Here is a 72,089-nt window from a genome sequence, read left to right on the forward strand (position 1 = left end):
CATTAACTGCAGGACCTATGCAGGACACGATGTGGTTCAGCCACTCTGAGGCTTCTACCTCATCAATGGTGCCCTCCTTCACCATTTTGTTGAACTTGGTTCTGAGTATGTCTCTGGCTGTCACTGGTACAGGCCTTACTTTATGCTTTATCCTGTGTACAAAGTTCTTGATTTTCCCTGGCCCTTCTGAAAACAGCTTGGGAAAGTCTTCTTTAAATACTGGCACTCCTCCTGTATTGACAGTTAACACTTGATCTTCCATGCTGGGATCCAATTTGATCATGAGTTTGGCTTGATCGTCCCATCCTAGGACTGCTGGGCCTTCTTGTGTGAAGTATATTCCCGAGGTGGTCTCTCTTCCCTTGGACTTCACCTTTCCTTTGATATATCCTAATAGGTCTACTGACGTACCTCCAAATATTGTGGGTTTGTTGCGTGTGCTGAGCACTTCAACCTTTTCGGTGCACATCATTTATTTGTATGTGCGTAGGGGAAGTAGGGTCAGATCGGTGCCTGAGTCTGCCATGACTCTCATCTCCATGCCGTTCACTCTGATTGCAAAGTGGGTCTTTTCCCTCCTGGCTCGTGAGCTGTTTACCATTATAACTGTGGGTCTCCCTTCTTCTTCAAATGATGATTCTCCCCCGCGTTGTGTTCCGCATTAACGTTTGTAACTTTTCTATTGCGCCACCTGCATACCAATGAAAAGTGACAAATTTTCTTTCACACCGAACATTCTTTCGGCCTCATTACGAGTTTGGAGGTAGCCATGGTGCTATTAGTACCATGGCTGCCTCCAAACCGGGCTCCAATACCGGGTTCCTTCAATGAGGAATAACCGGGTCATTCCAACATTGGAGGACCCGGTAATTCCTCCTTGAAGGAACCATTCCCCATTCCCATTTGAGCCCCCATAGGGCTCAATGGGAATGGGGAGGGAGGTAATAACGGGCACATTACGAATGGCCCGTTATTAGCTCCCTCTTCCCCTCGCGGGACCTGGAATGGACGTCTGGTTTTACCAGACGCCTAGTCCGGGTCCCGCAAAGGGAACCTCGTAATCGGCACGTTATGAACGGTGCCGGTCCCGTACCGGCATCCTTCATTACGTGAGCGCCAGGGTCGTAATGAGGCCCTTTGGGCCTCATTACAAGGTGGGCGCTAAGGGATTACCGGCACCGGTAAGGGCACTGGTAAGGGCACCGGTGCCGGTAATCCCTTAGCGCCCTACTACGAGTTCCCTTTGCAGGTCCTCCCTTAATGCCTGGTTTTTCCAGGCATTGAGGACGGGACCCGCAAAGGGACTCCAGAGCTAATAACGGTACCGCAATTTCCGGTACCGTTATTAGCACCTTCCCCATTCCCATTGAGCCCTATGGGGGCTCAAATAGGAATGGGGAATGTCCCTGGTGAATGGGGAATTACCGGTCCCGCCGAGTTTGGAATGGACAGTAATTGCTCCCTTCACCAGGGCGGAGTTGGAAGGGTTTTGGAGGCAGCCATGTCGCTAACAGAGCCATGGCTACCTCCAACCTCGTAATGAGGCCCTTTGTCTCTTGCTGGACATTCTCTGTCGTTGGCTAAGTGTTTGGTGCCAGTGCACCTGTGGCACTTCAGCAGTTTCTTCTTTCAGCACTTTCCTTCTCTCACGTCAGTCAATTGCTTATCCTTCTTGTTCTTAAAGGTGATCGCTTGGACCTCCGCTGGGCCAGAGCTTCCTGCGTACTCTTTCCGTTGCCCTGCGGTTTCTTCCACTACCCTCGCTATCTCTATGGCCTTTTACAGTTGTAGTTCCTTCTCTAAAATAAATTTGGCCTGCACGTTTCTTCTGTTGGTGTGGCCTGTTAGCATGTCACAGATTAATCCTTCTGCGTTATTGCCAAAGTTGCACAGTGCAGCTAGTTCTCGTAGCTTGGTCAGATAGTCGTCTACGGGTTCTGACGCTTCTTGTTTGCGATTCTAGAAATGTATCCTGTTCAGCACTGTATTTTCTTTGCTGGCAAAGCGTTTAATTATTTTTCTGACTGCCTCTTTATATATCTCGTCATTTTCATCGACCCCTGCTTCAGGCGTAAAGGCCTGCAAACACTCTCTGACCTTCAACACCCAACGTATTTATTAACATAGCTCTGCGCCTCGCTGCAGTGTACCCGCACCTCCTAGTGCTTCCAGGTAGGTCATGAACAGCGGATGTCATTGTGGCCATGGACTTGCAGGCCTACCTGATGTTTGTAGAAATGGCGGGGCAGTGTTGCTCCTTGCATGATGCTGTGCGGGTCCAATCCGGTCCTCGTCTCAAAATATATAGGGCCTCATTACATGGACGGCGGTAACCATGGTGCTATTAGCGCCATGGTTGTCGCCGGTATTTTACCGAGTCCGCCATGGTGAATGGCGGAATTACCGCCCTATTCCAAGGTGTGTGGGGGCGGTAATTCCATATTCACCATGGCACTTCCCCATTCCCATTTTTGCCCCCATAGGGCTCAATGGGAATGGGGAAGGCAGATTGCGGTACCGTAATTACCTCCAAGGTCCCTTTGCGGGTCCTGTCCTTAACGGCTGGTAAAACCAGCCGTTAAGGTAGGGTCCCACAAAGGGACCTCGTAGTAAGGCGGTAAGGGTTTACCGGCACTGGTACCCTTAACGGTACCGGTAAACCCTGACTGCCATCCGTGTAATGAGGCCCATAGTATAAATGACAGGGATCAGCCAGTTGGATTCAACAACTTTATTGCTGTAATAACGTTCAGCAGTTAAAATCAAATGTGGTCTTTTACATGTCCAGGACCACAGGGAAATGAACAATGCAGAACAGGGTATGTAATCTAGTCCTCAAGCTGCCATTAGTCTCCCTCATCAGGAGGAGCGCCTGGAGCATGACGTGCACCTTAGCATTGGTGCCTTCAATCTAGTCGTGGCACGCTTTGCTGGTTCTCACCAGGTCGCAGGGGATATCTCACGAGATTACGCCAGTAGGGTGTCTCGCAAGGTCCCTACACACCTCCCTTTGATAACACAGAAAAGTCTATTCCATTACAAAGGGGGTCATTACGAGGTTGGAGGTAAGGGATTACCGGCACCGGTAAGGACACTGGTGTAGGTAATCCCTTACCACCCTATTCCGAGGTCCCTTAGCGGGTCCCTTCCTTAACACCTGGTTTTACCAAGCGTTATGGAAGGGACTCGTTAAGGGACTTCATAGCTAATAACTGTACCGCAAATTGCGGTACCGTTATTAGCTCCATCCCCATTCCCATTGAGCCCTATGGGGGCTCGAATGGGAATGGGGAATGGTTCCCGGAATGGGGATTTACCGGGTCCTCCAAGGTTGGAATGACCCGGTAAGTCCCTATTTCGGGAACCGGGACCCAGAATGCGGTAAGGGGGTAGCCATGATGCTAGTAGCACCATGGCTACCTCCAACCTCGTAATGACCCCCAGAGTCATCATACTTCACCGACCTTCTGTGCTCTCTTCTTTGACGATCTTCCTTCCTACCACTTGTGTCCTGGGCTTGACTCGCTTCTCTGGGATGTTTCCGGTGCCTCTTTTTCTGTCTTTCCTTCTGTGATTTCTAGTTCTCACTCTCTCGTGGCATGTCTGTCGGGGCTTTTACAAGGGGCGAATTCCTCTTTGGATCTTTCCACTTCGCTATTCTTCTCAAACATTGCCACATGCTCCATGTTCCACGTGCGGGCGTGATTAGTCCCTCTGTGAATGACTTTTATGGGTTGACTAAACTTCGACCCTGACATTTGCTGAGTAGATGTATTTTGATCCAATCGCCTTCCTTAACATTGTGGCCTTAGGTCGTTTTCCTCTGATCACTCCATCTGTTCATGCATGTTTTGATGTTTTACAACCTCCACACTACTTCGGCCATGTCTACTTCATCATCTTCTCTTACTCTGGTCAACCATGGTGGTACCAGTGTGGATGCTGCTCTCCTCCCCCTCAGCATTCGAAACAGCGACACTTGGGTGATGCCGCTGGGGGGTTAATCTGCGGGCTGCAAGAGCCTCCTTGACCATTTTGAGGAGATCCATACCGGAAGCGGTTGCTAACTGGATGGCTACTTTGATTAACCAATTTGCTCTCTCCACTAGTCCATTCTCTTGGGCATGGTACAGTGTGGCCTTTCTCTGTTTTATGCTGTGTTTGTGCAGGAATGTTCCATTTCCCGTGACACGAGCTGTACTCCATTGTCCATTACTAACTCTTTGGGGAGACATTCCCTCTGAAACATGGATGTGAGAACTTCTATGACAGTAGCCATGGTGAGGTCGCAGGTGAATTCTGCTTCTACCCATGGCCGTAATTTTAGGAGGGGACAGGAGTGTTTGTCCCCCCCAACTTTCATGGCACACCATTTTGTCCCCATCCATTTGGCTCGTGCACCTTTTCTTCAGATGTCATGTCCCCCCAACATTTTCAGCAAAGTGACTCCACTGCTTCTACCCATTTTGACAGGTAGTCTACCAGTACTATGCCATACCGATGCTCGGGAGCCATTGTCTCCAATGGTCCTATGAAATCCAACCCCAACTTGTGCCACACCGCTTCTGGGATCTTTGTAGGAATCATTGGGGCTTGTCTGGTCTTCAAGCTATTGTCACTGTTGAGACACTCGTGGCATCTCTCAATCATGGAGCATATTTCCTGGTCCATGGCAGGCCACCAGTACGCCTCTCTCACCCTTCGCTGTGTCATGGTGTTTCCTAAATGCCTTGAGAGGGCCCCGATCAGAATGACTCTTCTCATTCCCACCGGCGGTATGACTTGATCTCCCTTGATAAACAGTCCTTCCACACCTGCACTGGCGCCTTCAATCTAGGCGTGCCGCATTTCCCGGCTCTCGTCGGGTTGCGCAGGAAGTCTTGCAAGACTACGCCTTTAGCGCCTCTTGTGAGGTCCCTACAACACGTGACACCAATCACCATGGCACACCCAGAGGGATTAACTGCAGGACCTGTGCAGGACACGTGACACACATCACCAGGGCAAGCACAGAGCATTAACTGCTGGACCTGCACAGGACATGTAACACCAATCACGAGGTATCAAAAAGTGTTTGAGCAAGGAAATTCCTCTTTTTTTAGGGGGCTGTGGTGAATGAGGAATAAACATAAACAACAGAGCAGCAATTTCACCACCAGCTACCTACCTCAACCACACGTCAGGTGTAGGTAGACTACTCAACAGGTGATATTAATTCTCACCTAATTATGTGTCTTACCAAAGGCGTAGGGCCTCATTACACGGATGGCGGAGAACCATGGCGCTATTAGCGCCATGGTTCATGCCGGTAAAATACCGGCACCGCCTTGGCGGAAAGGGGAATTACCGCCCCATTTCAAGGTTGGTGGGGCAGTAATTCCCCCTTCCATCATTGCCCTTCCCCATTCCCATTTTTGCCCCATAGGGCATAATGGGAATGGGGAAGGCGCTAATTACGGTACCGCAAATTGCGGTACCGTAATTAGCTCCCTGGGTCCCTTTGCGGGTTGGTTTTTAATGCCTGCAAAAAGCAGGCGTTAAATCCCCCAACCCGCAAAGGGACCTCGTAGTAAGGCGGTAAGGATTTACCGGTACCAGTATTTTACCGGTACCGGTAAATCCTTACCGCCATCCGTGTAATGAGGCCCATAGTATCAAAAACATATTTTAATCAATATATAACAATGCATATCAATAGTATAAAAACACAAATTCATAAAACACTTACGATTACAAGCGTTTGTTGAAGAGAGACACAAGGAAACAAATGAAAACAATCAACTGCTTATATATCCAGTACCACATGCAAGAAAGACAAATATGGCTTATGTGCATTGGCAGTTACGTGATGTTAGTAACATAAATAAGTCACTTTAGCCATGTACATAAAATGTGTACATGGACATGTGACACCAATCATCAGGGCATGCCCAGAGGGACTAACTGCAGGACCTATGAAGGACACGTGACATACATCACAAGGGCAAGCCCAGAGCATTAACTGCAGGATCTGTGAAGGGCACGTGACACCAATCCCCAGGTCACTCTGAGCATCAACTGCAGGACACATGACACTAATCACCAGGGCACGCTGAGCATCATCTCCAGGACATGTGCAGGACACGTGGTACTAATCTCCACGTCACTCTCAGCATTTACTGCAGGACACATGACACTATCACCAGGTCACGTCGAGTATTATCTGTAGGGCCTCCTGGTTAGTGCTCTGGTGGTTAGTGTTCTTGGTTCTGCTCAGGGCCTCTGGTTAGTGCTCTTGTGTTTAGTGTTCTTGATTCTTCGCAGGGCCTCCGGTTAGTGCTCCGGTGGTTAGTGTTGGAGGCCTGGATCATGCAGAGGGCAGACCGTAGGGGGCACCCTGCGGCCTCCGGAGCACCGCAGCCATGTTCCCTGGCTGGGGGCACCCAGCACACCGCAGCCCCTGATCTGGGGGCACCCATGCTGGGGTTGCGCCAGTCGCCGTCATCACACGGCAGAGACAACCAGTTGGGACGATATCCGGTCATTTCAACGAATGAAAAAGTTTCGAATGGCAAACCTTCACATTTTTTTTGTCGAAATGCCATTCTTTTGAATGTCAATTTCGTTAAAAACAATTCGAAGGTGTCATCGACATGTAATGGTAAGTATTAGTGCAGGGCTGGGGCCAGGGTTAGAGTTTTGGTTGGGGCTTGGGTTAGTTTAGGGGTTACATTAGGGTTAGGGTTGAGGCTAGGGTTAGGGTTTAGGGTTTGGGCTAGGGTTAGTTTAAGTGTTAAAATAGGGTTAGGGTTGGGGCTTGGGTTAGTTTAGGGGTTAAATTAGGGTTAGGGATAGGGTTAGGGTTTAGGGTTTAGAGTTGGGGATAGGGTTAGTTTAAGTGTTAAAATAGGGTTAGGGTTGCGGTTTGGGTTAGTTTAAGGGTTATATTATCGCTAGGGTTAGGTTTGGGTCCAGGGCTAGGGTTGGGGCTTGAGTAAGGTTTGGGGGTTGGTGGGGTTGCGTGGGGTTTGCGGGGGCTAAGGAGGGTACCCCACCCCCAATATACACAAAAACATTTAAACGTTAAAAGGGGCTGGCCAGTGCTGAAATTACAGTACTGGACAGCTCCATGTAACGTTTCAAAGTTACAAAAAAAGCATTGAAATGCTACTTTTAACATGTGAAAGTGCATTTCAATTGAAACCAGTCCAGGACTATTGTCGACGGATTGGTTTCGAATTAAATGCATTTTGCATGTTAAATATAGCTTGTCACAGCTTTTTTTCGAAACTTTGTTTTGGAAACTTTTGTTATTCGAGACTTTTTTTTCTCACAACAATCACTATAAACCGTTGGGACGATGTTGCCCGGCAGGGGCACCGTCCACGTGCAGGGCCCCGCCATTGGGCCTGCTGCATTCGGTGTAGCACCAGCATAGTGCTCCAAAATAACCACACTGGAGTCAGTTCTTTGTTTGACTGACGATCAGGAAGCGGCTCGTCTCTTTTATTGACTTGGTCACATGGTAAGCACCATGTGACCATTACACACATCCTGGGAGCTACCAAGCTCCCAGGGGGGGGGGTGACATGCAACACTCCTCCTTTTTCATGATGACCAAACAAAATGACATTACACCACTCTAGGACCTGTAGTGTAACTACTCTCCACACACATAGGGGCCTAGGTTACCCACAGGGTGACAGTCAGGGTTGGTGATTTACTGGTGACACGTTGGAAACTCCCCATGCAAACACACCCTTTATAAACCTGGCTGAGTGGATCTTGCACCACTGACAAACCCCATCGCTTGCACCTGGCACTCGTCACTACACAGCCCACAAACGCATGAGCACAGCTGCACACAACATTTTGAATGGGCCATTTTAAGCATGTCCAGGATCTGCAGGCTCTCAGCCTTAAATGCTACGACTGCTGGGTTCAATTTACGCGCTTGCAGGCCCTCAGGATCCCAGTCCGACTTCCATTGAGATCTTTTCAGGACAGTTCAGAGTTAGAGGAGCAGCAAAGCCGCACCTGGGGGCACCCAGGGGCCACATGGCCTTTTCCTTAGCTGGTGGGGCAAAGGCCCTGGCAGGAGGCCGGTGGTAGCAAGAAGACAGATGAGTGCACAGTTCGGGGTGGGCACAAACACTCCTGAGAGCACCAGTGGCCACACTGACCTCGTTCATAGATGGGGTACACTCACCGGTGCAGGGTAACAAGCCGCTCCTTTTACTTCCCCTTTCACCTGGGGGCTGCTGGCAGGGAGACACTGGTGACAGGGTGTCTTGGCCACATCGCCTATTCCGCTCCTCCGGGCAGGAGTCTCTGTGTCACGGGAGGGCGCACAAGCACTCATCAGAGCTGAAACCCACACTTGCCGTTCTCCTTCGTGCACAATAACATCGTGGCCCCGGGATCACCAAAAGGGGCATGTCAAAGTTGTTTTCCTGACGGTGGAGGACTCCCAAACTTGTACCCTCTTGGTTGTTACCACCGATGGTTCACATCTCCCTTAGCGAGCTCCGACAACGAGCTTCATTTAGTCTTCTACTGCCCGGTAGCCTAGGGTCTTGTTGGGCTGCCGGCACAGCTGCCAGGCTTAGTTGGTGTTGCATGCTGGGGTGGTGGCAGGGACTCACCTCTCCGCCCTGCCGCTGTTTCTTGCTCTTGCTGTCAGCAGCCGTGGCAGGGGAAGCAGCACACCTCCCTGTCTACACAGCTCTTCTCCTTGGAGCCTTACACCACAGCACTCCTCTGATCTCCCCGGAGCACTTCCTTAGAATGTTCTTTTCCCACTGCAGGAGCGCGATGGCCTCCAGCCCATGTCCAGCTGGGCAGTAGCGCACACCCACCGCACCGTCACCGCAGCAGGCCCGGGTGTCGTGCTCCACGCCCACCGTCCTTTCCTGCTCCAGCTTTGGGCATGATGTTCGCAGGGCCACCTGCATTATTATGTGTTCTCTCGCTCTGGCCCGGAGTTTCCTTTCACCACCCACAGGCCTGTGCTCGGTGCCTGAGGGACACGGCCACCCTCAGGGTCTCTTCCGCTCCAGGCAGGAGGTGCGGCCCATGCCAACACAAAGCACGGAGCCCTGAGCCACCTGCAGAGCGGCCATCAAGCCTGCAGCACTTCCTCCTTCCTTTTGTGGCCGATGCCGCAGACGTCCCAAAATAAAATAAATACGGGCTTCCCGCAGCCCGCACACTCCAGCATGCGGGGCCATTTATGGAGGCCTGGACCACCATGCTCGCACCCCACTCTGCAATCATGCAGAGGGGCAGACCGTAGGGGGCACCCTATGGCATCTGGAAAACCAGATCGGACAGACACTTGGTGGCGGACCCCGGAGCACCGGAGCCATGTTCCCTGACTGGGGGATCCCAGGGCACAGCAGCCCCGGCTCTGGGGGCACCTAGAGCGTTGTTGCGCCAGTCGCCGTTGTCACACAGATACAACCAGTTGCGACGCTGTTGTCCAGCAGGGGCACCGTCCACGTGCAGGGCTCCGCCATTGGGCCTGCTGCATTCGGTGTAGCACCAGCATAGTGCTCCAAAATAACCACACCGGAGTCCGTTCTTTGTTTGACTGACGATCAGGAAGCGGCTCCTCCCTTTTATTGACTTGGTCACATGGTAACCACCATGTGACCATTACACACATCCTGGGAGCTACCAAGCTGGGGGGGGGGGGTCATGCAACACTTAGTGTTCTTGCTTCTGGGCAGGGCCCCTGGTTAGGGCTCTGGTGTTTGGTGTTCTTGGTTCTGGGCAGGGCCCCTGGTTAGTGCTCTGGTGGTTAGTGTTCTTGGTTCTGGGCAGGGCCCCTGGTTAGTGCTCTGGTGGTTGGTGTTCTTGGTTCTGGGCAGGGCCCCTGGTTAGTGCTCTGGTGGTTAGTGTTCTTGGTTCTGGGCAGGGCCCCTGGTTAGTGCTCTGGTGGTTAGTGTTCTTGGTTCTGGGCAGGGCCCCTGGTAAGTGCTCTGGTGGCTAGTGTTCTTGGTTCTGGGCAGGGCCCCTGGTTAGTGCTCTGGTGGTTACTGTTCTTGGTTCTGGGTAGGGCCTCAGGTTAGTGCTCTGGTGGTTGGTGTTGTTAGTTCTGGGTAGGGCCCCTGGTTAGTGCTCTGGTGGTTGGTGTTCTTGGTAGGGCCCCTGGTTAGTGCTCTGGTGGTTAGTGTTCTTGATTCAGAGCAGGGCCTCTGGTTAGTGCTCTGGTGGGTAGTGTGCTTGGTTCTGGGCAGTGCCTCTGGTTAGTGCTATGCATAGGAACTCCGGTTAATGCTCTGGGGTTTAGAGTTCTTGGTTCTGGACCTGACCTCTGGTTAGTGCTCTGGTGGTAAGTGTTCTTGGTTCTGGGCCGTGCCTCTGGTTAGTGCTCTGGTGGTTAGTGTTCTTGGTTCTGGGCAGGGCCCCTGGTTAGTGCTCTGGTGTTTGGTGTTCTTGGTTCTGGGCAGGGCCCCTTGTTAGTGCTCTGGTGGTTGGTGTTCTTGGTTCTGGGCAGGGCCTCTTGTTAGTGCTCTGGTGGTTAGTGTTCTCGGTTCTGGGCATGGCCCCTGGTTAGTGCTCTGGTGGTTAGTGTTCTTGGTTCTGGGCAGGGTGCTCTGGTGATTGGTGTTCTTGGTTCTGGGCAGGGCCTCTGGTTAGTGGTCTGGTGGTTGGCGTTCTTGGTTCTGGGCAGAGCCCCTGGTTAGTGCTATGGTGGTTAATGTTCTTGGTTCTGGGCAGGGCCCCTGGTTAGTGCTCTGGTGGTTAGTGTTCTTGGTTCTGGGCAGGGCCCCTGGTTAGTGCTCTGGTGGTTAGTGTTCTTGGTTCTGGGCCGGGCCCCTGGTTAGTGCTCTGGTGGTTAGTGTTCTTGGTTCTGGGCAGGGCCCCTGGTTAGTGCTCTGGTGGTTAGTGTTCTTGATTCAGAGCAGGGCCTCTGGTTAGTGCTCTGGTGGGTAGTGTGCTTGGTTCTGGGCAGTGCCTCTGGTTAGTGCTATGCATAGGAACTCCGGTTAGTGCTCTGGGGTTTAGAGTTCTTGGTTCTGGACCTGGCCTCTGGTTAGTGCTCTGGTGGTAAGTGTTCTTGGTTCTGGGCCGTGCCTCTGGTTAGTGCTCTGGTGGTTAGTGTTCTTGGTTCTGGGCAGGGCCCCTGGTTAGTGCTCTGGTGTTTGGTGTTCTTGGTTCTGGGCAGGGCCCCTGGTTAGTGCTCTGGTGGTTAGTGTTCTTGGTTCTGGGCAGGGACTCTGGTTAGTGCTCTGGTGGTTTGTGTTCTTGGTTCTGGGCAGCGCCTCTGGTTAGTGCTCTGGTGGTTTGTGTTCTTGGTTCTGGGCAGGGCCTCTTGTTAGTGCTCTGGTGGTTAGTGTTCTTGGTTCTGGGCATGGCCTCTTGTTAGTGCTCTGGTGGTTTGTGTTCTTGGTTCTGGGCATGGCCTCTTGTTAGTGCTCTGGTGGTTACTGTTCTTGGTTCTGGGCAGGGCCCCTGGTTAGTGCTCTGGTGGTTAGTGTTCATGGTTCTGGGCAGGGCCCCTGGTTAGTGCTCTGGTGGTTACTGTTCTTGGTTCTGGGCAGGGCCTCAGGTTAGTGCTCTGGTGGTTGGTGTTGTTAGTTCTAGGTAGGGCCTCTGGTTAGTGCTCTGGTGGTTGGTGTTCTTGGTTCTGGGCAGGGCCCCTGGTTAGTGCTCTGGTGGTTGGTGTTCTTGGTTCTGGGCAGGGCCCCTGGTTAGTGCTCTGGTGGTTGGTGTTCTTGGTTCTGGGCAGGGCCCCTGGTTAGTGCTCTGGTGGTTAGTGTTCTTGGTTCTGGGCAGGGACTCTGGTTAGTGCTCTGGTGGTTTGTGTTCTTGGTTCTGGGCCGTGCCTCTGGTTAGTGCTCTGGTGGTTAGTGTTCTTGGTTCTGGGCAGGGCCCCTGGTTAGTGCTCTGGTGTTTGGTGTTCTTGGTTCTGGGCAGGGCCCCTGGTTAGTGCTCTGGTGGTTAGTGTTCTTGGTTCTGGGCAGGGACTCTGGTTAGTGCTCTGGTGGTTTGTGTTCTTGGTTCTGGGCAGCGCCTCTGGTTAGTGCTCTGGTGGTTTGTGTTCTTGGTTCTGGGCAGGGCCTCTTGTTAGTGCTCTGGTGGTTAGTGTTCTTGGTTCTGGGCATGGCCTCTTGTTAGTGCTCTGGTGGTTTGTGTTCTTGGTTCTGGGCATGGCCTCTTGTTAGTGCTCTGGTGGTTACTGTTCTTGGTTCTGGGCAGGGCCCCTGGTTAGTGCTCTGGTGGTTAGTGTTCATGGTTCTGGGCAGGGCCCCTGGTTAGTGCTCTGGTGGTTACTGTTCTTGGTTCTGGGCAGGGCCTCAGGTTAGTGCTCTGGTGGTTGGTGTTGTTAGTTCTAGGTAGGGCCTCTGGTTAGTGCTCTGGTGGTTGGTGTTCTTGGTTCTGGGCAGGGCCCCTGGTTAGTGCTCTGGTGGTTGGTGTTCTTGGTTCTGGGCAGGGCCCCTGGTTAGTGCTCTGGTGGTTGGTGTTCTTGGTTCTGGGCAGGGCCCCTGGTTAGTGCTCTGGTGGTTAGTGTTCTTGGTTCTGGGCAGGGACTCTGGTTAGTGCTCTGGTGGTTTGTGTTCTTGGTTCTGGGCAGCGCCTCTTGTTAGTGCTCTGGTGGTTGGTGTTCTTGGTTCTGGGCATGGCCTCTTGTTAGTGCTCTGGTGGTTACTGTTCTTGGTTCTGGGCAGGGCCCCTGGTTAGTGCTCTGGTGGTTAGTGTTCTTGGTTCTGGGCAGGGCCCCTGGTTAGTGCTCTGGTGGTTAGTGTTCTTGGTTCTGGGCAGGGCCCCTGGTTAGTGCTCTGGTGGTTACTGTTCTTGGTTCTGGGTAGGGCCTCAGGTTAGTGCTCTGGTGGTTGGTGTTGTTAGTTCTGGGTAGGGCCTCTGGTTAGTGCTCTGGTGGTTGGTGTTCTTGGTTCTGGGCAGGGCCCCTGTTAGTGCTCTGGTGGTTAGTGTTCTTGGTTCTGGGTAGGGCCTCAGGTTAGTGCTCTGGTGGTTGGTGTTGTTAGTTCTGGGTAGGGCCTCTGATTAGTGCTCTGGTGGTTAGTGTTCTTGGTTCTGGGCAGGGCCCCTGGTTAGTGCTCTGGTGGTTAGTGTTCTTGGTTCTGGGCAGGGCCCCTGGTTAGTGCTCTGGTGGTTACTGTTCTTGGTTCTGGGTAGGGCCTCAGGTTAGTGCTCTGGTGGTTGGTGTTGTTAGTTCTGGGTAGGGCCTCTGGTTAGTGCTCTGGTGGTTGGTGTTCTTGGTTCTGGGCAGGGCCCCTGTTAGTGCTCTGGTGGTTAGTGTTCTTGGTTCTGGGTAGGGCCTCAGGTTAGTGCTCTGGTGGTTGGTGTTGTTAGTTCTGGGTAGGGCCTCTGATTAGTGCTCTGGTGGTTAGTGTTCTTGGTTCTGGGCAGGGCCCCTGGTTAGTGCTCTGGTGGTTACTGTTCTTGGTTCTGGACCGTGCCTCTGGTTATTGCTCTGGTGGTTAGTGTTCTTGGTTCTGGGCATGGCCTCCTTTTAGTGCTCTGGTGGTTACTGTTCTTGGTTCTGGACCGTGCCTCTGGTTATTGCTCTGGTGGTTAGTGTACTTGGTTCTGGCCCGGCCCTCTGGTGCGTGCTCGGGGCGTGCCTTCGTGATTAGTCTCGTACATCGTGCACATGCTCTGTGGTTGGTGTTCCGGGTGCGCACACCGGGCGTGCCCTGGTGATTCGTGTCACGCGTTTTGCAGAGGGTCACAGGGAACTCTCCAAGCGTTTCCAGCCCATTCCGACCTCTGAGAGGGGGCTGAGGTCATCACGGGACATCCCCGTCGCATGGAGGTAAGAGAAGAGATGTGACAGCAGCATTTAGGTAATTAGAAAGCTCGGGAGAATGAGGAAAACGCTATCCCCGCAGCATTCAGATAAGCAGAGACACCACAGCTTAATTCTGGGGAGCAAAGAGACATCCCAGCAACACTCAGACGAGCAGAGACATCACAGCTGATCAGGGGAGCAAAGAGACATCCCAGCAACACTGAGATAAGCAGAGACATCACAGCTTCATCCAGGGGAGCAGAGGGACATCCAAGCAACACTCACATGAGCAGAGACATCACAAGTGAGATCAGGGGAGCAAAGAGACATCCCAGTGACATTCAGATAAGCAGAGACGTCACAAGTGTGATCGGGGAGCGGAGGGACATCCTAGCAACATTCTGATGAGCAGAGACATCACAGCTGATCAGGGGAGCAAAGAGACATCCCAGCAACACTGAGATAAGCAGAGACATCACAGCTTCATCCAGGGGAGCAGAGGGACATCCAAGCAACACTCACATGAGCAGAGACATCACAAGTGAGATCAGGGGAGCAAAGAGACATCCCAGTGACATTCAGATAAGCAGAGACGTCACAAGTGTGATCGGGGAGCGGAGGGACATCCTAGCAACATTCTGATGAGCAGAGACATCACAGCTGATCAGGGGAGCAAAGAGACATCCCAGCAACACTGAGATAAGCAGAGACATCACAGCTTCATCCAGGGGAGCAGAGGGACATCCAAGCAACACTCACATGAGCAGAGACATCACAAGTGAGATCAGGGGAGCAAAGAGACATCCCAGCAACACTGAGATAAGCAGAGACATCACAGCTTCATCCAGGGGAGCAGAGGGACATCCAAGCAACACTCACATGAGCAGAGACATCACAAGTGAGATCAGGGGAGCAAAGAGACATCCCAGTGACATTCAGATAAGCAGAGAAGTCACAAGTGTGATCGGGGAGCGGAGGGACATCCTAGCAACATTCTGATGAGCAGAGACATCACAGCTGATCAGGGGAGCAATGAGACATCCCAGCAACACTGAGATAAGCAGAGACATCACAGCTTCATCCAGGGGAGCAGAGGGACATCCAAGCAACACTCACATGAGCAGAGACATCACAAGTGAGATCAGGGGAGCAAAGAGACATCCCAGCAACACTGAGATAAGCAGAGACATCACAGCTTCATCCAGTGGAGCAGAGGGACATCCAAGCAACACTCACATGAGCAGAGACATCACAAGTGAGATCAGGGGAGCAAAGAGACATCCCAGTGACATTCAGATAAGCAGAGACGTCACAAGTGTGATCGGGGAGCGGAGGGACATCCTAGCAACATTCTGATGAGCAGAGACATTACAGCTGATCAGGGGAGCAAAGAGACATCCCAGCAACACTGAGATAAGCAGAGACATCACAGCTTCATCCAGGGGAGCAGAGGGACATCCATGCAACACTCACATGAGCAGAGACATCACAAGTGAGATCAGGGGAGCAAAGAGACATCCCAGCAACACTGAGATAAGCAGAGACATCACAGCTTCATCCAGGGGAGCAGAGGGACATCCAAGCAACACTCAGATGAGCAGAGACATCACAGCTGATCAGGGGAGCAAAGAGACATCCCAGCAACACCGAGATAAGCAGAGACATCACAGCTTCATCCAGGGGAGCAGAGGGACATCCAAGCAACACTCACATGAGCAGAGACATCACAAGTGAGATCAGGGGAGCAAAGAGACATCTCACCAGCGCTAAGATAAAGTGAGACATCACAGCTGATCAGGGGAGCAAAGAGACATCCCAGCAACACTGAGATAAGCAGAGACATCACAGCTTCATCCAGGGGAGCAGAGGGACATCCAACCAACACTCACATGAGCAGAGACATCACAAGTGAGATCAGGGGAGCAAAGAGACATCCCAGCAACACTGAGATAAGCAGAGACATCACAGCTTCATCCAAGGGAGCAGAGGGACATCCAAGCAACACTCACATGAGCAGAGACATCACAAGTGAGATCAGGGGAGCAAAGAGACATCCCAGCAACACTGAGATAAGCAGAGACATCACAGCTTCATCCAGGGGAGCGGAGGGACATCCAAGCAACACTCACATGAGCAGAGACATCACAAGTGAGATCAGGGGAGCAAAGAGACATCCCAGCAACACTGAGATAAGTAGAGACATCACAGCTTCATCCAGGGGAGCGGAGGGGCATCCAAGCAACACTCACATGAGCAGAGACATCACAAGTGAGATCAGGGGAGCAAAGAGACATCCCAGCAACACTGAGATAAGCAGAGACATCACAGCTTCATCCAGGGGAGCGGAGGGACATCCAAGCAACACTTAGATGAGTAGAGACATCACAAGTGAGATCAGGGGAGCAAAGAGACATCCCAGTGACATTCAGATAAGCAGAGACGTCACAAGTGTGATCGGGCAGCGGAGGGACATCCTAGCAACATTCTGATAAAGTGAGACATCACAGCAGGGATCAGGGGAGCAGAGAGACGTCACAGCAACCTTCAGAAGAGGAGAGACATCGCAGCTGCATGAAAAAAAATAGCTGCAAAAAGGGAAATTATGGGTTTGTACTAAGTTTATTTGTTATTGTGTAGATGGTTTAACAATAAACGATACGTGACAAATAAAAGCAATGATGTGAACATTTAAAAACACAATGCAACACTTGACCGCACTACTCACCATTTCTCTATACCAAGAACTTAACATTTCTCTTAAATCGTCGTTATGACTAAATGACTAACTCATCAAACCCAGCCTTCTCCAATATCTGATCACCGCTAGACCAGCCTACAGAATTATGTATAAATCTATTAAAGTGAAAAGCCACACATTCAGCAAAACTGACAATATAACGGCAAATGTTTTAAAGATTCTATTTCGTTCGCACAGTATCTACAAGATTAGGAGTCTAGGGCCTCATTACAAGTTTGGCGGTATTTCAGTGGTAAATCTGCCAAACTGAATTACTGTAACCACCACTTGGTCCTGCGGTTTTACTGCAGGATTACAAGTGGTGGTCCAGCAGTTTAAGTCCCCATTTTGTGGACACCAAGCGGATTTTGGCAGAGTTGCCTCCAGCTTTAATTCCGCTGGTGGTAATTCCGCTGATTTTGAATTATTTTGGGTGGTAAGGTGGGGGACGTACACAAGGTGGAGGAAGGATAGCTCAGGGGCAACATGTTTGTTTTGGAAGCAAGACAACCCAGCACAACACAGGTTTGAATCCCGATCCCGCGCTTAGGAACCGCTTGTTGGTATTAAGCACGATATAAAAGAATAATTCTAATTTACCTCCCCTTACAAAGTTTTAGTACGGCGGGTCAGTAATGTGGCGGTAATGCAGTGGTAGCAGAGTTACCGTTTTTCCCACATGGCTGTACTCGTAATGACGCCACAAATCCTTTACCCTCTTGCATACATGTTATTTCATGGGGTAGGTTAAACATAAATCTCAGGAAATTCGGTCTCCATCTTGCATTGGGGAACTGAATCCGGCATGGAGCATCTGTTCCCAGCTGTTGGCACTCACACTAGATTTTCTAGCAACGCAGCTTGGTTTCTTTCATGATTATTAAATAGGGACCAAAGATTTAGACCATTTTTAGAGGCTTTCATCCGGGTTTTTATGTTTCTAGCAAATTAATTTAATTGCCCGAAATGTATCAACAAACTCAGAATGATTACAGAGAGCAGGGTTCGAAATTGAGGAGAGCTGGGAGCTACTTACCTCCTGCTTGTGGCCTAGAAGCACCTGGTGAGCTTGACAGCAATCTATAAATCAAGGACATTATGACACATCTATACTACATTTATAGCATAAAGGGTCGCAAATAATGGACAAAACGATAAGTCTGCATCTTATGTTATCCAATATTTATACTGCACCCTTCACCACCATAGTGCATGTGGAAGTTAGATTTGCGGAAACGCTATCTACTGGCTCCTCTTACCCCAGCGGTGGCTCCTGGTCACTGTTTAATCCTGGATACCCGGGAGCTGCTATTTGCTCCTGCTTATACAATCTTAATTTTGAGCCCTTGGAGAATATGCCTGATATTTCATCGTAGGTCACGTTTATGTTTTCGGACCGAATTATCATACTTATGTAAACAATGCGAATGAATAGATGTTTTTGCCATGAGGTGACTGCATCTTGTCACACAGAAATAATACAGATGTCAACGGAGAAAATGTCTCACTGTCCCACTCTAAAGTCGATGTCGACAGAGAACATTTCTCAGTATGCCACTCTAAAGTCGATGTCGACGGAGAACATTTCTCAGTGTGCCACTCTAAAGTCGATTTCAATGGACTTCTCAGTGTGCCACTCTAAAGTCGATGTCGACGGAGAACATTTCTCACTGTGCCACTCTAAAGTCGATGTCGACGGAGAACATTTGTCAGTGTGCCACCCTACAGTCGATGTCCACGGAGAACATTTCTCAGTTTGCCACTCTACAGTCGATGTCGATGGAGAACATTTCTCAGTGTGCCACTCTACAGTCGATGTCGACGGAGAACATTTGTCAGTGTGCCACCCTACAGTCGATGTCCACGGAGAACATTTCTCACTGTGCCACTCTCAAGTCGATTTCAATGGACTTCTCAGTGTGCCACTCTAAAGTCGATGTCGACGGAGAACATTTCTCAGTTTGCCACTCTACAGTCGATGTCGATTGAGAACATTTCTCAGTGTGCCACTCTACAGTCAATGTCGACGGAGAACATTTGTCAGTGTGCCACCCTACAGTCGATGTCCACGGAGAACATTTCTCACTGTGCCACTCTAAAGTCGATTTCAATGGACTTCTCAGTGTGCCACTCTAAAGTCGATGTCGACGGAGAACATTTCTCACTGTGCCACTCTAAAGTCGATGTCGACGGAGAACATTTCTCAGTTTGCCACTCTACAGTCGATGTCGACGGAGAACATTTGTCAGTGTGCCACCCTACAGTCGATGTCCACGGAGAACATTTCTCAGTGTGCCACTCTAAAGTCGATGTCAGAAAATTGCTCAATATTCTTTGATTGCATTTTTCAACGACTACCAACAACAAATGCGATTGTTACCAGAGGACGCCACCACAGCAGAAGCCCCATTTCCAGTAATCTGCTGAGTTTCAAATGTGAATCGAGCAGAGAGCATATTATGATCACCTAATATAGTATCAATAATGGTGAAATATTTAGACCGATAGGAAAGGATTTCTGACACAAATATGTAATCAATGCAAGATTTAGAGGACCTCCTATAACAAGTCAGTCTTGAAAGGGAATCCCCCATCTACATTTCCATTTAATCTGTGGGGGTGCCAGTCCGATAATGCACAGAGTTAGCCCCGAGTTGCTTGGTACCCGCTACTCAAATCAATGAAAGGCGAAAAGTTCCTTGTCTAGATTTTCATCATTCGAGCAAGTGGTATTAAAATCCCTAGCAACGATAACATTCCCACCATTTGAATCTGTACTCCATTCTTTCAACATACGAGACAGATGAGCAAGGAAAGTGTTTATAGCACAATGTCCTAGGTTCCAATGGACGTTCATAATTAATGAAACCTCAGCGACACTATCTGAGATAAGAGATCATTTACAGGCTGAAACACCTAAACATGAATCATCAATTATTTTGCACATCTGTGCCCAAATTAGTTTTAGCCGCCGTACGTAGGCCACCATATGGTCTACCTACTCTACCCTGGAGAGTGCGGTGAGAACAGTCGAAAAAACCATCAAAAGTGGCTTTTGGAGGAACCAAATGTCCTGTAGAATCATAATCAAACAATGTTAGTTGCACAGCTGCAGATAATGGGGACTTCTAGTATTCGAAGATAAAAACACAGACACATTTTACTTACTAAATATGAGGCCTCCGCTTCCCCACTTTACAATCCAGTCCAGTCGTTGAAGGGATCGATTGATTGTTTATTTGTGTAGCGCCTTTACACAATGGGCCTCATTCCGAGTATGGTGGTAGCCATGGTGCTATTAGCACCATGGCTGCCTCACTTACCGGTACCGCCTCAGGCCTGGTTCAATGGGGACTTACCGGTCCTTTCCGACCTTGGAGGAACCGCTAAGTTCCCATTGAAAAATCCATTCCCCATTCCCATTTGAGCCCCCATAGGGCTCAATGGGAATGGGGAAGTAACTAATAACGGTACCGCAATTTGCGGTACCATTATTAGCTCCGAAGTCCCTCAACGGGTCCCGTCCATAAGGAAGGGACCCGCTAAGGGACCTCGGAATAGGGTGCAAAGGGATCACCGGCACCGGTGTCCTTACCAGTGCTGGTAATCCCTTTGCGCCCACCTCGGAATGAGGCCCAATGTGTTTCAAAGCGCTTCAAGGAGGGAAGGAACATGGGAAAATACAGTTACATTCTTACAGGTCCTTGAAGCAAATCAGAATGTGAGAAATAACGATCATATCATAACAGATAGTATAAGTGCATGGAACAATAATGGAGAGGCGAGGTAGGAAAAGAGACAATACAAGCAGTAGCATTACTATGCCTGACGGCAATTGTTGCAGTGCAAAAATGAGAAGAGGAGGGGGAGGAGGGGAGGAGTCAGGGAGGGGAGGCACGGGGAGAGGAGAGGAACAAACAGGTGACTATCTTAAAGGGTCAATGAACAATGAAGGTAGTGCTAGGGGGAGGGGAGGAGAAGACAAGAAGGAGGAGGGGGAAACAGACAAGCTATTATCAGAGAGGGAGAGGAAGAAGGAGGAGGGAGAGGAACAGGAAGATAAAGCAGGAGGTGGCACCAGATGGATACAGGGGGGCACAAAGATGAGCAAAGGGCAAGGGGGGACAACAACAAATGGACACAGGGGCAGTAGGGGCAAAACAGATGAACACGGAGGCAAAGGAGCCAACAACATAAGAAGGGTTCTAGGTCATTTGGTCGAATCTAAATGGTCGACAGGACAAATGGTCGACACCAAAAGGTCGACAGGTCAAATGGTCGAATTATTTTTTTTGTTTTTTCACATTTTCTTTTTTTTTGGGGGGTCCCCCCAACCCTCTTTTTTTTTGCTAAAAACCACTTTTTTCCCTAAACGAAAACCTAAAATATATATATATAAATAAAAAAAAATTCGACCATTTGACCTGTCGACCAAATTGTGTCGACCATTTGCCTGTCGACCATTTGACTAGACACCCATAAGAAGGAGTGGGCACACAGATGTACATGGGGGAGGAGAGGGACACAGATGGAGCACAGGACTTTATCTGGACTACAAGTGGGAAGGGGACACAGAGAGACACATGGGGCATCAGAGGTGGGTGGGGGGACAAGGAGAACACACAGGGCATCAGAGGTGGGTGGGTGGAACAAGGAGAACACACGGGGCATCGGAGGTGGGTGGGGGGACAAGGAAAACACACAGGGCATCGGATGTGGTTTGGGGGGTTATCAAGGAGAGCACATGGGGCATCAGAGGTGGGTGGGGGGAAACAAGGAGAATACACAGGGCATCAGATGTGGGTGGGGGGAACAAGGAAAACACACGGGGCACCGGAGGTGGGTGGGTGGAAAAAGGAAAACACACATGGCATCGGAGGGGGCGGAAACAAGGAGAACACATGGGGCATCAGAGGTGTGTGGGGGGAACAAGAAAAACACACACGGCATAAGAGGTGGGGGGGAACAGGAGACCACACAGGGCATCGGAGGGGGGTGGGGGGAACAGGAGACCACACAGGGCATCGGAGGGGGGTGGGGGGAACAGGAGACAACACAGGGAATCAGAGATGGGTGGGGGAACAGGAGACAACACGGGGCATCGTAGGTGGGTGGGAGGAGCAGGTGACAACACGGCGGGGCATCAGATGTGGGTGGGGGGAACAGGAGACAACACAGGGCATCGGAGGTGGGTGGGGAAGACAAGGAGAACACATGGGGCACACACACGTGGATAGTGGGAGCCTGTCCAGTCTGTTATAATATTTGGGGTCGTGATTTTGTCTTCCGTACATTATTTGCCCTCCCCGCCCCCTGGCAACAGGGTTTTATTTCTTCATTGTCTCTATTTATATTGTTTCGAGTTCTATTTCCTGAAATAACAGTTAGTAATAGTATCACACTAAGGAATTACTTCATATGACGAAGAGATTCAGTTTCTGAAAGCAGCATGTCATAAATTCTTCTTGAGGGAAAATCTATTATCACTAGAACAGTAGTGACGCCGGCAATCCATCAGACTTACTCAATCTCTCTAGACGTAAGGAGTCATAAACCCAGAATCTCATTGTAAGAATTTGTCAACACCAAAGTTGCTCACATAGAGTAGTCGACAAAATCTTCTGACCAATGTACCCGTCTGAGTGATAAAAACACACAGAGGAGTCTATTAGCAGGAAGAAGGGAATACCAACCACAGGTCACGGAATCTTCCTGGATCCACCACAAACAGTTATTCGTGAAGTCAGATAGTGGTGATGATAGCTGCAGGCTACAATAAGAAAAATTGCAATATCAATCTCTAATGCACCTGAAGTAGGCACAACTCAAAAATGTGGATTAGACTTACTAGAATAATGATACAAATTTCTCAGGAAAGCACACTCAAGATGACAATGACTATGGTCTATCGGTGTTCCTGCAGAAAACAATGTAGGACCCTTCAGTAACCAGGGATTTATATATGTGTAAGTATAGTACAGAAGAAATTAGATCCAGACTTACCACTGGAGAAGAAGGACCAGAAATACACAGTAGTTGACCAGCAATACCCAGTTGTTGGCACTTAATAAAGAAGGCTGCCCCGACGGCACGAGGACACCTCACCTAAGGTGACCCAGTCTCTAGTCCCAAAAGAGGTCACCGGTCCCGCCGGCACGCGGACGCCTAATAGGAATCACACACTATTAGAAGTCACCAGTATCTGTGTGTAATTACTTGAGCCACCAACAACCGGGGCGAATGCAATCCAGGAAACAAATTCCAAATTGTTAGGGCAAATTCTCATTCTATGGCTAATTACCCTCACCTAGTGAGTCCCCCAGCAGCTTGGCTGGATTTCTGGAGTTTATTGTTTCCACTTGGTAAGAGTGTGTCTCTTTTTCCCACTCTTACCTGTGTTTGGTCATGTGCATTTCTACTTGTTGTGTGATCTTGGGCTCTGGAGCACACCACTCCATGAGCCCAACTTGTTGTGTGTGTTACACAGCACCTTTTAGTGCAGTAACACAGGGTTGTCTCTAAGACTTCCCAATGACCCCTTTTTCTGGGGCTGACTACTGTCCCCCAGAAACAGGTAAAGTTGCCATTAACTTTACATAGTCAAATAACCACAGATCCAGTACACCCCATCTTACATGGAGTATTGGAAAGGGTTCATTCTTAGCCCTTGTTATCTGTCCCTCCTGGAGCATTGTTTTGCTCTTTTAAAGTTTATACTTGGCTGGTGGCAGTGGTACCTACCCTAACTTTTCTACCGCGATTATACTATATAAACGTTGTATTGTTTTAGGCTATTATATTAGCCTCGAACATAAACCCGCTTGACCAAATACTCTTTCTTTTGGCTTCGGTCAGGTTTATTCGCCATTTCTTTTTGTTAAAGTCCTTCTTTGTTCACTGTCTTTTGGCGGGCTTCTGCCAAGAAGCCGTCCTCTGGGCGCCTGGGTATCTAGGTGGGCTGAATGTGAGGGAGGGGTGCCCTGCACAGGGTATCCTAGGAAAGCCAAGTCGCACTTTGCCATGATTGGCTGAGGTGGTTGTCCAGGCTGGACAACCCCCCTGCTGCGTGATTGACAGCCAGGCTGTGTGAATGGGGGATTTTCGCATAAAAGGCAGGACTCTTGGGCTGGAAGTCAGAGTCACCACTGGAACTACAAGGAACCGAAGAGAAGCGGAGAAGACGACTGCTGCAACTACCCTGTCCCGGTGAAGCCCTGCTGCAGTCCTGAGCTATCTACCCTTCAACAACCAGAGAAGATCCAGTCCGGAGTCTTCTTCCCTTGAGCCTGGTGGGGTCAACCAGCTCATCTTCCACAGCCAGCGGATCCTCTTCATGGTCGAAATCGCTGTACACTGCTGTAGTGGTCCGGATAGCCATCTGAAGAGCCTCTCCTGTTTTAAAGGAGCACACCTTTTATTCACCGTCGCTGCTGCTGGCTTCATCCCTCGGTGGTGCAGACCCCTCCAGACGTCCTTTTCTGGTCTCCACTACCGAAGCACCAGGAACCGTGGGTCTGCAGAAAAACTACCAGGAACAACTGCCATGGCACCAGCTATTTCCTTGAATAAGGCACTGTGTTCTGCTTCGGGGAACTAGGGTGAATCCCTTTTCTCCTCATCCAAGGCCTGCCCTTGTCTTCCCTCCTTCTTATAACTTTAGCTTCTCTGTTGACAATATCCAGGTACTCCTGGCTACATTGAATCTTGAACTATCTGACTGTGTGATCCTCGACAACAGGTACCCGGTTCCACTTGACACTGGCTCCGGCCTATTGACTTTTGAATTTCTGTCAGCGAGTGTTCTCTGATTCTGTCTGCCTTGACAAAAGTATTGCCTATGATTTTTGTCCCCAACTCTCTCTGGTTAGCCCAGGTGCTAAGTGTGTTTTGGCCCCGGTAACATTTCTTACCGCGGATACACGTTTCTTTAATACGACCAAACTGTCAAAAAGTGATCACATATGTGTTCCTGGTAACGTCTTTTGTTTCACAACACCGGTCCGCCAAAACATAAGGTACTTACCTTGGGTTATTATGTGCCAAGAGAATTGGTTGTGTGTAGCATGTTTTACGTGTGGTTTTTGAATTTATAAAAGTGTTGTGTTTTACTGATGGTTTAAAAATAAATGTACTTATATTTTTTACCTGAAACCTTGAGTCAGTGTTTGCTTGAGTCGCAGTAATTGTGGTCCCTTTGTGTAATCTCTGCTACTGCTCATATACTCTTGAGATAAGCCTGGCTGCTCTGCTACTGCTACCACTTTAACGTAGTAGTACAGGCTTGTACCAAAGGTGAACTTGTATTACCACTTGTAGTCTTAATTGTGTGTAGTTGTCCACAAGGGCACTGCACAGGATTCTGCCTAACACCAATGAAAAATCCCCAGGCAATCCAAGAGTTGTCCAAAAGCAGTTCAAGATGAGTAGGTTAATGGCCAAAGGGAATTCAGCCGAGAAATCCGTGAAACAATCCACTCGTAACAAAAGTACCAACATCCATAATGCAGAGGCAGTCCAAAAGGAAATTCCGAGGTCGATAACAATAAACAAACAAACAAGGGCAAGGCGAGGCAAATCCAATAATAGCAGGCAGGTTGCGGCAGCAAGGATATCAAAGAGAAAAACAAGAAGGTACAAGAACGAAGCACTTCCATGTAGCAACGCAATCAGAAGCTCTGAGTAAACGTACAGCCATGCTCTTATTGGCTGACAGGATAGGATGATCGGGTTGGAAAGCGAGATGTGTGCCACGATAGTACAGTGGAAGCCAGTTTCCATGGCAACCTCCAACGCTCCATGAGTCTCGCTTTCCCTGCCAACCAAACCTGTAGTCTGCTCCTCTTGCGCATAGGCGCGGTGTCTTTCTTGCGGATCATGCGCTTGCCGGCCATACTGTCCCAAGAAAAAGTCCCACTAACCAACTGCTTACGGCCATGACCCCGTGCGGTTGACAGTGCAGGACGTTTCCTGACAGTACCCCCTCCTAAAGAAAGCTCCTCCCTCCGGAGGGCCCAAAATTGTGCCAGCAATACAGGAGCATGAATGTTGCTGTTAGATTCCCATGTTCTGTCCTCAGGACCATAGCCCTTCCAATCCATGGAATCCACCAGATACAGACGTGACCCTCTACTGACCTTAGTGTCCAGGATGCAATGCACCTTGTATTCTTCTGAACCCGGAACCATTAATGGGGCTGGGGCATCCGTTAACCGTGTAGAGGGATGGACAGGCTTGATTATTGAAACATGGAAGACTGGATGTACCTTCCATCGGGCTGGTAATTCCAAGCGTACTGCCATAGGGTTCAACACTTTAGTGATCCGATAAGGACCCACAAAGCGAGGCAGCAAAGCCCGAAGTCCAGGTATCCGAAGGTTCTTTGTGGATACCCACACTTCCATTCCAACCTGATGATCAGGCGCAGGAATACGCCGATTGTCAGCTGCTGCCTTCATGGTATCTTGTGCTGCTCAGAGATGTTCACGCACATTGATGTGTAGCTGTTTAGGATCCTGAATACATGCAGACACATCAGGATTAGAGGATGAATCCCCTAGTGGCATGGGAAGAGATCTGGGGTGATGTCCACTTATAGCAAAAAATGGGGACACTCCCGTAGAAACATGGACTGAATTATTATATGCAAATTCTGCCATAATCAAGTCGGATAGCCAAGTTTCCTGATGTTGCAGAATCAGGCACCGTAGAAACTGTTCCAAAGTGGCATTGACTCGCTCAGTCTGCCCGTCCATCTGTGGATGGTAGGAACTGGAATACTGATCCTCTACCCCCAGAGAACCGGTCAATGAAAGCCAGAAATGTGACATAAACTGGCTACCCCTATCTGAGATGATAATTTCTGGCAAACCAAAGAATCTGAACACATTCCTTAAGAATAAATCTGCCAGTAGTGGAGCAGATGGAAGACCTCGACAGGGAACAAATAGAGCCATCTTCGAGAAGTAGTCCACAACCACCCATATAGTATCATGACCTCTAACGACAGGGAGGTCTATGATAAAATCCATAGATAACATGGTCCATGGTAGATTTGGAACAGGTAGCGGATGAAGTAATCCTACTGGCTTAGTATGAGCATTTTTACTTTGAGCACAAATATCACAGGACAGTATGTACTTAGTTAAGTCATTGGACATTGAAGGCCACCAGCACCAATGCCTTAACAAATCCAAGGTTTTCCTGTGAGCTGGATGAGCAGCTATTTTGGAATCGTGACACCATTGAATTGCCTTGGTCCGATTCAAATCGTCAGGTATGTAGATCCTACCTTGTACATAAGGTAGATCCTGGACCGCATCCATATTATATTCAGAAAGTTCCATGGGCTCGGGACGGACCCACTTCTGTATGTCAGATTTCATAGATCATTGTAGTACACAAGCAGATACCACTTGAGTGGGAAGAATGGGGTTGCCCTCAATTGAACGGAACAACTTGGTACTATCCAAACGAGACAAAATGTCTGCTTTAGAATGAAGTGAGCCCGGACGGTACATGATAGTGAAATGAAACAGAGAAGAACTCGTACCATCGAGCATGTCTAGCCGTAGAACACTTAATGGACTGCAAAACCAAAAGATTTCTGTGATCCGTGTAGACTTGGAGTTTAAAAGGTTGATTTGAGAAAAATTTAACAAAATATATATATCACACTTTTATAATGAATTAATAATTGAATATCACACTTAATCTGAGCAGTAATCAATAATGGATAGTCTGGCACTAGCACACTTCTTTATAATCAATGATGAGTGGGTATAGGATGGATAAGATAGCAACAATACTTTTATGGTTTCAAATAGATGCAATGTGGAATGAAAATGCAGTACAGAAAATAACTTGATAGGATTTCAGCAAAAGACAATATAATCACTTTCTTGGACAATTCACCCCCCCCTTTATGCAATGTAAGGAGATGAAGATGAGAGCACACAGTTCTTAGGAATGCAATCAAATAGAATTCAGTTCAATTCCCCCCCCCCCAGCAGCTTATACAACAGATAGGAGTTTTGAAACACAGGCAAAATGCTTTGAATATGGTGACAAGGCAGTGAGAAATATGCTGAAAATGCTTTTAATTCCCTTCAGGAGGTTCAGGGTGAGTGGTATCTAGTTAATATTAGTTCAGGCTCACTCTAGCAATGATTCAGGGATGGTTCTTAAGAGGCAAACGAAATTTAGCAGTTCAGGCAAGAGCAGCTATCTTTTTACAAGTAAAGAAATCGGGCCAAATCGCAAATCGGAGAAAGTATATGTTGGAAAGGTACGATTCTAAGCTTTCAGAGGAAAGTGAAACCAAGTTCCTAGCCCAAACGGTTACGGAGTTATGGACGATTTTGTGAAGGTTGTTTTTTGGATTTGAAATTTTAAAAGTTCAAAGCGACAGGTTACAGCTTGCAGCTAGAAAATGACAGGTGACAGCTTTGCAGCTGCAGAATTGACAAATGACAGTGGTGCAGCTTTACAAAATAACAAGTGACAACTTCTAGGAGGCAGTTCTGGTTAGATTAAAATAGTTTGGGTTAGATTATTCTAACTGACAATATATTTTTGAAATAGGCCTCGCCACGGATCTGGTCAGGTTTTGGACTGGACTCCGGTTCTGGTCTCGGCACTTCACAGTGAGCTGGGTCAGCTCTGCTCTGCTGGTCTAGCCTCTCTGGATTCTGGATGTAACACTGCTTTCTGGGTACTGCTACAGGTTCTGGAGATTGATGGATTTGAAGTCTGGATCTCTGGATGTGAAGTCGTCGGTCAGCATGCTCAGCAGCAAATGGAATTGAATGTCTATACCTGTTCCAGCAGTCTCTTTTTATGTGTTTTGAAAGTGGGTGGAGAGGCTAGCTTTCTAGGCCCAACCCCTTCAGAGTTCTGATAGGTTGGAGAATTCTTTGCGTTCTCACTGGAGAGCAGGATTGTGTGTCAGAATGATGTCATTTAATGGCTTGCAGAAAGGACACTCCCCTGTCAAATTACACACAAATCTATATTTGACCTAAAGACATATTTCATAGATACACAGTGGTTTGAAATTACATGCACCCATCACTTATCACATGAGGTATACTCTGTTCAAACTCTGATGTTTCTAAGAGCTCGCATTCAGAAATGGCAACATTTTGCATTTTTTAACTGGTTTTGCAATATTGGTTTTCCATTAAAAATTATACACATATACACGGCCTGTCCATACATACTCCAGTAAATTCCCATGTCTCTAGCTTAAACACAGAGTCTGTAGTATCAATAAATGGCGGGGTTTTGCCCCAGAACATCACACAAATTGGAGTTTGGGCTTGAATTGTAGGCAAAGTTTCCATTTTAAGGAACTCAAAGTTGTGCATTCCTGTCATTTAGTCCCAATAAGTTATCAGTGTTTCTGTAAAATATATATTTTGCTTTCAATTCAGTTCTCAGAGTGTTGGAGTCCGCCTCCAAGACTTGGGTGGGTCAGTGATCACATGTGTCTTCTGCTGGGAGCTCTTTGTGTACAGTCAACAGTCAACATCAGCATATTCTATTCAAGTGCAAGAGCCTATTGTGTGGTCTCCAGGAGGCTGAGGCCAGCAGACCAGGGAGCCACTTTGCATTTGGTTAGTATGACCATGTGACTTCCTGGGCTGCCGGAGGTGAGAAGGGTTCCCAGCCTTTTGGCCTGTTAATTAAATCAGATTGTCTTCTGGGAACAGCATGTGGTTAAGATTTTAATTAACTCCCAGCCTTTGATGTAAAGGCCTCTCTTGTAACTCCTGACATGCAGTTTCCCTGTCAGAGTTTAGACCGCTAGCGCCGCCCTCAGTCAAGAGCGGATACTGCATGCATTTTTTTTTGTACAGTCTTGAATTCAAGCATTTCAAACAAGAGATATTACATGGAAGTATATTGTCCAGGTTCAACAAATGGCATTGGTGTAGTTCTGCAGTAAAATCATTTTGTGCCCATAAATTAGCCATGTTTGACCTGAAGAAAACGAATTCCCAACAGTTATGGGTTGCTTTTGGCAATAAGCATTGCCCCTTTTACAATGGTTTTAGGCTCTGTGTAACGCTCAACTGGTTCCCACGGGGGCGCTGGTCTAGTCTGGATTGCTGTGGCCTCTTCTAGCGTGATGCACAGGACCCGGAACACCAATTGGACAGGACCTCCAAATCGTGCTTGCCTGGCCCGTAGGAATATCCTTCTGCAGATGAGAAAGGGAATTAACAGTCTGCAGAATAGTATGCTAGCTCCCCCCTTTCCACCTTCCCCCTTTGTTCCTCTCTAACTTCCTCCAAACCCCAGTTTAAGCTCACCTTATGGTTTGGAAGGATGAACTCTCCATCCTGCTTCTGGTGCAGGGGCGCGTGTTCGTCCAGTTACTTCACTGGTTTTCAGAATGGCGCTGGAAAAATCCACTTGACTTTCCTGAGCGATGCGCCGTAAGTATGAAAGTTCAAAGTTCAAGTGAGGCCCCCTTTATGTTGTCTTTCTAACCTGTGATCTGTTCTTTATTTCAGGTGCAGAATGAAGGCGATGCGTCGATGGGTTAAACTGCCGAGGTGAGTAGTGATGAGGGCGATCCCTCTAAATGTCCTTATCATTCCCCAGAAATGTCTCTTGTCCTTTCCCCATAGGGGCCGGGGTACGGTACCTGCCAACGGGGCGGCGCCGACCCGAAATGTGGAAGAAAAGCCGGTAAGTATTATGGCTGTTAATCAGGCTTTCCTTGTGTGTTCCTTCTGCTCACCTTTTGTTTCTTCCTCTCTCCCCTAGGTGCAGAGATGTGGCGTCCGAAGCTGACAGCCGCGATGGAGCCGGGAGATGTCTCGAGGACAGGTGAGTGAAGCGTGGCGCTGCAGCAAGCAACGCGATGCTTTTAAATGGAAGTCTTTCTTCAGGGATGCTGGCGAGAAGATTCTGGATGCAGGTAAGAAGTTTGAAATAGTCCTTGGTTTTCACCTTTCTCTTCTCTTCCTTCCTTGCAGGTCTTCCAGGTTCGAGGAGGCCGTGGCTGGACTCCAGGAGCAGGAGCAGACACCGTGAGCGTTAAGCTGCAGGAAGCAGAACAACGCGAAGCATGAGCTGCTGTCTGGGCATGGCTTAAATAGCCTCCAAAGAAGTCCCAGGTATGTATCCTCCCCCAACTAGGTATGTATCCTTCCCTGGCCACGCCCGAGTGAAAAAATAGTCCCTATGAAAAAATAGTCCCTTTCAGGTCTCAGGAAGGCCTGAAGAGTGCAACATGGTCTGCATCAGGTAAGTGCACAAAACACCTCCCTTTATGAGCCTGGCGCCTATGGCGCCAGGACTGATGTCCAACATGAGCCTGGCGCCAAAGGCGCCAGGACTGAGTCCAGAAAGCCCCTATAAGGGGCCGCTGGGCTTTTACCCGAGGGCATGATGCCTGCTTCTGGGGGTGCTGGGCCTGGCCTGGTGCTCCGGGGGTAGGCATCATGACACTCTGTGCCCTTCTGTGCTCACAACATAGGCAAAAATGGGTGGCACCTTGGGTGACCATCTTGGTGTGCGCAACTGCGTGGTTCTCCTAGATCCTGGCGTGGATGTGGGCGGCGACAGCTCAACCCCACATCTACCCTGTCTATTGATTTATTATTATTCCGGGATAGGATAATGGCCAGCGACGGCTTAATCCCCATGTCTATCCAGTCTATTGATTCAGCATGGGTCAAAACCCTGCACAAATCCCCCCGCCCGACTACGCTTTGATCAAAATCGAGGGGAAGTCGGGTGCAATGGAGGTTTTTAGCCCTTGCGCTGGTATGTCCTCATTATCTTCTTCCAATTCTGCAAATGGCACAGTTCAGCATCTTTTCCTCCCTCCAGTCGATCAATCAGTTCTCCTTGCTGGTCCTGATGGGAGGATTGGGCGGTACCCCGGGCCATTCGGGTCTCTGCTCCCGGTCTCCAGATCGTCCTCCTTGGCCAGTCTCCAGGTTTTCTTTCTCCTAGGATGACAAAGGAAGAGCGGCAATACCTATTCATGGACATTTCTCCCCCACCATTGATATAGTGGGGTGGCATATATATTTTAAAACTCAACAGATATGAACATGCACATTTTTTTAAATTAAGAGACAGGAACACATAAACTTGAGAAACACAGAATTTGATAGGCTATATGTAGGATCTTTTAGGGTTGGAATTGAATTACTCTGGAGCGGTACCCTCTGGGATTACCGAGGATTCCTCCAGTTGGTGCAAAGTGTGCCTGGGATGGCAACACTTCAACTGGTTTATGTGGACCCACTTGTCTTCCCCCTCTGCCAAACCGCCTTTGGGGATGCAGATCTTGTAGGCCACAGGGGAGATCTTGTCTATAATCTCAAAGGGTCCCTTCCATGTAGGCAAACATTTTCGCTGTTTGGCCTGGTTCCTTTGGAAATTGTACAGATAGACCCGGTCCCCCACCTGATATTCCTTCCTGGAAGTTTTCAGGTCATAGTGGGTCTTCATACTCTCGGCTGATCTTTCTAGATTCCGCTGAGCATAGGCAAAAGCATGTTGAAGGTGTTTCCTTAAATTCTCCACATACTCATGAGTTGTGGAGGCATTTATCAACGTTTGCTCTTGGGTTCTGTAGAGCAAATGCTGAGGAAGCACCATCTTGCGTCCAGTCATCAACTCAAATGGTGACATTTTGGTTGCAGATGAAGGGGTAGATCTGATGGCCATTAGGACCAGAGGTAATCGGATATCCCAACTTGGCCCAGAATCTGCCACAAACTTTTTTAAGATGCTCACAATTGTCCGGTTGTAGCGTTCTACTGCTCCAGAAGAAGCTGGCCTGTAAGCAATGTGTAGCTTTCTCTTGACCCCCAGTATCTCCCACATCTTTGTCATCACTTCACTGGTGAAGTGGCTACCTCTGTCTGACTCAATCCTTTGAGGTAGACCAAAACGGGAAAAGATGTGGTTAATCATCAAGGCAGCTGCCGTTTCTGCCTTGCAGTTTGGGGCTGGGAGACATTCCACCCACTTGGTAAACAAGCATGTCACAGTCAACATGTACTTATTCCCCCTAGCGGAGCGAATCACGGGGCCTACAAAGTCGATTTGTAAATCTGACCATGGGAGTGTCATTCCCCTCTTTTGGAGAGGCGCCCGGTGTGTGAGGGATGTTGGCTGAAATTGTGCACACACAAGACAACCCTTCAAATATTGGTTGAGGTCCTGGCCCATGTGTGGCCAGTAGGCAACCTCTCTTAAGATCTCAAGTGTTGTATGAAACCCCCTATGACCGGCGGTAGCCGCATCATGGGCGTGACTTAACATCAGGCTTCGGAAAGAGGTAGGAACCACCCACTGATCATGGCCAGCTTGGGATTTCCTTACCAACAAACCGTCTTGGATCCGGAACATTTTTGGACATTTCATCAACACTCTAAGGTCCTCTTTCCCGTTGTAATCGGTATCCGTCAGGGGAAAGTTGTCAGGGTCCTCAATGTGTTGGTAAAATTTACCAATTATTGGATCCCCCTTCTGAGCGGTAATCAAATCAGCATCAGGGGTCTCCTTACTCCATTGTGCAATTGAAAGATCATTGTGATCATTTGTCTGGGACCTAGTGATAGCAGTGACCTCGATTTCCCCCAACAGGGACTCAATCTCAATTAGATGCCCTTGGATGGCCCCGGTTCTGGCTAGCTGATCAGCTAAGTCATTTCCAGTTTTGTCTGGTCCCTCTACTTTGGAATGACCCTTGATCTTTTTCCAATAGATGGTCATCTCATTCGAGGTGACCAGATCATCAATGTTTTGGATCAACTTCCCATGTTTCAAGGGTTTGTTGTTAGCACATAACATGCCTCTGGTTTTCCAATTAACCAGGTGCTCCACGAACCCGTTCCGTACATAATCCGAATCGGTGATTATGACCAGTTCGTGGAGTTGATGTTGGACAGCAGTGAGGATGGCCTGATGCGCAGCCATCAATTCTGCCACCTGACTACTTTGGGGACCAATTTTGTATCCAGCAGAGGGTTCTGGGAACTCCTTCACCCATGCATTCCCTACGCCAGCCACCAGTTCTTTCTCCCCGTCGTTGTCAACATGGTAAGAGCATCCATCCACATAGACAGTGGGCATTCCCTCACACTTGTCTTCTTCAAAGACTTTGTGTGGGGAATTAAGGTATGCCTCCATGTTGTCCTTGATTTTTAGACTTTCGTCCTCGAGACAGTTTTCTCTGGCACAATCATGCAAGTCAGCCAGACCTTGCGCGAGGGGACTCTTCTTGTTTTGGCCATATCTGACCTCCACAGTAAAGCCTTGCATTGGCAGACTCCAGGAAATAATTCCGGAATTACTCACATTTCCGGCCCGGATTCTGTCACTTTGGAGATATTGCAGAGGCTGGTGTGGAGTCTCCACTATGATGTGTTCCCCATGGATAAACGGGCGGCAATTCTTCAATGCCCACACCGTTGCCAGGAGTGCCTTCTCACAATCGTTGAATTTTTCCTCCACAGAGGATAAAGTTTTGCTCGCATAGGAGATTACTTTATTGACCTTGTCATGCTTTTGGTATAATACTGCCATCAAGCACGTATTAGAGAACCCTGTCTCCAGGAAGAACTCCTTGTTTCTGACAGGGTAAGCTAGGCAGGGCGCTTGTGAGAGGCTTCTTTTGAGTTGTCTTACTGCCTCGGCTTGTTCTGGACCCCATTCCCACTTGACCCCCCCCCCCTTCAGGAGATGAATCAGGGGTCTGGTGATCTCTGCGTAGCCCTCAATTAACTTTCTGCTGTAATTAGTCAGTCCAAGGAGGCTCCTTAGTTCCCGCAGAGTTGTGGGGTCTTTCAGTTTCTGAAGTGCTTCCACTTTCTTTTCCTGGGGACAGAGACCCTGAGGAGTAATCTCATGCCCCAAGAAATTAACACGGGTTCTACACCACTGTGCTTTCTGAAAGGAAAGTTTTGCTCCGGCGGCCCTCAACTGTGTCAGAACATAACGGATCTCCGCTATGTGTTCTTCCACAGATGAACTTTTGATGAGGACATCATCTACATAAGCCAGGTTACCCCTCGCACCCAGGTCGGGCATGGCCTTATGTAGGAAGATGTTGAATTCATTGCCGGAGTTGAGGTATCCGAAGGGAGTCCGGGTCCATATGTACTCCTGGCCCTCTAAGGTAAAAGCCAGTTTGTATTGGTCCTCCCTACTGACAGGCACGGTCCAGTATCCATTGGTCAGGTCTATTGCAGTGAATACCTGTGACCCCTGGATCTGGGCCAGCCCTTGGTCAATGTAGGGCAGAGGCCATCGGGAAGTATGGACCCGTTTGTTGAGCTCCCTGAGGTCGGCGCAGAGTCTCCACTAGCCGTTTGGCTTTAATATTCCCAGCACCGGATTATTGAAAGTGCTGTGGACTGAATGGATTATTCCCCGGGACTCAAGGTTCTTAATTATTTCAGTAATGGACTCCATGGATGCGAGAGGCAAGCGATATTGCTTCTCAAACACTGGAGTCATTTCAGGGTCCGTGGGAATTGTTGTGGTGTGGGATGTCGGTGCGACCACAGTCATATGAGTCTACCGCAAAGAGATCTTGGAAATCCAAGAAAACTTGTTTCAACCTTTGCTTCTGTTCCAGAGTCACACAGGCATCAGCTAGGTTGACTCTCTCTTCCACCATCTGCCTGAAGCCTGGAAAGACTTCTGGTTTGGCTATCTCAGCGGCCTCCTCCAGCTGGGTGGAGAAGTCCCTGGTCAGAGTGCTGATTTGGACTGGAGGCCTCAGGTGGGAAAGGCAACCCTCATGGACCTGGAAAATCACCTCATCCCTCCTGAAGTCACAAGTCACATCTTCCTTACCATAGGGGCAGGAAGTGTACACCAGGAAGTTCCCCCCATGCCGGGTAAAAATCCTGTCTGGTGTTGTATTGTCATCACTGTCCCTGTCAAAACAGTCCTTGGGGATTGGTCCTAACAGTTCATTTCCTAAATCAATGGAGAAATGTCGGTCACCAACCGCCATTCCAATAATGGTGCCTGCGGCAAGAGTAATACTCTTTAAGTCGCTGTTATCCACCTCTATTGGAATGGTGTCATGTTCTATGTTGGGGGTTTACCCCCAACCCTTGCTGTTGGAGAGAAGCATTTAGATGTATATAAGCATCAGGGTTTTGCCATTTTTGTCCTCTTTTAACTTTCACTACCAGGGAGAATTGTCAGGTCCTTTCTGGGATGGTGACTTCCTCTTTGATCTGAATTTCAACTGCATAAGGTAGCAATTGAGCTGACCTAAATGCTTTTTCTGGATCATCAAAGCCCATGGGATTATCCGCTAATCGGGACCAAGCTTTGAAGTTTATTAGGTCCAAACTAATGGCAAAGCGATTGAGAATGTCACTGCCTAAGTAAAAGGCGGCAGTGACATCTCGCACGACCCAACAATTATGGACTATGCTCTTGTTGCCAATGGAGATTTTGAGCATACACCTGCAGGAGATGTTTGGAATTCGGTGCTTCCAGGTCCATTTCCCATTTGTCTATCAGTTTGAATGTGGGAAGGGCTGGATCTTTTGGGAGTTGGCGGAACATGGCTTCGCTGATGAAGCTCTTACCGTTGTTCACACACACTCGAGCAAGAACAGAGTCCTTCCCATCATTTAACTGAACAGGGATGAACAACTGATCTCCAATTTGCTGAATATCAGCCAGGCTCTGAGCTGATTTCACATCTTTCTGGACTATAGGAGTGGGAGTTTCTGATTGTGGATTAGTAAAGAATTTCAGGGTGTTTCCTTCCAGTGTGGAATACCACCTTAAACTGGAAGGAAGGTTGATTTTCAGAAATAGAGAGGACCCCCCATCACCAGTCGGTTGTCCTACTGCTATTACTGTCACGTCTGGGGTTTGGTTGTTCTGGAAGTGAAATTCTACTTGGTCAGATTTTTGTTCAACCATGTGGCAGATGCCGTTTAAACTAACATGGTTGACACTCTGTTTTAATTTTATTGGTCGGCTAGTCTGGGTCCAGAGGACCTTGTTTACACAATCTATTAGGGGTGACAACCTTCTCAGGAGGTCATTCCCTAGTAAACAAAGGGGTGCCCTCTGGAGTCACTACTATGACCGGGTGTTTCACCTTGTGTCGCCCAATTTTAATGTCCAAGTCTGCAGTCCCCTCAAGGGGAATTTCCTTCCCATAAAAGTTCTGCAGTTGTCCAGGAAGAGAGGTGAGAGGAATACGGTAATTCTCCCCCCTTCCTGCATTAGTTCCTCAAAGGCCCTTTTGGACAGAAGGGTAGCTTGGGATCCAGTATCCACCAGTGCCAAAATTGTACCCTGCCCCTGTACTTGTACTGGGGCATAGTACCTTCCCTCCTTCTCCTCAAGGGGGCACAGATAATGCACATTTTTGGACAACTGGTGGGCTAACTTTCTGGTTTTGGACATTGCTACAGAAGAGATTTGGGCAGAATTCTGTGGAGAGTCTTGGGAATCTGAAAGAAAAAGTTGGCAACTGGAGATCAGAGCCATTGTGGGTTCCCCTGGTTCCGGTTCTGGGCCGCCCCCCCCCTTTTTGGAGGCAGTCACCAGGATGGGTTTGAACCAGGGGATTTTGGTATTGTGGGTTCTGGGATGAGATGATGGGCGGCGGTAGCTCAGTCTCCACATCTCCCCAGTCTGAATTGGCATCCCTTGGGACCCATTTTTCCTTGGGAGGAGTTCCCCCATCTCTAAAGGAGAAGATCCTTTCCCCAGGTTCCTCTGAGGATCCCCCTCCCTCAAATTGGAAGACCTGTACCTCCTCCACAAAGTGGGTCTGTTTGGGTCCTTTGTTTCTCCTACCCCCCCTCTGCTCCTTGGGAGGCAGGCTTTCAGGGGCAGGGGATTTTGTTTCCGGTTCCTGGTTTTCCAGGGGCTGTTTACAAGTTGGGAAGGAAGCTTCTTCCAAGGCTTTACACCCCCCTTCCCCTTGTGCCTCCTCCCTGGGAACCGGTGGGTTATCGGGGTGCTGCCCCCGTCATTGTTCTGGAGCACCAGGTCCAGAGTTTGAGGCATTCTGCGGTGGCATGCTCATCTGAGGGTTCTGTTGAGCCCTCAGTATGTGACCCAGATCCCGTGCCATATTTTGGACCTGGTGCTCTAACTGGGAAACCCGCTCAGGCTGATACAGGGCTCTATTTTCTCCCCTGGGCTGATCCCGGGAAGGGTAGCTATCCCTTCTCTGGTAGTACCCCTGGTTGGGAAGATTTTGGTACCCCTCCACCCGTGGCCTCCCCTCTCCCGGATTAGGTTGTCTGGGCTCAGGGAATTGGGGAAAGAAGGATGGATGATTTTGGGGCGGGAAATTGGGTGGATACCTGGGGAAAAAGTTCTGCCCAGGATTTGGAGAATTTCTGCCCTCCTGGGGGAAGTTGGGAGGGAAGTTCCCTGGGTTAGGTGCTTGGCTGGATCCCCCCCTTGGGCTGGAGGAGTCCACACATAACCCAGGATTGGTCGGTTTTCCTTATAGCGGGGACTTACATAGTCAGGGGAGCGGGGGACCCCATTTGTGGGACTACCTCCTCGACTCCCTGTCTGTGACCGACCCGAGGGCCTTCTGGGCTGTGAATTATTTGGTGCAGGCAGGTTTTTAGGCCCCCCCATCGCCAAATCTAAAACGGGGGCAACCTTTACCTTTGCCACCTTGGCAGCAGCACGGGTGCTGTTGGTTTTGGGGTTTTTCGGCGCGTTATTTTTATTTTCGATAGGCTTCTGCACCTCATAGATCCGGGAAGCCTGTTCAATGACCCAGTCTAAAGATCTTTTCTCATGAAAATCTCTCACGAGCTGGGTCATTATATATTTAGGGAGAGCATGGAAAAATGTATTGACAAACTCTTTGCTGTCTGTGCGCACCCTTCTGGTGGTCTGCGCAAAAGCACGCTTTAATTCTTGCACAAACGCTTGTGGGGCCTGATCCTCCCCACATTGCAAATTGTAGGCTGCCTTGCGAGTCTCTTGAGGATTTCTGTGAACAGAAAAATGTTTCAAGATGGCCGCCTTATAGGTGGACCATCTTAAATGATTTTGGTCCTCCAGCCCTGCAAAGAAACTGGATTATTCTGGGGAGAATGTCCATTTGACGTACTGGATGCAGTTACTGCTGTCCTTCAAATGGAAAGTCTCCATCATTTGCTCATAGAGCTCCAGGTGTTCCCAAACGGAATACTTGGCGTTCTTATGATAAGGAGTGATGACACTCCTGATTGCCTTTATTTGTTTCAATGGGTCCTTAAGCAAGGCCCTTTTTGCCTTATTGGCCTTTTTGGTTCGGTTAACCCTGGTCCATTCATCCTCTGACTCAGAAGCACTGCTCCCAGAGGTGCCCGTCTGATCTTCCAGGTTTTCCCGGATTCTACGAGCCTGGGAACGGCTGGCAGAATGTGGGGACCTGGGCTCCTGTGTCCTGTAATGCTCAGAGGAGTCTTCAGACCCCTCCTTGCTGCCAGGATTTGATGGGTACCCCCCCCCACTGACCTAACTGGGCAGCGGTTTTCAGGATTCCCTTAATGGGCCTACTCTCCTGGGGTTCCCCACTAAATTGCACTGTGCTTGGGTGCCCATACCCGGAGGCCCACCCATCCATTCCTGGGAGGTACTGGCCTATGAGCCCCATACTTCTAGCTGGATAGTAATCTGCCGTCTCCGTGGCCCAGTGCTCATGTGCGCCAGTGGACATGGGGGTGGCAGAGTCCAGGGACTGAGAGAGATAAAGGCCTCTGGTACTAGGGCTCCTGAGGTTATGCTCAGGAGTTTCCCTTTCCCAGCAAACCTGGTCTCTATCCGCCCCTGCTCCCTGTTGCAATGCAAGAGCCTGCACCTTCAGTTCCTCAGTTAAGGCCTTACTAGACTCTTTCAGTCTCTCCTGCATCGCTACCTGTTGTTGGAGCCTATCATTGTGCTGGCAGAGAGCCTCATTCTCTCTCTGCGTTTCCTGATTGGTCCTGGAGCACTGGGCCAGTCTTTGATGCAGGAGGGTTACCTCCTGAGTCCCATCCCTACTGGCCTGCTCCTGTCTTGCCAGAGCCTCCTCCACCCTCCTGGTGTTCTCTAGCAAGTCCTGGTGTTCTTTTTGGAGGTCACCCAGTCCCTGGTGGGCCAGGTGATTTTCTTCCATTTTTCTTTTTAAGTGGCAGACTTCCTGGCCTAAGGTGTCCCTTTCCTGACTAAGAGTCTGCATCTGTGCCGTCAGGTCGTCCCTTTGCCTTTGAAAGGCACCAGCTTTCTGGCGCTCCTGATCAAACTCTGCCTGGGTATCCAGGTCTTTCAGGATCAGTTTATTGCTCTCCTCTTTCTCTCTGTCTAGTTGGATTTGCAGGGTGGCTACCTGCTCTGTGCATGCCCTGTTGAAATTGATCTGTTGCTCCAGCTTTTTCTGGCTCTGCAGTAGGGAGTCCAAACTGTCTTGGCGTTCCTTCTGCAAGGCCAGAATTCTGGTATCCTGGTCAGCCTTTTCCTGTTGCAGTATATCCATGTCCTCTTTTATTTTAATGATATACTGCCTACTATCATTTTCTGCCTCCTGGCTCCTCTGCAGCCTCTGCTCAGAAGAGACCAGGTCAGATTGGACCTTTTCTAACGCCATCTGTTGCCTATTTGCCAGATCGTGGCCTTCAGCACATCTGTTTTGCATGGCTCCCATATATAGATACAGATATGCTGCTATCCTAACCATCTTGTCTTGTTCATCCTTAGCTTTAGGAGCCATGTATAGTTCACTCAGGGCCACATGTAAGGGACCCTGATCTCTCCATATATCTGACCCTGTTTCAGTGACCTGTTGCGTGATGGCCTGCAACCAGACCGTTTGGTCCTGGTGAGTCCACTCACCTCTCACAAATAACTTATGTAAGAAGTGCTCTCTGGCTATTTTCATGTCTACTAAGGTCGTCATTCTAGAGATTGGTCTCTGTCCTGACTTACAGAAATTAGTATTTTATTTTTGCAAAACAGACCTTTTCCTTAGAGTGTCCCTTTTGAGGAGTGCTTTACAGCGCAATGCAGCGTGGTGATCCGACTGGATGTATGTATCCCGTCAGTTAGCACACTGTATTAAGCTGCACAAGTGATAGATCAAACCCAGACGTCCGGCTCGAGCCCCCAATTTGTAAGAAGATTCAATTCAACACTACAGCTAAGTCAATGCCTAGTCTGGGATACTGAATGGAAACCCTTATTGATATATCTTTATGTCCAGTTCATGAGTTCTGGATGACTACCCCTATATAACACCCCTCTCTTAGAATCCCCCTGACCCCACTGAGCCAAGAAGTAGTTCTGTTTTGCAAGTTTAAAAGAATTATTTGAGAAAAATTAAACAAAATATATATATCACACTTTTATAATGAATTAATAATTGAATATCACACTTAATCTGAGCAGTAATCAATAATGGATAGTCTGGCACTAGCACACTTCTTTATAATCAATGATGAGTGGGTATAGGATGGATAAGATAGCAACAATACGTTTATGGTTTCAAATAGATGCAATGTGGAATGAAAATGCAGTACAGAAAATAACTTGATAGGATTTCAGCAAAAGACAATATAATCACTTTCTTGGACAATACACCCCCCCTTTATGCAATGTAAGGAGATGAAGATGAGAGCACACAGTTCTTAGGAATGCAATCAAATAGAATTCAGTTCAATTCCCCCCCCGGCAGCTTATACAACAGATAGGAGTTTTGAAACACAGGCAAAATGCTTTGAATATGGTGACAATGCAGTGAGAAATATGCTGAAAATGCTTTTAATTCCCTTCAGGAGGTTCAGGGTGAGTGGTATCTAGTTAATATTAGTTCAGGCTCACTCTAGCAATGATTCAGGGATGGTTCTTAAGAGGCAAACGAAATTTAGCTGTTCAGGCAAGAGCAGCTATCTTTTTACAAGTAAAGAAATCGGGCCAAATCGCAAATCTCGGCAAAATTCGCGAATGCGTGAATCGTGATTGCAGAGAAAGTATTAGGAGTAGGAAGGCGGTTGTTGGAAAGGTAAGATTCTAGGCTTTCAGAGGAAAGTTAAACCAAGTTCCTAGCCCAAACGGTTACGGAGTTATGAACGATTTTGTGAAGGTTGTTTTTTGGAATTGAAATTTTAAAAGTTCAAAGCGACAGGTTACAGCTTGCAGCTAGAAAATGACAGGTGAAAGCTTTGCAGCTGCACAATTGACAAATGACAGTGGTGAGCCTTAACAAAATAACAAGTGACAACTTCTAGGAGGCAGTTCTGGTTAGATTAAAATAGTTTGGATTAGATTATTCTAACTAAGAGATTGGTTCTGCACAGTTCTGCTAGGTACTCACAATATATTTTTGAAATAGGCCTCGCCACGGATCTGGTCAGGTTTTGGACTGGACTCCGGTTCTGGTCTCGGCACTTCACAGTGATCTGGGTCAGCTCTGCTCTGCTGGTCTAGCCTCTCTGGATTCTGGATGTAACACTGCTTTCTGGGTACTGCTACAGGTTCTGGAGATTGATGGATTTGAAGTCTGGATCTCTGGATGTGAAGTCGTCGGTCAGCATGCTCCGCAGCAAATGGAATTGAATGTCTCTACCTGTCCCAGCAGTCTCTTTTTATGTGTTTTGAAAGTGGGTGGAGAGGCTAGCTTTCTAGGCCCAACCCCTTCAGAGTTCTAATAGGTTGGAGAATTCTTTGCGTTCTCACTGGAGAGCAAGATTGTGTGTCAGAATGATGTCATTTAATGGCTTGCAGAAAGGACACTCCCCTGTCAAATTACACACAAATCTATATTTGACCTAAAGACATATTTCATAGATACACAGTGGTTTGAAATTACATGCACCCATCACGTATCACATGAGGTATACTCTGTTCAAACTCTGATGTTTCTAAGAGCTCGCATTCAGAAATGGCAACATTTTGCATTTTGTAACTGGTTTTGCAATATTGGTTTTTCATTAAAAATTATACACATATACATGGCCTGTCCATACATACTCCAGTAAATTCCCATGTCTCTAGCTTAAACACAGAGTCTGTAGTATCAATAAATGGCAGGGTTTTGCCCCAGAACATCACACAAATTGGAGTTTGGGCTTGAATTGTAGGCAAAGTTTCCATTTTAAGGAACTCAAAGTTGTGCATTCCTGTCAATTAGTCCCAATAAGTTATCAGTGTTTCTGTAAAATATATATTTTGCTTTCAATTCAGTTCTCAGAGTGTTGGAGTCCGCCTCCAAGACTTGGGTGGGTCAGTGATCACATGTGTCTTCTGCTGGGAGCTCTTTGTGTACAGTCAACAGTCAACATCAGCATATTCTATTCAAGTGCAAGAGCCTATTGTGTGGTCTCCAGGAGGCTGAGGCCAGCAGACCAGGGAGCCACTTTGCATTTGGTTAGTATGACCATGTGACTTCCTGGGCTTCCGGAGGTGAGAAGGGTTCCCAGCCTTTTGGCCTGTTAATTAAATCAGATTGTCTTCTGGGAACAGCATGTGGTTAAGATTTTAATTAACTCCCAGCCTTTGATGTAAAGGCCTCTCTTGTAACTCCTGACATGCAGTTTCCCTGTCAGAGTTTAGACCGCTAGCGCCGCCCTCAGTCAAGAGCGGGTACTGCATGCATTTTATTTTGGATCAGTCTTGAATTCAAGCATTTCAAACAAGAGATATTACATTGAAGTATATTGTCCAGGTTCAACAAATGGCATTGGTGTAGTTCTGCAGTAAAATAATTTTGTGCCCATAAATTAGCCATGTTTGACCTGAAGAAAACGAATTCCCAACAGTTATGGGTTGCTTTTGGCAATCAGCATTGCCCCTTTTACAATGGTTTTAGGCTCTGTGCCCTTCTGTGCTCACAACATAGGCAAAAATGGGTGGCACCTTGGGTGACCATCTTGGTGTGCGCAACTGCGTGGTTCTCCTAGATCCTGGCGTGGATGTGGGCGGCGACAGCTCAACCCCACATCTACCCTGTCTATTGATTTATTTTTATTCCGGGATAGGATAATGGCCAGCGACGGCTTAATCCCCATGTCTATCCAGTCTATTGATTCAGCATGGGTCAAAACTCTGCACATGCCGGCCATACCTGTCCCAAGAAAAAGTCCCACTAACCAACAGCTTACGGCCATGACCCCATGTGGTTGACAGCGCGGGACGTTTCCTGACACTCATTAGATAAAGCTAATACGTTACTTCTTTGGAGCAGAAACAGTGAGCCTCCAGTTAGCATACATTCCAATAAATAGCAGGAGGATTGCCTATCACTGCTAATAGGCCCCACAAATGAGGGTGCCATATTATTGTGATTGTGTAAATTTGAACAAAGCGCCTGTTGGGTACATAATTGGGAATGATTTGGTACTAAGAAGGAATGAGAAATATTCTGTGATTTGACATGCAAAAAGTGTTGGACTAAATTCTTTGCAGTCCAAGTACAACCAGTTAACCGACTACGACTGGTAGCGTCAACGGTATCCTCCTCTGCTAGTGGTGAGTCTTGAAAAGTATTCCCCAACGTGCAAACTGCCGATGTCTCCACTGTTTCTAAAGGGGTACCCTTGCTTATATTTTGATTGATCTTTTTCAGTTTTTTACTCCGTTTTTGGCGTTCTTGCGACAACAGTAAAGCAGAGACAACAGTGTTCCAGGGGCGGTCATTAGGGCTTTCATCCAACCTGAAGGTAGTGTAGTTTGTTAAAAGTGTCTGCAAAAATTTTCCTTGAGGTTTTCCGATCTACTCTTATTTATTTCTGATTTGTTGGTTTTCTTTTGATGGTTTATTTTGGCCTTTCAGGGTTTAATGCTCAAATGTACTTAATTTCTGAAAGCGTTATCACCTGTTTCTTCCATAGTTATGGTTTTAAGTAAGGGCAGTGTCTTTGGAATTAGTTTCCCTGATCGGCAAGGGTTGCATTACCCCTAGAACACATGTGTTCCCCAAGTGAACGCTAGTGGTGTTTATAACATCCACTTGGATGTCTACAATCATAGGAGAATGAACATCTGGATGAGATGTATAGCACGGAACCCGTAAATCTAATTTAGTTTCTTTAGAAGTAAGCAGTGCAGTATGAACCATTACTTCTGCACTAATGTTATATTATATAATTTCACGGTTGAATTCAAAACCAGATTTAATGCTGATATAAAAGAAGCACCAAGTTCTCTAATGCCATCTAGATCCAAGGGTTTATAAAGGCTCCCAGATCGGCCTGATGTGTTTTGGACAAAGAAGAAGCAAGGACTGTAGGCCAGCTCCAGGCAGACAGCATTTAGTAGGCTGCCGGTCTGTGAACATACCCTTCCACTCAGTTTGTCCGCACTCCCCCCTGCCACTCAGTTGGTCTGCACTCCCACTGAACGCCACTCATTCAAAACCTTCCCGGTCTATGAGGTAGAAGCAAACCTTGCAGACTTCACCACCAAAGGGAATGCCTCGGGCCTCCTAGAATTCTTCAGCAACTGCTATGAAACTGGTGGACACTCATGCCCCCCTAAAATCCAGCCAGGCTAAAACCAAATTATTCTCTCCATGGTACACCGCCGAGCTAGCCTCAAACACACGCTCAGTCAGAGCCCTAGAGCAATGGTGGCGCAAAAAAAAAATAATCGGGAGATCTCACCAACCTCAAATATCTGCACACAAACTGTAGGATTCTAATTACTGAGGCCAAAGCTGCTTACTACTCCATCTCCATTGAAGTAGTAAAGCATTGCACCAAACCCTCACACGACCCAAAGGTACCAGCAGCTCAGGAAAAATGTGACATAATCAACACATTTTTTATTGGAAAAAATAGATAAAATCCGAGAGACCATCAAATCAACCACTCACAGCATTAGCATCCCCAGCACCGTGGCACCCGGCACCTTGGCACCCCGGCACCCTGGCACCACGGCACTCACACTGCCCCACTGGACCGATTTCTCTCTTTCCCTAAGATCTCCTACAAATGATTGCCTCCCTCAAACCTACTCTTACTCTGACGATATAATTCCGCCCTCCATCATTCAACAATTGATGGTCCCGGCGCTCAATGCGCTCCTCAACATCATCAATGTCTCCTTCCCAGAAGGATCATTCACGGACACCCTCAATACTAGTCTCATATCACCTCTTTTCAAAAAACGAATCCTAGATCCAGACGACCTGGCCAACTACAGACCCATTACACACTTCCTATTTTTTGTCAAAATCTTGGAAAAAGTCATTGCTACACAACTACTCGCCAGAATCGAACAACTCTACCTCCTAAATGACTATTAGTCAGGGTTCCGTCCAAAGTGAAGCATCGAGACAGCCACCATCCAGGAGGTGGTTATTGCTCTCCAAATCATGGATAAGGGTGACTCATGCCTCCTTGACCTCTCGGCTGCATTCGACACAATCGACCACTGCATTCTTCTTTCCCTCCAGGCTGACAGGATGGGATTGTCTGGCACTGTCCTGAATTGGTTTACCTCCTACCTCTCAGGCAGACACTAGGGTGTCCAGATGAACTTGTTGTATTCTAACTGACTCCAGGCCTCCTGCGGAGTCCCCCAAGGGTCCATCCTTACACCAATCCTTTCTAACCGTTACATGGAGCCTCTGGGCACTCTCCTCAAAGATCTGAACCTATAGACCTGGGTCCTTTAAGACGAGGCAGCTATACTTAGAGATGCATGGGGATGCAGAACGTACTCATACATCAATAATCTAAAACACGGAGTTGCAACGGACATCAACGGATGTCACATAGCACGATCTCGGTAAATTTCATAAAAAACACAACTGTTATTGTCAAAATCTGTCATCAGTGCCGTCACACTACGTGGCAAACAACAAAAACCTATTTGGGGATGTGATAGCATTACAGGGAACATCTAGGTATAAGTTCCATACTAACGGGGGTTGTGATTTGGTCTCTAACATCAGGTGGACAACTAAGCCCTGCCCTAGTACAAGTCATCTTCATTGTCACAAAATACACGCCACTTCATTGGTTACATAAACTATATGGCTCTCTGTTACATGGCCCTCTATAATTGGTTGGCACGCTTGTACCCTTCTGAAATATTCCACGTACTAGCAGCACACAGGCCGGTACCCCAGGTGCCTGTCGGCTGGTCTTGACCATAGCGTCCCACCCAATTAGCCTGACATCTATCATCACTCTTGCGGTCTGCCATTCAATTAAGGCTTTGAACTTGGCCTTGCAGAAGCTCTCTGTGGTTGTGAATAAAGGGAGTGTGGCATAGTTTTATCCTCTGGTTTCAGTGTAGCTCGACCCAGTAGTCTATTTTCATCTCACCATGTGACTGGAGACACTGTTTTCGAGCTCTTTGCTGCATGAAATGATGATTAAATGATGAACTCTTGATTCCTTCAGTGTTTTTTCATTCCACCTCATACAGAAGTTTGTTTCTTTCTCACATTCATGTAGCTACTTGACAGACAACTAGGCTCACGGTGACCTCGACTCTTGGTGCTGGGCCAGCCAGCCTTTCTTGGATTCTCCCTCGCCATTAGCTATTTTCCAACTGCACCACCCTCAAGCCATTTCCGTTCATGGGGTTCAAGCTTTGCTAAAGTGTATCATGTAACATCCAGGTTCCGTACATTCCTTTGTATATACAGTGGCATATAGCGTCAATCTATTCACTACGTAGCCAGCCTCAAGATTACTTTGTCTGCTTGCTTTTCTGCATCTGTACAAGTGTAAAATGACGTTGCATTTTCTTCAGCGATTCTTTGCATGAGCATCTTCATTTCGAGCCCGTGATATTGCTCATCTTTGACACCTCCTCTTCAGATCTTATATAATTTCTGTGTTCCTTTGTCGTTTGTTTTTTCTGGGTGCGTCAGTGCTGCTTTTCATGACGTGACCAGTCCTCTTTCTCCATCCATTTTCACACTTCTTCCGGGATTCTATCCAGAAGACCATCATTTCTTTGTGAATGCATATAGGGTTTTCTCAGTGGATACCTTGTCTCAAGAATCCTTTGCGGTGCAGGCATTCTCACTGGTACTGCATGTGTCGCAATTTCCAGGTCCCAACATATAGGCAACATGGGGACGGAGGTTCTGATAGGGGTTTTTGGCTCTTCCTCTACAGATCCCAACATGCCTGAGGGACAGGTGGTGAGACCCTGACCTCAACCCCGCACTTCCAAGAGGAACCGCCCCTCAATGTGACGATACTCAGTTAAATATGAGAGTAAATAGCGTGCAAGACATAATTCGTCTCCGTGATTACCTAGCCATCATCCAGTCCTGAATGTCAACTTCCTACCTCAAACTAAACCCTTTCAAGACTGAATTCGTCCTCATTGAATGTCAACTTCCTACCTCAAACTAAACCCTTTCAAGACTGATTTCATCCTCATTGGTGCACCTGCTAAAACACATGGTGTAGGGTGTTCTCAGGGTGCTGAGATCTGAATCTGCTTGGAAGCTTCAGATGCAGCAATGTGCATGCGTCTGCAAATTTGCATTACCTGCAGTTGTGAGGGACCTGCACACGACACCCCTGTTTATGTGTGTTCTGTCCTCAGGTGCCTTTGACATTTTGCATATCTGCACTTGTGAGTAACATGAAGGTTCTGACACTCAAAACAATATTCTGGGCGGGCTTCGAATGAGAGCACTCTACATTGTGACACTTAGTGCACATGAGGCCCTTGGGGGAGCTGGAGCATTATCAAACATTAAAATAAATAAATAAACACATCAAACACATCAAATGAATGCTTATTAAAATATCACTGAACGTGTTCAAGATAATACTGGAGAGTACACCAGTGGCAAGACCGTTCAGCATTTTCTCTTACAATGACATCCGTCACTTCATGCTTTGTCCCGATGAAGGTCGCAGAGGGACTTAGGAACTGAAACATTTGTAGGTTGTGTTCACCCGAACATAATAAAGTTATTTTCAAACCTGTGATGACGCAAAGTGAATGAGCATAGCAATTTTAACACATTTCACATTTTTTACAAATGATTCATTATTACTGTTTTGCACGTAAGTGTGTAATATATTTTAAAGTTGAATTGCGCTACCCATTTATCTGCATCCCACGTTTACCATGAAACCTTTACACATGTGTTTCTTTCTGCACATCAAGATTGTCTAATTGTCCATCACACTTCCCTGCCTCTCCTCTACATATCTACAGGATTGTCAGGATTGTGGAACAGAAGACTGAGTGACCCTGTGTTTCCAAGCAGAACTTCAAGAACCACAGGCTGAGGTCCCAGTCTTCGGTGAGGTTCCAGCACTTTTTTCTAGGAGGCACCTTACTGCTTCAGATACTGTTTGAGAACCTGTTCGTGGGCATGGTAGACTTCATGCACACATGTTGCTATAAATATGGTCCTATGTGATCTCATATTTTCACCTGGGGAAGGGCCTTAGCCATTCAGGTGGCTGCGACAGCGGGCGAGAATATAGATTCTCGGCCCGCTGTTCCAGCCGCACGAGGCCTGTTCCTGGGTGGCACAATTCGTGTTTCTTTTAATTTTCCGGAGACAACAGTGAGCCTCTCTATGTTGCCCCCCCACACCCCAAAAACAACTAAACCTGTTCCCCTCCCGCTCCCAACATACCTGTGGGACCCGAGCTTTGAGCCAATCCTGGCCGCCATCAGGAGAAATGGCAGCTGCCATCTTTTTTTCATGCCTGCCCCCCCTCTCGGGAGATTGGCTGCACAAGCAGCGCAAATCTCCAGCAGGGGAAAAACATTTGCACCTCGGATAAAACACAGGGTGTGAATGGCTGTCACCCCCTTGGCGGGTAGGCGGACATGGCCGGTAACAAACCACAGCCCTTGGCACGGGCTGAGGGCTATTACCAGCCATATGCGCCTTCCACCATGGGGGTGAAAGCCTCAGTATTCAGGGCTAAGAATGCTGGGTATTGTAGTTCAATTACCGTGAGGAGTCCCAACGTTTTTAATATATTTAAAATCAGAAGTTCATGAATATTAGTTACTGGGGCTCCCAGCCCCTCTGCTTCTCATTTCATCACTAAAACTCTAAGGGTCTCATTACACGGACGGCGGTAAGGGTTAACGGTCACCGTTACCATTAACGGTGACCGTTAACCCTTACCGCTGTACTACGAGGTCCCTTTGCGGGTTGGGGAATTTAACGCCTGCTTTTTGCAGGCGTTAAAACCCAACCCGCAAAGGGACCTTGGGTGCTAATTACGGCACCGCAAATTTGCGGTACCGTAATTAGCACCTTCCCCATTCCCATTATGCCCTATGGGGCAAAAATTGGAATGGGGAAGGGCAATGGTGGAAGGGGGAATTACCGCGCCACCAACCTTGGAGTAGGGCGGTAATTCCCCTTTCCGCCAAGGCGGTGCCGGTAATTTACCAGCATGGACCAAGGTGCTAATAGCACCTTGGTCCACAGCCTACCGTGTAATGAGGCCCTAAAACTCAGGACATCCTGTCCTCTCTCTCTTCCTCTTACCCTCCTCCCTGCTTTTCCTCTGGCCTTTCTTCGGCCACCTCTCCTTCCTCCTTCTCCGCCTTTCCCTTGTTCTCCTCAGACGAGGTTTCTAGACAAGTCCAATCTATGAAAAGTTTTGTCAAAACAGGTTCAACCCTTTTCCTCCAAAACCATCAAGGTCCACATTGGCACCCTGGCTCCTGCTCTGGCTGATTTCTGCAACCACTCCTTCGCCATTGGAGTCTTCTCCTCCCCCCTGAAGTACTCACTTGTGCACCCTCTTCTTAAGAAACCCTCTGCCGACCCTTCCTGCCCGGCTAACTATTGTCCAATCTCCATCACTCCTTTCCTAGGTAAACTCCTGGAAAAGCTCGCAATTTGCCAGCTTAATCTTCACTCTGAATCTGTTGGTTGTCTCCATGGCCATCAGTCTGGCTTTAGAGCTGCCAGAAGCACAGAAACTGCTCTCCTGAACATCCGTGAATACCTGGTCTCCAACCTTGATTCCAACACCTCCTGTGTCCTCATCTTAGTTGATCTCTCTTCTGTCTTTGACACAGTCAACCATGCCATCCTGCTCAACCGTCTCTGTGATCCTCCCAGGTCCTACTTGGGTCCTTCCTCTCCTCTATCTCTATCTCTACCTGTGGTGTTCCCCAGGGTTCTAACCTCTCTCCCTGGCTTTTCAACCAATACCTGGCACTTCTTGCCCACTGCATTGCTGCTCTCTGCCCCAACTTTCAGTGCTATGTGGATGACACTTAACTCAGGCTCCCTTCTGCCACCTCTTCTCCTTCTCTCATCTCTGACTGTCTGTCCGCCATCCAGGAGTGGTGTGTCAACAATGATCTCTGCCTTAATGCCAGTAAGACCAAGATTCTCCTCATTAGCACACCTGCTCCCTCCTTTCCTGTCACTCTCTGGCCGACCTCTCTTGGACCTCTTCCTGCTCCCACCTGTGAGGCTAAAATCCTCAGAGTCATCTTTGACTCCACCCTTTCCTTCACTCCTCATATATCTGACGTCTCTAAGAAGTCACACTACCAGCTGCACCTCCTTATAGGTATTCTTTCTTTCCTCTCCTTCCCCCAGAAGCTCACTGGGCCTCATTATGAGTCCGGCGGTAGCCGTGCCGGTACAAACGGCATGGCTGCCGCCGGAGTCATTTTATTTCTGGCGCCCAGCATTGTGACTTACCGGGGCATTACAGCCCTGCGGTCCGGGTAATTCCTCATCGCCATCTCCCCCTCTCGGCTACTACCACCTGCTTTACTTCAGTTATTACCATCAATTTCCCATCACTGGATGTCAACATCTCCTCTTCTCGCCTGCTACCACCTACTTCCTTTCAGTTCTTACCATCATCTTCTCTTCAGTAGATATCACCATCTCCTCCTCTCAGCTGCTACGACCTGCTTCCCTTCAATTCTTCCCATCACTAAATGTCACCATCTCCTCCTCTTGCCTGCTACCACCTGCTTCCCTTCAGTTCTTACCATCATCTTCTCTTCAGTAGATATCACCATCTCCTCCTCTCAGCTGCTATCACCTACTTCCCGTCAGTTCTTCCCATCACCTTCCCATCACTAGATGTCACCATCGTCTCTCCTGCTACCACCTGCTTCCCTTCAGTTCTTACCATCATCTTCTCTTCACTAGATGTCACCATGTCCTCCTCTCGCCTGCTAACACCTGCTTCCCTTCAGTTCTTACCATCAACTTCTCTTCACTAGATGTCAGCATGTCCTCCTCTCGCCTGCAACCACCTACTTCCTGTCAGTTCTTACCATCACCTTCCCTTCACTAGATATCGCCATCTCCTCCTCTCGCCTGCAACCACCTACTTCCCGTCAGTTCTTACCATCATCTTCTCTTCACTAGATGTCACCATGTCCTCCTCTTGCCTGCTACCACCTGCTTCCGTTCCGTTCTTTCCATCACCTTCCCATCACTAGATATCGCCATCTCCTCCTCTCGCCTGCAACCACCTACTTCCCGTCAGTTCTTACCATCACCTTCCCTTCACTAGATATCGCCATCTCCTCCTCTCGCCTGCAACCACCTACTTCCCGTCAGTTCTTACCATCACCTTCCCTTCACTAGATATCGCCATCTCCTCCTCTCGCCTGCAACCACCTACTTCCCATCAGTTCTTACCATCACCTTCCCTTCACTAGATATCGCCATCTCCTCCTCTCGCCTGCTACCACCTGCTTCCCTTCAGTTATTACCATCACCTTCCCATCACTTGATGTCACGATCTTCTCTCCTGCTACCACCTGCTTCCCTCCAGTTCTTCCCATCACCTTCCCATCACTAAATGTCACCATCTTCTCTCCTGCTACCACCTGCTTCCCTTCAGTTCTTACCATCATCTTCTCTTCACTAGATATCACCATCTTCTCTCCTGCTACCACCTGCTTCCCTTCAGTTCTTACCATCATCTTCTCTTCACTAGATATCGCCATCTCCTCCTCTCGCCTGCAACCACCTACTTCCCGTCAGTTCTTACCATCATCTTCTCTTCACTAGATGTCACCATCTCCTCCTCTCACCTGCTACCACCTGCTTCCGTTCAGTTCTTCCCATCACCTTCCCTTCTCTAGATGTCACCATGTCCTCCTCTCACCTGCAACCACCTACTTCCCGTCAGTTCTTACCATCACCTTCCCTTCACTAGATGTCACCATCTCCTCCTCTCGCCTGCTACCACATTCATAGGCAGGGCAAAGGGTTTCAGCTAAATACAACTAGCAATTCTTCTCAATAGGCCTGGGCCAAAGTCAATGGTTCAGAGTATTTTGTATAGGATTTGCACAGTTCTGGTATAAAACGGTTAAGTCTTTCCCACGGATTTTAAAAGGATTTGGCTAGGCAAAAAGTTTGACCAATGTTTAGGGAAGGACAAACCTTCATAGTTGAGGAAAGTTTCACGCACTTTCTCGATGGGCGAAAATATTTCTGGACCACGTTTGCACAGTACCTTGTCAATGAAGAAAGCTGTAGCTGAGGCAGTTGTTCCTGGCAGTTCGAACAGATCTTGCTGTTCCCGAGTTTCAGTCGTGGGGACAAGAAGGAGGACGTTGGGAGGTTCCTGCACTGTCCAGGGATGAGGCCAAAAGCTGTAGCAAGACGTCATTTAAGGTGTGAGTGCCTTAAAGTCCACAAGCTGGTTTCCTTCCCTCTGGCTATCCGGTTTCCAACAGCACTCTGATGAGAATTCGACCAGAATAGGACGGTGTCCAGGTGGCTTGCGAGTTGGTTGTTCCCACCAAATTCAAGGAAAAAAGTTAACCTTGAAGGGCATCTCTGTCGTCGGAGTTTCAGACAATTCGGACCTGCAGCAGGGCTTCACCGGTCATCCAGGAGTTGCAGCAGTCCTCTTCCTTTCTCTCCTCTTAGGTTCTTTTGTTCCAGAGACCTGCTTTTAAACAGTTTCCCCCCATTCATTCCAGTCTGGCTGTCACTCATACAGCAGGGTGGCTGTCCTTGCCGAAGAGCCGTCCGGCCAATCACGCCAGAGTGCATTCAGGTCTCCTAGGAGACTAAGCACAGGGAGTTTCGGGCACCTCCCTCACATCCTGTCCACCCCAGACACCCTGGCACCAGAGGAGGGCTTCAGCACTGAAGCCCGCCAAAGGCCGCTTAACAAAGGGACCAAACAGGACTCTTCCTAAAAGAAATGGTGAAAAAAGATGACCGGAGTCTGTTTTTACAGATAGGTCTTGGGCGCCATATTGAAAAACATGGCTACCCCTGATTTTTAGCTACCGTTGGAAGCGGTCGGGAAAAATCACAGTAGTTGATCTAAACCACTGCCACCAGCCATTTAAAGTAGGAAAGGGTAACATTTTACCGTTACATGAGTGTTTTGACTCAGGGGAAGCTAGGCAACCCCTCCAGCACTCTATAGGAAGATAGTGTGTGCTGGGTCAGTAAATTTAAAAAGACTAATAAAGCCAATTTAACTCTACATGCTCTGGGAGACGGTAGTCAGTCCCAGAGAAGGTAGTTAAACCTTTGGGGAGTCTGAAAAGACACCCTTGTGCCACTGCACTGAAGGTGCTGTGTGACACACAGAAAAAGATGATGCCACTGGAGTTGTTTTAAAACTCCATAACCAAAGAACACAAAAGTAAACCACACACAAAATACATGGACGAGTGGGAAAAAAAGGCTCACACTCTTCCTAGGTAAAAAAAAAATAAAATCCTTGAAAAATCCAGCAAAGTTGCTGGGGGTCTCAAAAGCTAATGGAAATTAGCACATTTTGAGAATTCCGTCTAACAGGGAGCAAGATCAGCCCAGGACCAAGAGGAGTCATCCAAGAAACTGGGTGTTTACTGACGTATTTATGTTATTTGAATGTTGATATTGTTTATGGTGAGGGTTCATTTTTGTAATGCTAGGAGGGTTTCCCTTAGATCTTAGGATAGGTATGATTTTTGCTATTAGTTTGTACAATCCTGAAAAAACTCAATACAGTTGTGTGTGAGCATGACATTACTGACCCCTTACAGTATGATGCCATAAGTGGAGAGATGAGAATGTGTGTAGAATATACTGACCTAAGTGTTCCATCCAATGCAGTTGGAAATATGTAGCCTGGGTGATGGGCCCGGTTGGGTCCTGCTCCATTGTTCTTGTTTAAGATGTAACTTAAGTAGATAACTATTAAATCAACGATGTGGCAATTTACCGGTACATCTGGAAAAGTCACTTTTGAACACCACATCGCCATTTTGGAAGCAGGCCCAGAGAGTGGAGTATGGTGAAGGAGTGGCAGGCAAGCCATGGGCTAAAGTTGGGGACCTCCTGTTCTAAGCATGCAATCAGTGCTTGACCAGAGTGTCAACAAAGCAAAAAAACAGGAAGACAAAGTCAGTGTGTGGGAGAGATGGCCGGAAGAAACAAGACATCAAAATTACAAAGCTGCCACCAGCGTTCTCCTCTATACTCTTCTGGGTAAACAAAATCACGCAAGGACAAAATGGGGTGCTTAAAAGCAGCCCTTTCCTGTTAGCCACATGGGCTACCAAGAGCAGCGTTCCAGAATGAGTTGGAGTAGCAGTAGGACTTCAGTAGATGTGCCTCAAAAGAGTAAAGTCAAAAAGTGAAGAGGAAGCTCAAAGTTAGCAAAGTAATCCCCAGATAAGGATTTCTGCCTTGCGTCAAGGACCACGTCCTCTGCTTGGCTCTTGCAGACTTGCTTTGTTTGATTGTCATGTCCTTTGGTGAAATGCCTGTGACTGTCCCCTTTGAACACGTTCTCAATTTTGGGAGACTTAACGTTTTAGTACATGGGTTTCACGTTATCATGGCTGTTTTAGGTGTTGCGTTTGCTTATCTAAGTTTAGGTACCACAACGACTGCAATGGGAATTTTGATTTTACGCAGCAAATTCAGCTGGAACCATGGGAGGGACTCAGGAGGGTACAGCAAGAGTTCAGAGTTTCTTCCTTTCACTTTAATATTGCAGTTTCCAGTTAGGTCTCTTATGGGTGGGTAAATGGATCATCGCAGGAGGAGTGTGGAAGAAGGACCGCAAATTGGACTGAAGAGTGATACACTACATGCCTGAGATTTGGTTTAATGTGTGGGGCTTGAACACCCTGTAAAGGGTTTTCTCTCCCAGATGGCCATTTGGAGTGCACAGACTCAGAGGGTGGTTCTTCAGGAGACCCAAAGTTTGAGGCCAAATGAGGCAAGGTTGGCCTAACTGACTTTGAGATGAGGCATGTCTGACGATGAGGTGGATGTCAAGATTCTGCCTCTGTGTATATATTGCCCTGAATCAAGGACTGGAGCCTTTTTTGTTAAAGTGTTTGGAGCTCATGGAAGAGTGGGCCAAGGAGCAATTGGCTGTAGCTGGGAGACCTCTGAACCCTCAAGATTCTCGCATATACTTTGGTTAAGGCTGATTTCACCAGACACAAATCCAAATTCAACAGGCCATTGTTGATTGACAGTTGCAGGATCACTCATGCTGGAGTGACTGAACATGGCATTCACTCATGCATCCATTCTATTTTACAATCGATGCCCTGTGGGTCACACAAACATGGTTACATTTGCATCAGATGCCGACATGGAACTTTCGGATCATGGGCCTATACCAGTTGGGATCCCATTGGATAGCCTTAGATGTGAGTAGGGGTATGGGATTTTAAGCAGGGATTATGTATGTAAACTGAGGCTTTTGATGTTTAACTTGTCTTGAGAGTAAGTCTTTTGTATTCAGTAGTTTGTGCTACCTTCAATTTAAATGATGAATATTTGAGAATGTAAAGTGTTGTTACATGGTTGGTGATGGTTACTAGAGCCTCTATCAGTAGTGGTGTTTTTCAGACTTTAACTCCTGTGTTTTTATCTAGTACATCTTATATTTGTAGTAATATCTGGATTTTGATTCACTTCACATGGGCTTGATGGTAATATACATTGCCCATTGCAGTGCATGCAATAAATATAAAACAGCCATTACTGATTGAGGGCCCTGGCCCCAGTAACAATCCCCCTACAAAATCACTCTCATATAGTCATCATTCCACTCTGATGATGGTGCAGGATACTCAACCAAAAAGACGTGCTCTCATATTTATGACATATGAATGCCTTTCCTTAGCGAAAGTCTGCCAGCAAGACCTTCTTTGAGTGTCTACTGGCCGAGAGTAGGAACAGCAGTTGCCCTTTTGTTTGTCGTAACTTTTTAATATTCCCACTGAAGGGGGTACGCATCCAACAGTTATTTAGTATGTGATGGCAAAGCAGTCAGCGGGGGTGGGGCATGGGGGAGGTATAGCGAGTGCACGGTCCTGAGGAGTCAAAGGACTTTCTGACCCTCATCATAGGCTTCAACTATCACAACTGTAACTTCCACGCAAAGAAGCGACTGCGATAGTGTAATGGGAACCTGGCAAGTGTTAGACCCTATTGCACCCGCTGCTTACCAATACAAATGAAAACACACTCCTGGAAACTAGGCCGCAATATATTCATGCCCTCTTGGTCAAGCACCTGTGAGTGCGTCGCAATGGTGCAGTGGCGAAGCCTATGCTCACACTTTCAGGCCCCCTTTTGAGAAATTGACGTGTTTGCAGAGGCATCTGTTTTTAAATGCGAGGGATCACGATGTCATCATGTCCTGCATTATTCTAAAAGGGGCAAGGCACTGTTGCTTTTTGCTTTCAGCCTCAATTCATTCCTTGTCTCTTCAATAGTAATGTCTGTTTTATATTTTCGAGACAGGGACCCTATACATTTGTCCACAGGTAATATCTGATGACCTACTAGGCTAATCAGCAGATGTACATACATTGGTGACAAACTAATTACCTAGTGTGAAGCGTAAGGCCATGCCATTGATATGTGGAAATGTGGATCTCTCGTGGTGCTAGTTGATGCCCAAGCTGAGAAACGATGATGGTAGAACATAAATGCAAAGTATCCACTTAATATGTTTTTGTCTTCCAGCTTCTTTTTGCCATTCATATTTGTTTACTCTGTGGCACGAGTTGAGATAGTAGAAGGTGTAACTATAAATGAAACACAATATTCTATCTGCCAGTCGTAGGTTCTCCTGCCAGTTTTGCATGATTTTGAATCATGAGGGAATTACTTTGGTGCCACCCATTGAGTGCTTGTCTCCAATAGACTAGACTTCATCCTGTCATTTACTACATGAAAGCAATTAACTGGCACCCATCTGTTAAATGTTACACCTGTGACATTGATCATGTATTAATGTGCATCATGGAAATCCTGCAGGGGAATGAAGCATAGAAATACAACCGTGATTCTGTTTATTTCTCTGATGGACAAATACGGTGCAACACTTTATTGTGAGAATACGCACCATCTACACGTCTAGAAAGCTACAGGACTGGTAACAAGTAGACTCTTCTGTGTAACAAACTGGGATTGGGGAAGCCTGTTGCACTACTACATGAAGGACTTCCGCCAAACACCTTCATGGTATCTTCCAGCATCCTACAGAAATATATAGCATGGTTGGCTGATCATAAAAACAGGTTCTTTTCTGTAAGAAACTCATATTGATTAGCCTTGCATTCATTATAGAGCACCTGTGACATTTTGTATTAACGTAGTTTATTTAAATGATTTTTTAAATCACCTCTGACTACAAATGGACAAATTGTGGCGATGCACTGAACGTGCTATATTCTTCAGTAGGAACAAGTCCTGTTTGTCACCAGAGAAGATCTATACATGAAAAGCCTCATGTGTGCCCTGAAGGCAGGACAATTACAGCACAAAGAGTTTCTATTCAAAAACAGAGAGCACTTAAAGATCGGAAACCTCATCAGTGCACTGAATGTGTGAAAAGGTTCCGTGCAAAGGGCCATCTTATTTCTCACCTGAGAAAACATACAGGTGAGAAACCTCACCTGTGCACTGAATGTGGGAAGAGCTACCGTGTTAAGGAAAGTCTTTTTTACCATCTGAGAACACATACAGGTGAAAAACCATATGAGTGCAGTGAGCATGGGGAAATGTTTGGTTGGCAGTCTAATCTTACTCAGCATCTGCAAACACATACAGGGGAGAAACCACATTCGTGCACTGAATGTGGGAAAAGCTTCCGCCTGAAGCAAACTCTTATTTCACACAAGATAATACATACAGGTGAGAAACCTTATCAATGTACTGAATGTGGGAAATACTACCAGTTAAAAAACAGTCTTATTAACCACTTGAGAACACATACAGGCAATAAACCTCATCTGTGCACAGATTGTGGGAAAAGCTTCAGTATGAAGGGAGCTCTTATTTCTCACCTCAGAAAACATACAGGCGAGAAACCCCATCTGTGCACAGAGTGTGGGAAAAGGTTTGGTTGGAAGGCTAATCATAGACAGCACCTAAGAACACACACAGGTGAAAAACCTTATCACTGCAATGAATGTGGGAAAAGGTTCAGTGCAAAGGAATAGCTTATTACTCACCTTCAAAAACATACAGGCGAGAAACCTTACCTGTGCACGCATTGAATGTGGAAAAAGCTTTAGTCACAAGGAATCTCTTAATAACCACCTGAAAATACATTCAGGTGAAAAACCTTGAGTGAACTTGATAATATTTTGATCGGTAGTGACATGTTGTTTATCACCGGAGAACACCTACAGATGGGAAAACCCATCTGCACTCACCATGTTTAAAAAAATCAGTGAGGTGGGAGTTTATTAAAAAGAAAATGAGACTGAGATTCATGGCTAATGGCCGAACAGTGAAGGCCAGTTTTCATTGGCAAGTAACTCCCTGTGTATTGCACAGAGTCAATTATACAAATTGCTGGTTAAGATTGCCATGAAGCACTGGTGTTTCAAATGCATTCCTCCTGGAGAGCCTGCCTTCTTTAGTAAGGTTTCCATCTGACCACTGAAAAGTTTTAAAATGCCTAAAGTCCTGGCTCTTAAATGAATCACTATATACTCTTGTCAGCTACTGCAGGGAACCGTCATACTAATTTAGTAACAAGAAGCTACTTTGCACTAAATTAATGGTCACTTGGTGCCAGAGAACATTTACATGGAAGAAACCTCATCAGTGAAGTGAATGTGGCCATCAGACCGTTCTACATAGATTAAGAGGCAGGCATCAGGGATACTGTCTACTTCTAGTTGCAATTCTTCCTGGGTGATGGAATGCATCAAAGCTCCTACCCACAGGTTGAGGCATGTCACAGGGCTGCTTCTTGTCACCTATCCTTCATTCTGCCATTGGCAAGGTTCATCAACCCGTATGGCTTCAGGTTTTACTCCCATACCAATGACCTGCTGATCCTATGCCACTTGTGTGGCAGCTCAGCATTGGTGTGGCTGAATATTTAGAGCTGTTGGCCATTAACAAAAGGATGGAGTCATACTGGCAAAAGTTGAACTCTGCCAAAACATAGTATGCAAAGTACCATTCTGTTCCCCCTCTGAGCTTTGTGCCCACATGGCCTATCTGTCTTTAAGAATTGACTGTGTGTATTTTCTGCCTTAAAGTATTGCCAAAGATCCTTTTTTTCTTATGCCCCCCTACTCTGCCATCAGTGGTTCCAACTCTTACTTGTTCCATGCTGTTTTACTGTGATTGCCTTTCTAATGTCACTTAACTTCTCTCAGGCGTTGGACGATTGTCGCATGTTACCGGCTCATCGACACCAGCTGCATATGATCTCTGTTTCGTGGTTTTTATTTTTTTGCTAAGTGCTTTGTATGGCTAAAGTCTCCTTTTAGGCAGACTAACCATCAACTCTATGGTCCTCCCTGTACACTTGCATCTAGCTCCTCCCTCTGTGTTGTGCTTCTCAGTTTCCGAAGGCTTATTTATAGCTAATAGCAGCCCATTCTATCTGAAATTCCCTCCCTCTGAGACTACAACCAATCTGGCCTCCGGGCGCTTGCTGGGAAACCATCTTTTCTTATTTGCCTTGCTTTTGTTTTAACAGTTTCACTATGTTTTCTTTCTGCTTATACTCACTAGAAACAGGCAGGTAAAATGTAATCGAGCTTTGTCTCCAAAACATAGCAAATCGACACATAGCCTGCCCACTCCTTCCACCCACAGAGTTCACGCATATGTTCAGATCAGTGGTACAAGCAGTGATGTGCCAAGGAAGGAGTTGTACAATTGTGACTGACTGGTTTTAAGAACTGTTATGTGAAATGCAGTGTTTACTTTTCATGAATTACTAGGTGCACTTTTCTGTTTATACCCCCAACTTCAAAGATAGGAGTGAAATACTGCAACTTCAGAATATTATCTGGAGTCTTGCTTAGTACAATTGGAGAAAGTTATGAAAAAGCACAGTTAGGGTGGGGATAAACCATGCACTGGGCATTTCATAAACCAGGAATGTCTAGTTATGCAGCCAATGTAAAACACTGGTCTATATTTCCCAGAAATGCATGCCTTGTACGCCATCCCCCTTAACGGAACTCTGCAGCATTGGCCCTTTTTCAGAAAATGTCTGCAACTCTAGTCTCCTCCCATCAGGATTCTGAAAACCGTCTAACATTTATTGGAGCGCCTGTGATGATCAAGTTCCTTTGTCTAGGATCTGCTTAATGGGGTACACATTACAAAAGAGAGGGTGCAATGTCCACAGTTTAAACATAATTTTACATAAACTTTGTTGGCGTGATGAGCAAGCTAAAGATGTCGAAGGTTTTCCATTGCATAATATATAAATGTCTTTGAAAGAAGTACCTTTTTGTAAATAAAGTAGGAGCAGAGTCACACTGCTGTGTTCTCGGCTTAACAATGTAATGGAAGCGCTGTAATAATGTAAAGGAGAATTAGTATGTTTTTGCCAAATGAAATCTGATCATGCTTAAGATGACCAATTTCTAATTTAAACAGCATCTACCAAAGTTCATAAAGTGAATTAAATATTGATTACAATTATCTTCATCCATTACCTGTCACAATGTAACAATAAAAAACATAATTTCTTTCTAGTGCCTCCATTTGTAGGTTTTTATCGGTTTCATGTGTCTGTCTTTGCTCAGTGGCAAACCCCTTCCTGCAACTGGAGCGCACCCTTGGTTCTAATTGGTTAGGTCTGATCTCTGAGTTACACTCCACAGCTCTGTTTTATGTTGGAATGGGAGTGGTTATGAACTTTTGTTTGTAATGTTGTTACATTTATTTTCCTCCATTTATTTCTTATGAAGTCCCTCTAGTTGCTTTTGTATTAAATGTCTCAGCTACCCCATCCAAATTACCCTAATGCCACTTTGATTTCTTGTGTCTTGCCTCGGGCAAACCATTCTAATAATCAGGGGATTTCCTCATGCATCCCAATTATTCTTGTGTGCTGGTCTCTTCATAATGAGGTTTTATTTTCTTCTAATTTCTTTTTAATAGAATTTCTAATCCGGATGAATGTACATGGATACATGTACATGGCTTGATGGATGGCAATTGATTAAGCCTCAAATAAATGTTATGATAGCATTTTCTTCCAGTTTGTAGTTCCTTGAGGTTTTCTTTGAGATCCCACAACCCTGATGACCAGAAGACTTAGGGCCTCATTACCCAGTAGGCGGTGAGCCATGGCACTATTAGCGCCATGGCTCATGCCGGTAAAATACCGGCACCGCCTTGGCGGAAAGGGGATTTACCGCCCCATTCCAAGGTTGGAGGGGCGGTAAATCCCCCTTCCGCCATTGCCCTTCCCCATTCCCATTTCTGCCCCATAGGGGTCTATGGGAATGGGGAAGGCGCTAATTACGGCACCGCAATTTTGCGGTGCCGTAATTAGCTCCGAGGTCCCTTAGCGGGTTGGATTTTAACGCCTGCAAAAAGCAGGCGTTAAATCCCCCAACCCGCAAAGGGACCTCGTAGTAAGGCGGTAGGGATTTACCAGTACCGGTATTTTACTGGTACCGGTAAATCCCTACCGCCATCCGTGTAATGAGTCCATGTGCAGCACCTTACTTTATGTATTGACAATTCAGACTACCTGAGTTGGTGAAAACCATTATTTCCACACACCCTCGAAGGAATGACAGAAAGAAGAAATGATGAGGGCTGGTGGGGTGGGGAATTAAAATAACAAACAGGGGAGGGGAGCAGGGAACATAGATGTATACTGACACATGTACTCATTATTCCATGCCATCTGATTGGATGCTAGCAGGAACCCGGGTGCTGAACTAAATATTAAACTTAAGCATTCAAACTTGACCCAGGCCAAACTGAGGCAGCAATGCCCTCAATCACGTTCAGATGTAAATTGTGAATTGTATTACATTTAAAGGTTTAAAAAAGTGATACTAAAGTATGAAATATGCACATTGATTATTAAGTAGCTGACCTCATCTATACCTGAATGAATTAAAATGGATCACGAGATTTAGGTACTGAAGACTGATTCACAAAATATCGATGGCTATGGCCAGTCAGTCCGCAGATGTGTGGCCTGGTGATGTAGCTCCTGCCTCTGCCTCTAAGCACATTCAGAAGGTGAAGCCTCATAGTCAGTAACCTAAAGCTTGTCTTCTGGGTAGCCACAGAAAATCCTTACAAGGGGTTGAGTTTAGGGTATTGCAACCAACTTATTAAGGGTGACAGGTAGGCCTCTCATGAGCTAGTCCATGGCTCACAAGATATACATATGCAAAAAGAAACTGTCGTTTGATACTATAGTAGCCTTTAAATATGTTACCTTATGCAATGGCCATAGAAGTAGAGTATTCTTAATCTGGTAGACATGGCCGGGAGAATTATAAATTGGAGCCCAAGTCTGAGAATATAAGAATTACTAGACACGTGGGTGGATACTTAGAGTATCGATGCAGAGACATGTAACATGGTAGGAGGTATAAACATATTACTAACAGAAATTAAAGTAAGACTACAGTCAATCGTCACATGTATAAAGTATGCTAATTGTATTATCTGTCTGTGGCCTGCTCATTGTTCCATGTATGTGCACCATGAGCTCAGGCCAAACCCTAAGAAAACGCACATAAGACGTTCTGCCTGGTTACGGCCTACATGTATACCACCTTCAGAGTATATTTGTCATGTCTTCAATGCATTACCTTCAGGTCAAGTTCTAGCGGATACTGCCAATAAACAAAAGGAACTTCCCAGAATAAGGGATGTCATCAGTGATATCATTGATGATGTCGTTTGTGATGTCATCTTTGATGTCCTGGGTGTTAGTCTGAGCAGTGCATGGGAGAGGTACAAGTTATGTTTGTGGAGCTTACCAGAACAGGCACATTGCTTTTGTTTTTAGATTTTGCGCTGCAACCATAATGTCCATTTAACACAGTTTTTTTTTCTTTTAGTGAATTTCAATATAGCGTTAAGCACCCGTTGCATCGGCTGGAACGGGTGTTAACATCATTAGCACCCATCCCACTGAATTAAGAGACTGTCTAAAGATGGCTGCCATGGAAAGGGAGGGCGGTGCTCCGTACAGAACCCCTCTTCCCTTTCCATGGAGGCCTCACGCATGAGGAAGGGAAGAAGGAAGCAGTGGCGGCTGCAAGTTCCACCGCCGCCGCAATGAGGTAAGTGGAGAGGGGGATTATTTATAAAGGGGGAAGATGGCAGCAGGGGAGGGGGCATCCGAAGATAGGTGTGATCTAGTTTGTAAGGGTGTAAACAAACTGGGACAAACAAGAAAAATGTATAATAAAAACAGGTGTCTTACAAAAGGAAAGATTAACATGGTAGGGCAAGTGCATCAAACTAAACAGGAGTACTGTGCAACTATACAACATGGTTATTACATGGGACTGGAGGGAGCGGTGGACACAAGTACGGATGATGGGAGAAAAGGAGGGGGAGCTCGCTCTTTGGCAATTACGTTAAGTTTAAGCCAAGCTTTGAAGAAACCCACAGCCGGGCTGATTTTGATTGCGGTGAGAAGTTGTATCCAATGGTGTGAGGCGAGCTGGGAGAAAGACCGGAAATAAGGCACAAATCGCATGGGGCTGTGAGGTTGTGTGGAGAGAAGGCGTGGAAGGAACAAGATGGTGACTAGACAAATATACAGTCAACCAGGTACTGAGGAGCAAGAACATTGATAGCTTTGTACACTAGGAGAAGGACCTTGAAAAGGATGAGGTTGTGCAGGCAGAGCCAACCAGCATAGTGTTAGTTAGAAGTGGGGTCGGGACTTGGGGAGGTTGTAGAGTGTGGGTAGCAAAGTTGAGGCGTTTGTCTAGAGCAGTGGTCTTCAAACTGTGGTGCTGACCTCTCCTAGTGCAGAGCCAAGGCTCTTCGAAAAGGGAGTACGGTGACTGCTTCCAAAAGACAATGTAAGCAGTTCTGGCATTTGCATGGACTTGGCACCAATACTTGTACTCAGGGCAGGCTCAGCATAAACATGTTTGGATACCGCTGGTCTAGAGGGAGGAAGAAGGGGGAGGCCAAGTAGTGGGCATGAGCAGCAGTAAATGTTGCTGAGCAGTGAGGTGGAGATTAGCGTTTTCATAGAGTGATGAGTAAGAAACGTAAGACTTTTCAGAATGTTCGGATACTATGGGATGCAGAGGATGCTAGTGATGAACTGTCACAGGCGGAGGTTGCTATCAAAGAAGATCCAAAGGATGCATGGAAGTACAAAGATCAGGCGGGAAGGTTATCCTAAAAAGGGAGGAAAGTGGTGGTATTCCAAGCCGGGGGAAATAAATTACTGTCTTTGAAGACTTCAGCACGAGGAAGCAAAGAGCCCTTCAGCCGTGGATAGCAGTGGTACAGTTGGTAAACTGTTCTGGCGTAGCTGGTGAAAAGGAGGGAATGGAGAAAGAGTCATGTGTTATCAGCAAAGAGGTGATAGTGAAAGCCAAGTGATTAGACAAGTCTAGGGCAGAGGCATAGAGGGTAGAGAGTTGAGGTCCAAAGGCTGAGCCTTGGGTTACGCCGACAGGAAGATGGACGGGGGCAGCGGTTTGTAAGTTCCAGTAGATTTTAAAGAATTGACCTTCCCGGTAGGAGGCGATCCTGGATCACATTTGCGAAAACCAAGGTCCTGGAGAAGGAGGAGGACTGGTTGACCGTTTCAAAAGTAGCAGAGTGTGCCAAAAGGAAGTGTGTAGAAGAGTACGGAGTACGGAAGGCAGATAGGCACTAAGGGATCGGTTTGAGCATCACTGGCTCAATGGCCATTGAATAAGGGGATAGGAGAAAAATTGGGCTATAGTTTGCTGGGAAATTTGGGTCAACAGAGGATTTCTTCTAAATGGGTACGACAATAGGTACAGCGGATATATTGTGTTGGATTGTTTTCTTTTGGGCTTTTATGAGCTATTGCATAGACTTGAGCATCAACCCCATCTACACAAGTTCCTCAAAGTGAAGCAACACACAAGGTAATTCATAGAATTTCGCAGAAAAGTGACGCAAGCGGCTAGCGCAGAGTGTCCGCGTGCGAATGTCGGCGCCAGGCGCGTGCGCTAAAACCGATTTCCACGCACAGCGTATTCTTGGATTTTAGGCTCCCAAACCAGCCGTGGCGCAGAGTATCGCAGCGACCCTGCAGCAGCGCCAGTAACGCCCCCAAGAACGTCCTCGCGCAAGGAAAAGCCATCAAAATCGCTAAATCATCGCAAAGGGCTGCGCTAACCCTGGACCAGTTTACAGGGCTGCCAAACAAGGAACGCAAAGCGGGTAACGTTTATATCAGGGATACGCGGGAAGTTTTACACGCGATTAGCCAGGGTACGTGTATTACAGGGGTACGCGGGAAGTTTTACACGTGATTGGCCAGGGTACGTGTATTACAGGGGTACGCGTGAAGTTTTACACGCAATTAGCCAGCGTATGTGTATTACAGGGGTACGCGGGAATTATCACACGCGATTTGGCTGGGTACGTGTATTACAGGGGTACGCGGGAAGTTTTACACGCGATTTGGCTAGGTATGTGTATTACAGGGGTGCGCGGGAATTATCACACGTGATTTGGCCAGGTACGTGTATTACAGGGGTGCGCGGGAATTATCACACGCGATTTGGCTGGGTACGTGTATTACAGGGGTGCGCGGGAAGTTACACACGCGATTAGGCTGGGTGGGTCCTCACAGGTGTTCCCTGTACACCCTCCACGGCCCCTGCAGGCAGCCCACAAAACAGGGGACTACCCTGCACACCTGCTCATGTCCCCCAGCACCCCCACCCCCCAGCACTGTGGGCCACCCTCCACCAGGCGCCCACTCATGTCCCCTTGCACCCCCACCCCCCAGCAGTCATGGGGCAGCCTCCACCAGGCCCCCACTCATGTCCCCTTGCACCCCCACCCCCCAGCAGTGATGGGGCACCCTCCACCAGGCCCCCACTCATGTCCCCTATCACCCCCACCCCCCAGCCACCAGGGGCAGCCTCCACCAGGCCCCCACTCATGTCCCCTATCACTACCACCCCCCAGCAGTGCAGGGGCAGCCTCCACCAGGCCCCCACTCATGTCTCCCACCACCCCCACCCCCCAGCAGTGCAGGGGCAGCCTCCACCAGGCCCCCACTCATGTCTCCCACCACCCCCACCCCCCAGCATCCAGAGGCACCCTCCACCAGGCCCCCACTCATGTCTCCCACCACCCTCACCCCCCAGCACTGTGGGGCACCCTCCACCAGGCCCCCACCCATGTCTACCACCACCCCCACCCCCCAGCAGTGCAGGGGCAGCCTCCACCAGGCCCCCACTCATGTCTCCCACCACCCCCACCCCCCAGCATCCAGGGGCAGCCTCCACCAGGCCCCCACTCATGTCTCCCACCGCCCCCACCCCCCACCCACCATGGGCAGCCTCCGCCAGGCCCCCACTCATGTCTCCCACCACCCCCACCCCCCACCCACCATGGGCAGCCTCCACCAGGCCCCCACTCATGTCTCCCACCACCCCCACCCCCCAGCATCCAGGGGCACCCTCCACCAGGCCCCCACTCATGTCTCCCACCACCCCCAACCCCCTAGCAGTGTGGGGCACCCTCCACCAGGCCCCCACTCATGTCTCCCACCACCCCCACCCCCCAGCAGTGCAGAGGCACCCTCCACCAGGCCCCCACTCATGTCTCCCACCACCCCCACCCCCCAGCAGTGCAGGGGCACCCTCCACCAGGGCCCCACTCATGTCTCCCACCACCCCCACCCCCCAGTCACCAGGGGCAGCCTCCACCAGGCCCCCACTCATGACTCCCACCCACCCCCACCCCCCCAGCAGTGCAGGGGCAGCCTCCACCAGGCCCCCACTCATGTCTCCCACCACCCCCAACCCCCAGCCACCAGGGGCAGCCTCCACCAGGCACCCACTCATGTCCCCCTGCACCCCCACCCCCCAGCAGTGCAGGGGCACCCTCCACCAGGCCCCCACTCATGTCTCCCACCACCCCCACCCCCCAGCAGTGCAGGGGCACCCTCCACCAGGCACCCACTCATGTCTCCCACCACCCCCACCCTCCAGCAGTGCAGGGACACCCTCCATCAGGGCCCCACTCATGTCTCCCACCACCCCCACCCCCCAGCCACCAGGGGCAGCCTCCACCAGGCCCCCACTCATGTCTCCCACCCACCCCCACCCCCCCCAGCAGTGCAGGGGCAGCCTCCACCAGGCCCCCACTCATGTCTCCCACCACCCCCACCCCCCAGCCACCAGGGGCAGCCTCCACCAGGCACCCACTCATGTCCCCCTGCACCCCCACCCCCCAGCAGTGCAGGGGCACCCTCCACCAGGCCCCCACTCATGTCCCCCTGCACCCCCACCCCCCAGCAGTGCAGGGGCACCCTCCACCAGACCCCCACTCATGTCTCCCACCACCCCCACCCCCCAGCAGTGCAGGGGCACCCTCCACCAGGGCCCCACTCATGTCTCCCACCACCCCCACCCCCCAGCCACCAGGGGCAGCCTCCACCAGGCCCCCACTCATGTCTCCCACCACCCCCACCCCCCAGCCACCAGGGGCAGCCTCCACCAGGCCCCCACTCGTGTCTCCCACCCACCCCCCCCCCAGCAGTGCAGGGGCAGCCTCCACCAGGCCCCCACTCATGTCTCCCACTACCCCCACCCCCCAGCCACCAGGGGCAGCCTCCACCAGGCACCCACTCATGTCCCCCTGCACCCCCACCCCCCAGCAGTGCAGGGGCACCCTCCACCAGGCCCCCACTCATGTCCCCCTGCACCCCCACCCCCCAGCAGTGCAGGGGCACCCTCCACCAGGCCCCCACTCATGTCTCCCACCACCCCCACGCCCCAGCCACCAGGGGCAGCCTCCACCAGGCCCCCACTCATGTCTCCCATCACCCCCACCCCCCAGCATCCAGGGGCAGCCTCCACCAGGCCCCCACTCATGTCTCCCACCACCCCCACCCCCCAGCATCCAGGGGCACCCTCCACCAGGCACCCACTCATGTCCCCCTGCACCCGCACCCCCCAGCAGTGCAGGGGCAGCACCACCAGGGCCCCACTCATGTCCAACTCATGTCTCCCACCACCCCCACCCCCCAGCAGTGCAGGGGCACCCTCCACCAGGACCCCACTCATGTCTCCCACCACCCCCACCCCCCAGCATCCAGGGGCACCCTCCACCAGGGCCCCACTCATGTCTCCCACCACCCCCACCCCCCGGCCACCAGGGGCAGCCTCCACCAGGCCCCCACTCATGTCTCCCACCCACCCCCACCCCACCAGCAGTGTGGGGCAGCCTCCACCAGGCTCCCACCCATGTCTACCACCATCCCTACCCCCCAGCCACCATGGGCAGCCCCCACCAGGCCCCCACTCATGTCCAACTCACGTCTTCCACCACCCCCACCCCCCAGCAGTGCAGGGGCACCCTCCACCAGGCCCCCACTCATGTCTCCCACCACCCCCACCCCCCGGCATCCAGGGGCACCCTCCACTAGGCCCCCACTCATGTCACCCACCACCCCCACCCCCCAGCAGTGCAGGGGCAGCCTCCACCAGGCCCCCACTCATGTCTCCCACCACCCCCACCCCCCAGCAGTGCAGGGGCACCCTCCACCAGGCCCCCACCCATGTCTCCCACCACCCCACCTCCCACCCACCATGGGCAGCCTCCGCCAGGCCCCCCTCATGTCTCCCACCACCCCCACCCCCCAGCATCCAGGGGCACCCTCCACCAGGCCCCCACTCATGTCTCCCACCACCCCCACCCCCCAGCAGTGTGGGGCAGCCTCCACCAGGCTCCCACCCATGTCTCCCACCACCCCCACCCCCCAGCCATCAGGGGCAGCCTCTACCAGGCCCCCACTCATGTCTCCCACCACCCCCACCCCCCAGCACTGTGGGGCACCCTCCACCAGGCCCCCACCCATGTCTACCACCACCCCCACCCCCCAGCAGTGCAGGGGCAGCCTCCACCAGGCCCCCACTCATGTCTCCCACCACCCCCACCCCCCAGCCACCAGGGGCAGCCTCCACCAGGCCCCCACTCATGTCTCCCACCACCCCCACCCCCCAGCATCCAGGGGCAGCCTCCACCAGGCCCCCACTCATGTCTCCCACCACCCCCACCCCCCAGCGCCCAGGGGCATCCTCCACCAGGCCCCCACTCATGTCCCCCTGCCCACAGGCCCTGACAATCCTCAAGCATGTGCCTCATGGCCAGCCACCACAGCCCAAAGACACAACCAAGTATTACATGTGCCCATGATACTACACCAATGGAAACATGTAAATCAACACATGTGTCTCACACACACACAATGGTTGCAAGGGAACCTGAAAACCCATATCATGACATGCATGAAAACAATGAGATGAAACCACACATTGAAGAATGAAAAAGTCCAAATAATGTATTAAAAACAACAGCAATGGCAATCAAAATTAACCAAAATACACAAGTAAAAAAATAACAAAATTAAACTGGCTGTCCCTTTTCAAATTAAAATCAATAAATGATAATCCAAAAAAATATCTTCCAAAGTTCAAGTCCATGAAAAGGAAATGAAGGGAAAAAAGAAATAGAAAACCATTGCTCCATGGGAAAAAATATTCATAGTAAAAAAAATATCCAAATCCAAAGTCCAACTATGTACAAAGTATTCAGGGTCCATCATCCCAAGAGAAGAAATGAAACCTACCAAAAAATCTAAAATGGAACTATATACAAAAGGTGGAGCAGTGTCCGTCGACTCCAAATAAAAATAAACTACAAAGGAAACCTATCACTAAATAACTATATACAATGGCGGCGGGCCAGTCCAGCGGCTCACTTAGTGGTGTTCCGGGCCAGGGCATCATCGAACTCCTCGTCTATGTCCCGGAGGCGGTCCTGTTCCATGGCCCCGAGGGTCCGCAGGGACGCCGACATGTTCACCTCCAACTCCCTGCAGATTGCCTCGAGGCACTCGGCCCGCCTCAGGGCCCTCCGCATGGAGTTCTCCGCCCTGACCATCGTGAGCCGCGCCTCTTCCGCCTGCCGCCGCTCCGCATCTATGGCGTGGCCCAACCGCTACCACACGGAAGACACTTCCCGTCCAGTGTCCTCCTGCCCTCCGGCCGATGCCTGCCCCTCCGATGTTGAAGGCCCCGAGCTATTGTGGCTCCCACCTACAGCCTCCTGCTGCTGCATGTGCCCTGTCCGATGGTGCCTGCACATCCTCCTCCAGCTGGGGTGCAGTCGTTGATGTGGCCACCCCTGCTGGACGTCCGACTCCCGACTGTGGCAGGGATCTGTTGTCCACCAGCCTGGCCGCACGGTCGGAGGCAGCTCCACAGGGCACCCAGGTGACACATGGGTGGGAAGATGGCATGGAGGACGACTGGGGCATAGGGGGTTCTGTGGAGAAGGGGGTCGGAACAAGGTCCAGGAAACGGAGGAATCCAGCCCTGGTGAGCTGTCCCAGTGGGTCAACGCGGTCAACGGGCCATGCGAGAAGACGTGCAGACTCATCATGAAAAGACTGCAGGTCAGCTCGCATGGCCCGTTGACGCAACGCCACCCCACCCTGGACAGGCTCAACCTGGTGCAGGATAGCCACATCCGCAGGGAGAGGAAGGCCAGGTGTTGTAAGCCAATCCTCTCCCTGAGAACGGGTCTGGAGGTAGGCATCCCCGTTGGTGCAAGATGATGCAGTGACAGGAGCAGGGACAGGACTGCACACAGGCACCTCTGCGGCGGCCTGTGCTGCCTCCTGTCCCTGATCCTGCACTGCACCACTAGCACCAGTGGAATCCCCACCTCCATACCCCGCCACTGTCGCTTGCACGGCCTCCTCCTCCACCAAACCCCCCACCAACCTGGATGACTCCGTGCCATCTTCCTCCGTTGGGCCCTGTGGGGTCCCAGCTGCCCCTTCTGCTGCCGAGGAGTCCAACTCCAACCTCCGCCTCTTGGACCTCCCCTCGGCAGCTGCGGCCTGGGACACGGCACCGGACTCCTCACTCCCCGACGAGATCAGAACCTGGGAGGGGATCCGGGCCTTGCGTCTCCGGCTGGTGGTGCGACCCCTGCCGCTGTGCTCCACAGCACCTTCTCCGCCCTCTTCATCAGTTGACGCTGCAGACAGGGAGAAAGAAAACACATGCATGAGGGCACTGTAAAATGGACACATACACACATGACAGTTGTACATGAGTGGCATTGGTAAACCTCAGACATGGCATCACAATCCCCAACACACATGTCATTTCAACTTGCACACATGAGCCATACCACAGCCATATTGCAACAGCCAGCACCATCCATTCACATAC

At 48.8% G+C, this 72,089-nt stretch overlaps 1 pseudogene; it reads left to right on the plus strand.

The window, feature by feature from the left end:
• The first annotated feature begins 524 nt into the window (after positions 1–524).
• Positions 525–58,989, plus strand: LOC138467390 (zinc finger protein 157-like; annotated as a pseudogene).
• The last annotated feature ends 13,100 nt before the right edge of the window (positions 58,990–72,089 follow it).

The sequence above is a fragment of the Ambystoma mexicanum genome, chromosome 4q (assembly GCF_040938575.1).
Source record: "Ambystoma mexicanum isolate Mex_15411 chromosome 4q, UKY_AmexF1_1, whole genome shotgun sequence".
Taxonomy (NCBI): Eukaryota; Metazoa; Chordata; class Amphibia; order Caudata; family Ambystomatidae; genus Ambystoma; species Ambystoma mexicanum.